The sequence below is a fragment of the Erinaceus europaeus genome, chromosome 15 (genome assembly GCF_950295315.1).
Source record: "Erinaceus europaeus chromosome 15, mEriEur2.1, whole genome shotgun sequence".
In the NCBI taxonomy this organism is placed as follows: Eukaryota; Metazoa; Chordata; class Mammalia; order Eulipotyphla; family Erinaceidae; genus Erinaceus; species Erinaceus europaeus.
Window position 1 is genome coordinate 21300779 of NC_080176.1, and position 67619 is coordinate 21368397.

General features: G+C 58.9%; 4 protein-coding genes across 16 annotated transcripts in view; 2 read left to right on the plus strand and 2 right to left on the minus strand.

Moving 5' to 3' along the window:
• The window catches only part of PDGFA (platelet derived growth factor subunit A), a 9851-nt gene extending 420 nt beyond the window's left edge, over positions 1-9431 (minus strand). The window contains exons 1-7 of one of the 5 annotated variants that reach the window (XM_060173197.1): positions 8589-9431; positions 7290-7389; positions 5016-5120; positions 4259-4446; positions 1231-1357; positions 1088-1152; positions 1-2 (exon numbers count right to left, since the gene is read on the minus strand). The exon at positions 1-2 is cut by the window's left edge and continues 420 nt beyond it. In XM_060173197.1, the coding sequence (XP_060029180.1) occupies positions 1097-1152; positions 1231-1357; positions 4259-4446; positions 5016-5120; positions 7290-7389; positions 8589-8663 (651 nt within the window). In that variant the 5' untranslated portion in view covers positions 8664-9431 and the 3' untranslated portion in view covers positions 1-2; positions 1088-1096. Of the gene's footprint in view, positions 3-1087; positions 1153-1230; positions 1358-3434; positions 3569-4258; positions 4447-5015; positions 5121-7289; positions 7390-8465 lie in introns of those variants that run through there. The other 4 variants (XM_060173196.1, XM_060173194.1, XM_060173195.1 and 1 more) reach the window with 4 other exon arrangements.
• A 9768-nt stretch (positions 9432-19199) lies between these two features.
• PRKAR1B (protein kinase cAMP-dependent type I regulatory subunit beta) lies at positions 19200-48132 on the minus strand. Of its 3 annotated transcripts, XM_060173187.1 has the most exons (12): positions 45369-45386; positions 45094-45114; positions 44575-44750; positions 40693-40863; positions 40281-40372; positions 33148-33209; positions 32230-32276; positions 25913-26071; positions 24325-24385; positions 23722-23843; positions 19832-19913; positions 19200-19749 (listed from the first exon to the last, which is right to left on the minus strand). In XM_060173187.1, exons 3-12 carry the CDS (start codon positions 44728-44730, stop codon positions 19577-19579), a joined length of 1125 nt encoding a protein of 374 aa, XP_060029170.1. In that variant the 5' UTR covers positions 44731-44750; positions 45094-45114; positions 45369-45386; the 3' UTR covers positions 19200-19576. The 3 variants fall into 3 exon arrangements, with proteins under 3 accessions (XP_060029170.1, XP_060029169.1, XP_060029171.1); XM_060173186.1 differs by lacking the exons at positions 45094-45114; positions 45369-45386 and adding an exon at positions 48114-48132; XM_060173188.1 differs by lacking the exon at positions 45094-45114 and having other exon boundaries at positions 45369-45391.
• A 625-nt stretch (positions 48133-48757) lies between these two features.
• Positions 48758-56302, plus strand: DNAAF5 (dynein axonemal assembly factor 5). 3 transcript variants are annotated; one of them, XM_060173155.1, is made up of 13 exons: positions 48758-49378; positions 49553-49737; positions 52007-52131; positions 52301-52419; positions 52572-52804; positions 53119-53331; positions 53596-53739; positions 53797-53980; positions 54218-54365; positions 54576-54726; positions 54897-55053; positions 55240-55431; positions 55727-55890. In XM_060173155.1, the coding sequence occupies exons 1-13, from the start codon at positions 48793-48795 to the stop codon at positions 55756-55758; spliced, it is 2469 nt and encodes an 822-aa protein (XP_060029138.1). In that variant the 5' UTR covers positions 48758-48792; the 3' UTR covers positions 55759-55890. The 3 variants fall into 3 exon arrangements, with proteins under 3 accessions (XP_060029138.1, XP_060029137.1, XP_007525181.1); XM_060173154.1 differs by having other exon boundaries at positions 48759-49378; positions 55750-56302; XM_007525119.3 differs by having other exon boundaries at positions 48759-49378; positions 53812-53980; positions 55750-56302.
• A 9073-nt stretch (positions 56303-65375) lies between these two features.
• The window catches only part of SUN1 (Sad1 and UNC84 domain containing 1), a 39058-nt gene continuing 36814 nt past the window's right edge, over positions 65376-67619 (plus strand). For 3 of the 5 annotated variants that reach the window (XM_060173167.1, XM_060173170.1, XM_060173171.1), the window contains exon 1: positions 65377-65463. The gene's annotated coding sequence lies outside the window, so the exon portion shown is untranslated. Of the gene's footprint in view, positions 65464-67619 lie in introns of all 5 variants that reach the window. The other 2 variants (XM_060173168.1, XM_060173169.1) reach the window with 1 other exon arrangement.

Genomic DNA, 67619 nt, shown 5'->3' on the forward strand with positions numbered 1-67619 from the left:
GTCTGTGGGGGAGACGAACCTGAGGCACCAGGCCACACATAGGAGGCCCAGAGGGCCTTCTTCCACCTTTTTGGGGCGTGATGAAGGCTGCTGGCACTCCGGCAGCCACTTCGGGCTGTGCCACATGGGCGAACTCTGGCGGTCAGACTCTGGCGGTCAGGCTTAGCGTCGACCCTGCCACTGTGATATCTGGGTCAATCTGGGGGCTCCATGGCCAGCTGGCCAGAGGCCAGATCTAAGGTCTCAGAGACCCAGGTGCAGGCAGCTGGCAGGAGTCTAGGTGACCGTACATAGGCGGCCAGGGACCCAGCCCAATGTCCTCTCCCCTAAGGCCAGGAGGCAGGTGGGAAACAAGCTTGGAGAAGTGGCTGCCCTGGACAGCACATCTAAGAGCCCTCCCCAGCCCAGGGCCAGGTGAATGCTGCAGCCAGTCACTGGCCAGGGCCTCCGAGGGTCCGAGAGCCTCTCCCACCTCATTCTTCTTTCTCCCTGAGTATAGGCGTGATTCCTGGAGCCATCACAGCCACTCTGGGCCCCTGACACCTGGATGGAGATGCCAGGCCTGAGCCTAGCCCAAGGCTTCCAGCTTCAGCGTTGGGATTCCCAAGAGCCAGCCTAAGCTCACTAACCGTCACACAACGAAGCCTACAGATGTGGACCCAGCACCACCCTAGCCAGCACCCAGACCCCCGCCAGCCTTCGCTGTTTCCCTGGTGCCCCCAGGAGTAGAGTGACCTGGGGCCCAGGACCAGAGCCACTCGCTCTAGGCTGAGGCCCCTTCCACTCACAGAAAGACCCAAGACAACAAGGCCTGGGGTGGGGGTGGGGAGTGCCATCATCAGCTGAGATCTGGGGGTCAGCAGCCCCTACCCCCACCCGACTGCCATGACCTCGCCCGACTGTCATGATTCTGGGGATTGGCAACCCCCACCCCGACCCCCACCCCCACCTCCACCCAACTGCCATGATCTCGCCCGACTGTCATGATTCTGGGGATCAGCAACCCCCACCCCCACCCCCACCCAACTGCCGTGATCTCGCCCGACTGATGTGATTCTGGGGCATTCCCCTCCTTCCCCCTGCCTACCTGGTCCTGCTAAGAGGGCTTTACCCTCTTCCTTTTCCGTTTTCTACCCGACCCCCTAGGCCTTCCTGTCAACAGAGGGAGCAGGTGAGCAGCAGAGCCTGGCCTCCAGCCCCACCCTTGGCCCCGGGTGCGAGCAGACTCACCGGCCTCCTCCTCACGGAAGTCAGGGCTCTGGCCAGCAGGGGTGCAGGTGCACTCCAAGTGCTCCTCTAGCCGCACCTGCACCTCCTTCAGCTTTGGCTTCTTGCGGATGTACTCCACCTTGGCTACCTGGGACAGGCCGGAGCAGTGGGCAGGCCGTGAGCAACAGGCAGGGCGTGGGCAGTGAGCAAGCCATTGGCAGTGAGCAGGCCATGGGCAGTGAGCAGTGGGCAGGCCATGGGAAGTGAGCAGTGGGAAGTAAGCAGTGGGCAGTGAGCAGTGAGCAGGCCCCATGGGCAGTATGCAGTGAGCAGCCCATGGGCAGTGAGCAGTGGGAAGGCCAAGGGCAGTGAGCAAGCCATGGGCAGTGAGCAGACCATGGGCAGTGAGCAGGCCATGGGCAGTGGGCAGTGAGTAGGCCGTGAGCAGTGAGCAGTGGTCAGGCTGAGGGCAGTGAGCAGGCCATGGGCAGTGGGCAGTGAGTAGGCCGTGAGCAGTGAGCAGTGGGCAGGCTGAGGGCAGTGAGCAGGCCATGGGCAGTGGGCAATGGGCAGGCAGTGAGCAGTGAGCAGACCGTGGGCAGTGAGCAGGCCATGGGCAGTGGGCAGTGAGTAGGCCGTGGGCAGTGAGCAGTGGGCAGGCTGAGGGCAGTGAGCAGGCCATGGGCAGTGGGCAATGGGCAATGGGCAGGCAGTGAGCAGTGGGCAGGCCATGGGCAGTGGGCAATGGGCAGGTAGTGAGCGGTGGGCAGGCAGTGGATAGGCCATGAGCAGTGAGCAGTGGGCAGGCCGTGAGTGGTGGGGCAGTCCCCCCACCCCCGCAGCCACCCAGGGAATGAGCCCACCCACCACCACCAGAGGCCTCAGTTGGCTTTCTCCCCTTCTCCCCACTAACCAGGGGGAACCCCTTCACCTCTTGAGGGCTGCCCACAGACAGGAAAACAGAGCTACCCACAACAGGGCTGAGACAGGGCTATGAGTGGTGCCTGGGTGGGTGCGGACTCCCAACCCACTCCCTCGGCCTGCCAGTGTCCCCCACTCCACACATGTGGACACAGGGACCAGAGACTGGGGGTGGTAGCATGAGGGGTGAGAGCTGGCTCTCGAGAGCAGTGAGGAAGCCAGGGCCCTGCTATGGCCCCTCCAAGTGGAAAGCCTGTGGAGGTGCTACCTGAGACCAGGGCAAGGGTACAGGATCCCAAGGCCTTCTGGGAGGTTCCCTCAGCACATACCCAGTGAGGGAGCCCCTCCTGGGCTCCAGCTGGGGCTGCCCACTCTCTCGGGGACCCCAACCCCCACCCCCTGTGAGACCCCCCGAAGCCAGAACCTTCCCCCATCAGAACCACCCATATACCCAGCACCGCTGCCCCCCCCCCCCCCCCCCCGCCCCACAGTGCCTGTCTGCAGGTGAGATTTGGGGAGGGTTGAGGAGGTATGGGGATGCCCAGAGTAGAGGACTCATGTGATGCTGGGGCCTGGGGGGACCCCACTTTGGCCCCAGGTTAGAAGGCCTCACAGGCAGAAGCTCCTCTAGATGATACAATGAGGGGTCATAGTGATGGAGTGGGGGTCCTGGGGGTGGGGGTCTGGCCTTCACCTTGTTGCTGGGAATAGGGGATGGGGCTGGGGGTCCCAGGAGTGTGAGAGATCCAGAGGCAGGGTTAAGGGGTCCCAGGAGTGTAGACGCTCACCTAGATGCTGGGGTGTGGGGTCCCCGTGGTTGGGGTGGGGAAGTCCCTTTGGTGAAGAGTCCCTGGGGTGGTGTTGGTGGGGTGCCTAGGGTATCCCTGGGATGAGGGCATTCTTGGGACAGGGGTATCCCCAGGTGGGGTTGTCCCTAGGATGAGGGTGTCTGTGCAACAGAGAATCCCTATGGTGGGTGGGATAAGCCAGGCCTCACCTTCACGAAGTGGTGGTGGTGGGTGTCCTTGGGGTGGGGGCATCCCTGTGGTGGGTGGGGCGTCCTGGGCCTCACCTTCATGCTGTAGTAGGGGGTGTCCCTATGGTGGATGGCGCACCCCTTACCTTAAACTTGTTGGGGGGTTCCTTCAGGTGGGGAGTTGGGGGGCCTGGGGGTGTGGTGCCCCTGGTCTCACCTTGATGCTATAGTGGGGGGAGGGGTTATCTGGGGTGGGGGGGTCCTGGGTCTCACCTTGATGCTGTAGTGGAGGGGTTCCCTATGGTTGGGCGGGTCCCTGGGGTGCAGTTGAGGGGGGTCTCTGGGTAACCCAGGTCTCATCTTGATGCTGCAGTGGGGGGTTTTCCTAGGGTGGGGGGTTCCCTGGGGTGGAGGTGTCCCTGTATGTCCTGGGTCTCACCATGACCGTGCAGTGGGGCTACCCTATAGTGGAGAGATTCTCTGGAGTGGAGAGGTTCCCTGGAGATGGGGGTCCCTGGAGATGGGGGTCCCTGGGTGCCCGAAGTCTCACCTTGACACCGTAGTTGGCGTGTGTGGGGGGTACCTATGGTGGAGGGATTCTCTGTGGTGGAAGATTCCCTGAGGTGGGCTCCCCAGGGGTGCCCAGATCTCACCGTGACGCTGTGGCATGGGGGGGTTCCCTGAGGTGGAGGATCCCTGGGTTGGGTTATATATATATATATTGCCTCCAGGGTTATCGCTGGGGCTCAGTGCCTGCACTACAAATCCACTGCTCCTGGAAGATATCTTCCCCATTTTTGTTGTCCTTGTTGTTATTTTTTTTTTCTATTGTTGCTGTTGCTAGATAGGACAGAGAAAAATGGAGAAAGAAGACAGAGAGGGGGAGAGAAAGACAGACACCCGAAGACTTGCTTCACTCCTTATGAAGCACCCCTCCTGCGGGTGGGGAGCTGGGAGCTTGAACCGGGATCCTTATGCCAATTCTTGCACTTTGTGCCATGTGTGCTTAACCTGCTGCACCACCAGCCCGGCCCCCTTCTCAGTCTCACCTTGACCCTGCATTTGGGGGAGTTTTCCTGGGGTGGTGGGGGATTCTGGAGTGGTGGGGGGGTCCCCTGGGATGGTGGGGGGCCCTGGGTGTCCTGGCCTCACCTTGACGCTGCGGTGCTGCACACGGGAGGGCTGGCACTTAGCACTGCTGGTGTTGCAGCAGCCAGTACAGCGCCTCACCTCCACGCAGGGCGGCCAGATCAGGAAGTTGGCAGATGTGGGATCCACTTGGCTGCGGGGGATCTCGTAGATAACTGTGCGGGTCTTGCAGACAGCAGGAACAGCCTCTTCTACAGGTGGGGGTGTGGAGAGGGGGTAGGGTGCAGAGTGAGTGGGGCTGGACCACCCTGCCACATACTGCCCCTCCAAGGACCCCCCCCAGCTGTCCCTGCCACACACATTGCACCCAGGGACCCCCTCCAGCTACCACACACATTGCCCCCCCAGACCACCCAGGTGCCACACACACACTGCACCCAGGGACCACCCAGTTGCCCAGAGAGGGAGCTTCACCTACCAAAGGTCACCCAGGCCAAAGACAAGACCCATGGCTGGGGACACACCACAACCTGCTCCCGGCAAGTACACGGGGCCTCAGTGTCCCTACGGCCAAGTGACCCAGTGCTGCCCCTCTGGGCTATGGACAGAGGAAGCCAGCTCCCCGCCCAGCGCCGTGGGGCAGGGGGAAGCAACAGGAGCCCCATGACGGAGTGGAAACTCCGATCCCAGCAAGGCCTCCCAGGGAACAGGCCCTGACAAGAATGGGCACTTCAGGAATCTGCAAGCTTGTCCGCCGGAGGCCTGGCGGAGGGGGTCGCGCCCTGCCCGTGTGTCCCAGGGGCCCAGCCCCCATGCTCACCGATGCTTCTTTTCCTCCGGATGGGTGCCAGTGGCCTCCCTGGTGCATGCTGGGTGCTGCGGCCCCCACGGGCTCTCACTTGGGGCTCCGGAGCATCCTCGGGCCCTGCCGGAGGGAAAGCAGGTGAGTCAACCTCTCGCTGGGACCCCTGGATGGACACTGAGCCCAAATGCCAGCAGAGGCTGCTGGACTCCCCAGCCTGCAAAGAGCAGAGCCCGAACACAGACTGCAGGGCCCAGACGGAGAGCAGGTGTGGCCTGAGACAGGATGCCTGTTCTGTCCCAGTTAGCAGAAGACCAGCCCCCAGCCCCAAGTCAGAGATGAGAACTGAGCACCAGTGACCTGGGCCCAGCTGTAGGCCCTCTCCTCTCCCTATACCCTAGCCCAGGCAGCTCTAGGTGCCTAGAAGGATCCCGAGGGGGAGGAGGGGGCACAGCCCTGCCACTTGCTGAGCAAGTGGGTCACGCACCCCCTTCCCAGCCCAGACTGGAGCCTGCTAGCCCCTACACAGTGCCCCTGAAGCAGCAGTCATGCCTGGGAGCAGGTGGGAGGCCTGCACTCAAGGGATGGGGTAAGAACCCCAGAAGAGCCCAGGCCAAGCAGGGTCCAGCACCACTAAGTCTGGGAAGCCCAAAGCAAGAGCAGAGCACAGCAAGTCATGCATGAAGAATGTCCCATCCACCAGCTGTGACAAGAAACCCTTTTTCACAGAAAAGTGACATTTATGAGTCATAGCCCAGGGTCCACATCCCCACAGCCAACCCCAGAAGGACTGGTCAGTTGCTTCCAAAAGCAGGCCCTAACTGGGGGTTGGGAGGACTGCATCCTGTCTGTGGAGATGCTAGGGAAACTGAGGTACGGGGAGGCCCACTGCAGGCCCAGACCATCCAAGGCCTTGGCAGCCCAGCCCAGCCCAGCCCCACGGTCATCCCCCACTGCCCCCAGCCAGGATGGGACCTGGCAGAGCAGAAAGAGCCAAACCACATGGGAGCCAGGCAGCTGGGAGCCCAAGGAAAGGCCCTCAGGACACAAAGCTGAGTGGGGCCCCTGGGGGGCCACATCTGGATACTGTGGCTCAGCTTCTCACAAGGGCCCCATGGGCAGGGGGCCCAGCTCAGTGCCTGGCACTGAATGCCCACAGAAAACCCAAAGTGACAGAGAAACATTACTTCCAGTGAGAACTAGGTGCTGGGTGGGGCAGTGGGAGGGACCTACCATGGCCCCACCCACTAACAAAACTGTCCCATGTCCTGTGTCCCCCACCCACGGGGAATCTGGAGGAACCTTGGCAGTTCCAGCCCCTCCCTCCACTGTGAAGTGGGAGTGGAGACCCCCCCAGTTTGAGTTCTGGGAGCCCTAGCCAGGTACAAGCCCTGCCAGGCTCACACCTCCCACGCTAGAAGGTGACTGCCAGGGAGAAGCAGGGAGGCAGCAGTAGGGGGGAGAACCTCCCCCCAGGCCCCAGCATGCCCCCTCCTCCCACAGGGGCTCTAGGGCCCCAAGCCCCCTCCTGGAAGGCATCAACAACATTAGCAGCCTGTAATGCTAATTCAGGGTGGGGAAGCCCCATCCTGGAATGAGAATAGCCCTACAGAACCTCAATAGCCCATTTCCAGAGTGCTCCCCCAGCCTGGACCCTTCCCCACCCCACCCCAGTCAGCCAAGTGTGGTCCAGACCTCCCCAGGTCCCAGGCCACAGAAGCCCAGGCGGGAAGGCTGCTGGCGCAGCCCCAGCTTAGGACTACTCACCACCCTAATTAGCTACAAATTTCCAAATGACCGGCACATGTGATCTGACTTAATTCCCCCACCGCCCCCCAGCCTGGCCCAGCCCAGCCTGGTGAGAGACCTCGCTGTGCCCTGGACGTCTGCACCCGCCACTCTAAGCTCCCGCAGCCCAGCCTGAGGTCCCGCGGGGAGGACCAAGGAGGCGTGTACAGACCGGGTCTGGGGACCCAGGCCCCATGTGTCCAGCGGGGACTCTGCAGGCCCGCAGCCCCAGATAGCCAAGCCCGGGGCCTTCTTACAGGGGGGCACTGGGCCCCGGGGCTCCTTCGCGGCCTGCTCCCAACCTGAACGCACCTGCCAGGCCCCTACTACCCCCCTACCCCACCGAGAGTCTTTTCCTTAAACGCCAAAACAATCCCTGGCGGCTGCAGCAGGGAGAAAGTGGCGACTAGAAGAGAAACTCCTGACTCATCCGCCTGGGATTTATGGCCGAGCTTGGAGTCTGACCTTTCGGTGGGAGCCAGCGGCTGGGAAGGGGCGAGTTACCTGCGGAGGAGCGCACGCCCAGCAGCCGCTGCAGCTCCCCGATGCTGCGGATCTCACTGCGCGCCAGCTTCTCCACCACCTCGCGGGGGACCTCGGCCTCCTGCGGGCAGAGCGCGGTCAGCGCGGCCCCCCGGGGGCAGAGCGTGGTCAGCGCGCGCCCCGCCCCTCAAGGGGACCTCGGCCTTCTGCGGGCAGAGGGTGGCCAACGCGCCCCCCGCCCCCCACGGGGACTACGGCCTCCTAGGGGCAAAGTGTGGTCAGCGCGCCCCCGCCCCCCACGGGAACCACGGCCTCCTAGGGGCAAAGTGTGGTCAGCGCGCCCCCGTCCCCTCCACAGGGACCCCGGCCTCCTGTGGACAGAGCGTGGTCAGCGCGCCCCCGCCCGCCACGGGGACCCCGGCCTCCTGGGGACAGAGCGTGGTCAACGCCCCCCCCACACACGGGGACCCTGCCCTCCAGCGGGCAGAGCGCGGTCAGCGCCCCCCCCCCACTGGGACCCCGGCCTCCTACGGACAGAGCAAAGCCACCACCACCACCACCACCACCACCACCACCACCCCCCGCCTCCCGGAACCCCACGCCCCAGACAGCCCTACACCCGTCCCTCGGGGACCCCGCGCCCAAACCATGTTTGTCCCCCCCAAACTGGAGAACCCTGCGCCCCAGGCAGCTTTGCACCTGCCCCCCCCCCCAACCCGAGGACCCAGCACCCAAGCCACGCTTATGCCCGGCTCCGCGCCCTGGTGGGCTGGGACCCGGGAGCCGCCGGGGGGACCCACACCGCGAAGATCAAGTTGAAATGCGTCACGGGTCGCCGACGAGAGTCACGCCGCCCTGGACACTTTAATGTGGTCCCCGGGCTGGGATTTCACACCCAGGAACCAGGGCCTGGCCGGCGGGGGAAGAGGCACGCAGCCGGGGAAGCGAGGGTTAACCGCACGTCCAATGCCGCGGCCCCTAGGCGGGGAAGGGTCCAGGGCGCCCCCAAGTTCCCCGAGGGCTGGCGCCCCCTCCCCGTGGGCCTGGGCGCGCATGGGGGGCGCGGACTAGGACACCTGTGAGCGGCCGCCCCGCCCGCGCACACACCCCCTTCCCGGCCCCGCGCCGCAGTGCCCGCGCCCGCCCGCCCGAAGTTAGTCCCCGCGCCCGCGTCCGCGCCCGCCGCCCGGAACTCACCCGGCGCTCGGACGGGGCGGAGAGCCGAGCGCGGCCGGGCAGGGCCGGGCAGGGGCGCGCCCGCGGCCCGGGCGCTGCGCTCGCGGGGGCGGCAGGGGCGGGCGCGGCGGGGGAGGCACCCACCTCTACGCCCTCCTCGGCCAGGGCGCGGGCCAGGCACCCGCAGCCCAGCAGCAGCAGACAAGCCCACGTTCTCATCGCGGCCCGGGGTACGGGCGGCTCGGCGGGCGGGCGAGGCCGCGGGGCGGGCGCTGCAGCCGGGCTCCGGGCGCGCCCAGCCCCGGGACCATGCCTCGGCGGCGGCGGCGGCGGCGGCAGCGGCGGCGCGGGGAGGAGCCGGGGAGCGCGCCCGCAGAGCCGGCCGAGCCGCCGGGAGGCGGGGACGGGAGGCCGGACGGCGGAAGGGGCGGAGGCGGGGCGGGCTCCTCCCGCGGCCGGTGCTCCCCGCGCCGGCTTAGGCGCCGCGCGGCCGGGGACGCTGCATTCCCGGGCCCGCCGCACCTGCCTGCTGTCGGCCTCGCTTCGCCGCCCGTCCCCCTCCTGCCGCCGGGCGACAGCGGGGCCGAGCTAGACGCAAGAGGCTGCCGGGCGGGAGCTGCGGTCCGCGGGCTGCGCAGCGGCGGAGGGAGGGCTGGGGGCGGGGGTTATAGCCGTGGCGCCGCCCCGCCCCGCCCGCGCGCACCTCGGAAGCGCGGCCCCCCACCCCGGCCCGGCCTCCCGGGCCCGCTCTGCCGCGGCGGGGGCGGTGTCTGCGGAGGCGGGGCGCCCCGGGGCGCGTCTGGGGCGCTCACCTGGCGGCCGCCACGCGCCCCCACCCGGAATCCGAGGCCCGGGGCGCCGGAGAGAGGAACCTCCGCCCACATTCCGAGACGCAGAGCGCCCAGGTCGGAGGGGGGCCCGGTCCCCCGGCCCTCCGGACCCCGGACACCGGCCCCGGGACCTGGGGGCGACCGGGAGCTGAAGCGCCCGCGGGGCGCGCCTCCGGAGGACCTGGGTTGGGGGAACCCCGAAACTGGACGGCCGATGCCCGGAGTTGGGGGGCATTGGGGCAGCCCTGGAGAGCCCGCCGGCCCCGCCCTACCGCCTCCGGGGCTTGCAGCCCCAAGCCCCTGCCTTCGGCCCCGCAGCCTCCAGCCCCCCCCCCCAGCGCCCCAGCCCCCCACCACACAAAGGCCGCGGAGGCGCTGCCCGCGGGCGACCTTTCATCCCCTGCAGCTCCGGCGTTCAAAGGGTCGGGCGCCCGCCGCTCCGGACACCTGGGGCCTCCCAGCGGCCTCCGCCGCATTCCTGCGCACACCTGCACCCCCGCCCCCCAGCCGGGGATGGGGTGATGGGGCAGCACAGCGCCCAGACACCGAGGCCTCGGGCTGGCCAGGGCCACCTGCAGGGAGCTGGACGGGGACGGGGACAGCCTGATGGGCTCGGAGGACTCGCTTCGGGGGGCCAGGCCCTCTCTCCCTCTAAGGTCTACCCAGAGGCTCTGGCGCCCAGGGGTCCCGCCATCCTGGGCCCGTGGGGCGGGGCAGATGGGGGAAAGGGTGTCTTGAAGGAGAGGCAGGCTGGGAGGGGGAGCGGACACCCTGGCCGGGAGGCGGTGCCACCATCCTAATCGCCTGCAGCTATTAAAAATAAAACCACGGCCTGTTGTCATAGAGACCACACAACAGCGAACCGCAGCCCAGACGCGGCCTTTTGGGGGCGCAGACCGCCTGGGGGGGCGCCCCCCACGCCCCTCGCCTCTCGGGTCTCTGCAGCCACGGAGCCTCTGACCAGCTGGGTGGGGACTGGACGCGGCGCCATCAGCGGGCCTGGCCCTGGGTGCCCCAGGTTTCGCACCTGCCCGGTGGATCCTGGGGGATCAGGCGGGTCACATGCCCGCGCCCGGAATCCAGTTTCACTTCCAGCCGCTGTGAGGCGTTCATAGGCTCCCTGCACACATTTGATAATAGGGCTAAATATACCTCCCGCAGGGCAAGTGGCTGGGTCCCTGTCCCTAGAGTCTGGCTGTAGGGGAAGGGTTGCCAGCATGCCCCCAGGCCCAAGAGTAAGGTAGTGGGGTTCCATGAGCCCCCACCCCCAGGAGCAGGACAAGAGAAGCTGCAGGGGACCCACTGTGAAGTCCTGCCACCAAGCCTGGCTTGGGGATGGTGGGGGCAAGCCAGTTCCCCCTGAGCCCCAGCCATGTGGGACCTGCCGTGGACACAGGCTGGGGTGGGACATCTGTGGGCCCTCAACTTCCCCAGCTGCAGGTGATGGGAGGCCCCTGCCCTAGGCCCACACTGGGGACGGACTGGCCTGCTGGCTGGCTGCTATTAATAGTACAGGATTACTCAGGCCCAGGCTGGGGTGGGAACCCAGGGTGATGTGGTCGCATGAGGAGCCCACGCCCCCGGGCCCTCCCCAGGGGCACGCCCGCTGGCCCTTGACCCTAGTCCTGTGTGACAGCCAGTACTGACCTCCCTGGGCCAGGCCACCCGCACCATTAGCTGTTGGAAGACAAATACGGGACGTGTGGCGTTAAGCCGTTATCTTCACCTGGGCCATCCAGGCCCTACCAGCCCAGCTCTATCTGCTCCCCCGGCCTGGGTACTGCCCCCGACCCCACACAGTCAGTGCTGCCCCCAGCCAGCCCTCGGATTTCTGCCTGAAGCAGCACAGAAGGCAGCAGCCCTGCACCACCACCACCAGCCCAAGGGACAAGGGCAGATCTGTCTCCAAGGACACACAGGGCTCAGGGGACAGAGAAGGGCCACAAGGCCACCCTCCACCCCAGACACAGGACACAGGGACATCCAGGACAGGACACACAGAGACCCCTCCCACCCTGGACACAGGATACAGAGGCCTCCCTCCCTGTGATAGGACACTTTAACCCCCACCCTTTGATGGGACACAGAGGCACCTACCCTGTGAGACACCTCCCCATCCAGTGACAAGACAGAGACCTCCACACCCTGTAACAGGACAGAGACCACCTCACCCCATGACAGGGGACACTGACTTCCCACTGATGTTCATGTGTCACATAGTTCATTCCACGGGGAGCAGAGTTCATACCCCTTCCCACCCCAGTGTGAAGGGGATCAGGCATGGAGCCTAAGAGCGGGGAGGTCAAGCATGGAGCCCCAAGACTGGGGGAGTCAGGCATGGAGCCCTGAGACTGGGGGCCTTCTCCCAAGCCCGCTGGCTATGCCCTTGAGTGGGTGCTATGTAACCTTGAGCTCCCCTTCCTCCCCCACAGCTGCTCAAAGACTTGCCCCTTCCTTTACAAACTTAGGGAGGGGGGTAGCAGGGACACTCTTGAAGCTGGGGGGAGCGGGGCTGCAGATAAATAGGTGACAAGGCTTCTCCAGGTCAGGAATCTGGGGAGGAGGCAGGTTTCTGGAACCATCCCCAGCTGCTGTGCAGATAGCAGGTGCAAAGGCCCTGAGGCAGAACCGGCTGGGCCTGTCCAGGATGGAAGAAGGGAACTGGCCCTGGGGCTCTGGACATGGGATCCTGAGTAACCCTCCCGGGTTGAGCATCTGGGTCAGGGCCAGGGCTGGACACAGACACTGGCCACCTGGTCTGAATAGAGCCAGTTCCTGATCTACCCTCACAGACTCGAACAAGTGGGAGGGGCTGTCCCCACAGCCCCCAGATTGTGGGGACGCTCAGGCCCCGACCTGCCCATGTGGCTGGACCCCCAAGTCTCAGGAACCTACTGGATTGTCCTGCAGGCCTCGTGAGGACAGACAGCAGAGGGTGAGGCCTGAGAAGTCTCCCTCCTCCCATCAGGAGCACCTCCTGTGAGCTGGAGCATCACAGAGCAGAGCTGGGATGGGGGGGAGCTACAGAGGTGACCTCAGCAGTGTCGGGATGGGGGACACCTAGGGGCCTCAGAAGTGACTGGACTGGACAGTCCCAGGGAAGCACTTCAAGAAGGAAGGAGAGTGCGGAGATTCGAGCCTGAGCATGAGTGGACGTGCTCAGAGGTTAGCAGGACAGGCTGGCAGCCCCGTGACAGAGCAGGGCAGAGTCCAGAGAGGCTCTCCTGTGGGACTCAGCAAGGACGGGCTGCTGAATGTCTGGGTCTGCTTAGGAGGGCAACCTCACCTGCACGCCTACCCCCACACCCCAGGGGCTCGGAAATGTGGTTGTGCTACCACATTCTGGAACCAGCTCATCCCCTTACCTCCCCACCCAGCCCTGGGCTTCAGGCTGAGGAGCCCCACACAGCCTGAAGCCCCAGGGGCCTGGGGGTAGGCTATGGGATGTGTGTGTGTGTGTGGGGGGAATCCAAGGAAATGCAATGCTGGAGGAAGCAGCTAAATGTGATCCAGGGAGAGTCGGGTAGTGGCGCAGCAGGTTAAGTGCACAGGGCATGAAGTGCAAGGATCGACGCAAGGATCCCAGTTCGAGCTCCCGGCTCCCCACCTGCAGGGGGGTCCCTTCACAGGCGGTGAAGCAGGTCTGCAGGTGTCTGTCTTTCTCTCCCCCTCTGTCTTTCCCTCCTCTCTCCATTTCTCTCTGTCCTATCCAACAACAACGACAGCAATAACAACAATAGTAACAAAGACGACCTTAAACAAGGGCAACAAAAGGGAAAAATTTTTTTTTAAAATGCAATCCAGGGAAATGTAATGCTGGGGGAAGCAGCTAAATATGATCCAGGGAAATGCAACGCTGGGGGAAGCAGATAGTCTCAGTGATTAAGAAGAAATGCATGTGGACATGGAAGAATGATGGGAGGCTGGAGAATGGATGGATGATGGGCACTTCTGACAGGTAGATGGACAGATGATGGATAGGCAGTAGCAGCTGGAAGACAAATGGGAGGATGGATAAATGGCTGGATGGGAAATTTTTACTTTATCTTATTTATTATTTATTGCATAGGAACAGGTAGAAATCAAGAGGGAAAGGGAGACAGAGACACCTGCAGCCTTGATTCACCACTTGGAAACTTCTCCCCTGTAGGTGGGGACCGGGGGTTTGAACCTGGGTCTTTGCACATGGTAACATGTGCATTCAACCTGGTGTGCCATGGTCCAGCCTCTGGAAGGGAAGCTGAGAGGTGGGAATGTAGAAGACAGGTTGGACCTGCCTCGGTAGCCGCTCCATTAGACCCTTGGATAAAGACCACAGGCATGCTGGCTGCTCCTTCTGGCTTCTCACACAGCTGGCCATCCCCATGGGACTTGGCAAAGATGGGCAGAAGCACATGGCCCCTGTGTCTGGGTGACAGGAGGCCCCGGGCTCGGGTGAGACTGGCAGCCCAGGCAGTGGCTGTGGCTGTGGCCACTTACTTCCTGCACCAATGTGCCTTTCTCTGTAGGGTCACTAGTGGGGAAACCACGCACCCCTGCCCAAGGTAGTCCTGGCTCTGCCTTGGGACACAACGAATCTCCTGGGAGGGCCAGCCACCTTGAATTCTCCCTGAAGATGGGTCAAAAGGGCTAAGCCTCAGACTGAGTCTGAACTGGACAGAACACACACCCTGAAGGCACTCAGTCACAGCAGCACTGGCCTGGGGATCAGGGGACAAGGGCAGCGCACCCAAGCCAGGAAGAGGGCCAGGCCTCCCGTGCCAGCACCCACACCCTACAAAGGTCCCATGGCTGCCAGGCCCTGGGTGCCCAGCTGCTTAGCACTCAGCCCCCATCCCTCCTGTCCAGGCTTCTGGAACCATCTGAGCCTTGAGATGGGCACACAGCTCTGACTGGCCATACTGGACCCAACCCAGCCTCCTGGAGCCAGGACCATCCCCACCTGTGTCTGTTGCGACCCCTATCCAGTGGCCCCTCCATTCCCAGACCCGCCCCTCCAGGACCCCACATAGCTGCCAGTCCCTCAGCCAAGAACACCAGCCTGGGAGTTGGGCAGGCAGTAGTGCAGCGAGTTAAGCGCACATGACACAAAACGCAAGGACTAGCGTAAGGATCCCAGTTCGAGCCCCCGGCTCCCCACCTGCAGGGGAGTCGCTGCACAGACAGACAAGCAGGTCTGCAGGTGTCTATCTTTCTCTCCCCCTCTCTGCCTTTTCCTCCTCTCTCCATTTCTCTGTCCTATCCAATAATGACATCAATAACAACAATAATAACTATAACAATAAAAAACAAGGGCAACAAAAGGGAATGAATAAATAAATATATATTTAAAAGAATTTTTTAAAAAAGGAACACCAGCCTGTCTCAGCCCCCTGCCCAGGGTGAGATCCTCTGTCCTCAGGTCCCCAGGGTCCTTCTGAGACACAGACACCTCCACACTGCCTCCTCTGTCCCCACATTCCTTGTTAGATTCCTGGAGAAGAGACTTGGAGGGCACTGAACCTGGGTCAGACCCCCACCCACTGAAAGCCCAGCATCCAGCCCCATGGATGAGGATCCTGGGAGTTACTGGGGCCCTGCTCCCTGGTGCCCACTCCCCATGTCCCCCTGACCCCCAGGAAAGCAAGCCCAAACCCCTCCTGGGCTGGTCAGTGGCCACTTTCCCACACTTTCCACAGACAGCCCTGTGACTCTGCTTCCAGAAGGACACTGACCAAGATCAGGCCTCCTGACCAACCTGGTCCTCTGCTGTGTCTGGTCAGGAATTCAAGTCACTCAGCCAAGGGATTGGGGGGGGGGCTGCAAATACCCCTGCTAGGACTGTAAGTCTGAGAAGGGACAGGCAGGGGGGGTGGGACTGGAGAGCTGAGTCTGAGTCTGTCCTGCTGCCCAACAGCTGGGCAGATTCTGGGGTGTTCTGAGCACTCATCTTTCAGTGACCCCCCGAGGCAAAGATGGGAATCCATGCAGACCTTGACCCAATGCACAAGCCTGCCCCACTTGAACTCAGGAAGCCAGGCCATCAGACCCAAGGCAGCCAGGGAGCCGAAGAATGCCCCCTACCAGGTTAGCAGCCTGCACCCTGCCCCAGACCAAGCACCCCATTTGGCCAGGCAGTGACACCTGGGTTGGGGGTGCTTTAAACCAGAGTCAGGAGGAACCCTAGAAGGCTTCCCAGAGGTGGTGGCACTGAACCTGGGTGGCAGCAGTGGCTCCCCCTGCGGAATTTTCTGGCCAGCCGCCCGCCCTACCCGCCAGGCTTATCTCCCTCTGGGGGAGCTGGTCCTGGGGACCTTCCAGGACCGGCTGCAGCTGCGTCAACACGGAGGAATGTGGCTCCCTCCTCCTGCTTCTTCGCCCAGCCTCCCCCACCTGCTCCCCCATGCTACTCCTCCCCCACCTGTTCCCCCATGCTCCTCCCCATCTGCTCCCCTTCCCCACCTTCTCCCTTCCCCCACCTGCTCCCCTCCCCCACCTGCTCCCTTCCCCCACCTGCTCCCCTCCCCCACCTGCTCCCTTCCCCACCTGCACCCCTCCCCCACCTACTCCCCTCCCCCACCTGTTCTCCCAAGCTCTTCCCCCCATGCTCCTTCTCCCCCCCATGCTGCCCTCCCCCACCTGCTCTCACATGCTCCCCTTCCCCCACATGCTCCCCTCCTCCCACCCCTGCTCTTCTTCCTGCCCTTTCTCCTCCCTCCCTCCTTCCTGATCCCCCTCCCCTTCCTCTTCCCTGCCCTGCTTTCCCTCCTCCCTGCCCTCCTCACCCCCTCCCCTGCCTTCCCAGCTCCTGTCTCACCCCTCTTCCCCAGGCCACCTCACCTCCTGGCCCAGCTGCATCTGAGACTGGGTCTGGGTGAGCAGGACAGTCACAGGTGGGTGAGCCTGCCACCCACTGCCATGCATCCTCCATCCCACCAGCACCCATGGCTTCACTGGTGGCCTCCCTGAAGGAGGTGGTTCAGGACCAGCATGGTGCACCCTTCTCTGGTGCCCCAGTCTGTGTCAGAGCCTGCCCCTTCCCTGAGTCCTAGACACACCCCCAGGGTGGGGAGAGGACAGCCAGGGTCCCCGCTGGGACACCCCATCCTCACCCAGCTCCTCAGGTCAGTCCTGGCCAGGGTGGGGAGGAGGGAAGGAATGAGAGTGAGTGAGTGAGTGAGTGAGTGAGTGAGTGAGTGAGTGAGTAGCTTTGTGGGTGCACCAGCAACCAAGGGGACTCACCCATCAGTCTCCTCCTAGGGGCTCAGGGCAGGTCAGAAGGTCCCTGTGGACCTGGAGCCCCAGCCTGCAGGCTGACAGCACCCCCTGCCCTCCACACACAGGGGTATGGATTCGCCAGGGAAGGGGGGTGGACCCCACAGGGAAGGTAGGGTGGATCCCACAGGGAAAGAGTGGACCCTGCAAGGAAGGGGGCTGGACCCCACAGGAAAGTGGGTGGACCCCCAACAGAGAAAGGCTGATGGACCCCCGCAGGGGAGGGGGAATGGACCCCTAGCAGGGGAAGGGAGTAGAGCTCTAGCAGGGGAGGGGGGTGGACCCCACAGGGGAGGAGGAGTAGACCTCACAGGGAAGGGGGGATGGAGCCTGCATGGGAGGGGGAGTGGACCCCACAAGGAAGGGGATAGACCCCTGCAGGGAAGCAGGGAAGCGGGATGGAACCCAACAGAGAAGGGGGTGGACCCCACAGGGAAGGGAGGTGCATCTCACAGGGAAGGGCATCCAGGAGATGGGGAGACTGGGCAGGGCTGGACCTGGGAACATGGGGCAGACTGTGAAAGAGTAGAGTTTCTACTGCACAGACCAGGTATCTAGGGTGAGACCTTCTGCTTAGCCCTGGCCTCCCCCTTGAGGAGCCGCTGTACAAGCAGGTGGACACCAGAGATGGGCTAGATAGGTGATGAGGGTGAGCCGAGGAGCTGCAGCCCCAGGACTCTGCCAGCCCAGCCCACTGGGCAGCAGCAGGGGGACCATCACCAGCCAGCCAGGGATGGGGAGGGGAGGGGGTCCAGTTATCCACTGCCCCCTCCCCAACTTCTAGGAAGGCTTCCTAGAAGAGGCGGCCCAAACCATGGGGACTCCATGGGGGCACCCAGATATGAGGTCACTTTCCTGGCCCAACACCACTGGGCAGCCGGGGGAAGTCCAGGGGAAGTGTCCTCGCTGAGTCACTAGTCACCACTGATTCACCCAGATGGATGTTTCACAGCCAACTGTCCAGGGCAAGCACACACGGCCAGGAGGCAGCCTGCCCCCCCTCAGTGGGAGGGCCCCACAGCCAGGGTGAGCCAGCTCTGTCCTCCTGACCATACACTGTCCCCCTAGAGACCCAGACTCCAGAAAAGGGGCCCAGCGCCCCCTCCTGCCCACCCCGGCTTCCTTCCTCTCTCCCCAAGTCAGGTAGGGGCCTTGTGAGCAGGGTGGGTGCTGGCCATCCAGGGCTGGGTGGCTACAACCTTGCCCAGCCCTGCAGGCGTCCCTGGCACCGCCCTGGGGCCACAAGACAATGGTGGGGCTTGTGGTCTGGGGCACACAAGGCTGCTTTCAGCTGCCCACGGCGGGCCTGTGCCGCCTGGTGCCAGAGGGGACAGCCGGGGAGGGGGCTGGCACCAGGGCTTCCTGTCCTCATTGGGGGCCTGGGGGATGCAGGGCTGGAGCCAGGGGGCTGGGGGGGTACAGGGACTGGGGCTGGGGGCTGGGGGGTTGCACCCTGAGTCCTCAGCCTCCTGAAAATGGCATCTGTAGGCTCCTTCCATCTTGGATCTAGAGCTGTCCCCAGCCCAGGACCTCCAGCCCTCAATGTTTCCAGGGCTGTGGCTCCCCCAGATCTGAGCAGAAGATCCCCCACCCTGATAAACCAGGCCCCCAAGCCCCAGAGTTTGGGCAGCCGAGGTGACCATGAAGTCTGGCCACAGGGAGCTCCCTGGTGTGAAGATAGTGGGGTCTCAGCCCTGTCCTCCCAAGAGTCCCCCCCAAGAGTCCCCTGAGGCCCCCACCATCCCTTGTCCCTCCCATCACCAAGACACAGTGTGTGTGTGTGGGGGGAAGCACACATGTCCACAGCTGCGTGGACAGCAGGACACAATGTCCACCCACACAGAGGGTCACTCAGCCTCAGAGAGAATGGGGCTCAGGGAGGAGACAGCCCAGCATCAGAGCACGCCATTCATACACCTGAGGGTCCAGGTGCAGCCCCCTGGCACCACCTTTTGCCAGAGCTGTGCAGGGCTCTCGAGAAAACACTGGGAGATGCAGCCTGGGAGATGACACTGCGGCTGCAGCCTCAGACTTGGGAGTGCAGGGCCCCAAGTTCAGTTCCCCGGGTCGCACGAGGCAGAGGGATACTCTGCTTCTCTCCCCTAAATAAAATAACAAATAAACGTGTCACACCAAAGTAAAAGACTCTGGGGTGGGGATGTGTGGGTGGGGAGAATATAGGTCCAAGAAGGATGACAGAGGACCTAGCGGGGGTTGTACTGTTATATGGGAAACTGGGGAATGTTATGCATGTGCAAACGATTATATTTACTGTTGAATGTAAAATATTAATTCCCCAATAAAGAAATAAAAAAAGAAAGGGAAACTAAAAATAATAATAATAATAATAAATAAAAACATGGTTGAGTCTTTCTAAATCTTTGTAAAAGGTGTGTGTGCTAAGGCGAGAGAGTGGGAGAAAGGGTGGCAGAGCCTCGAACCTGGGGCCACGCTCAGTGGCCCGATGTGCTGGCCGATGCTCCACCTCCCGGGCAGAAGATTAAACACGTCTTCAAAAAATAGTGAGAAGAGGGAGAGTCGGCGGCACAGTCCATGTGAGTCATGTGCCCTGTGGTCAGCCCCCCATGGGGGAGGGAGGGGTGTCCCTGGGGACAGACGGTCAGTCTGGGAAGCTCTGGAGTGGGATGTGCACTGAAGAGGCAGGACGAGGTCAGCTACGCAGCACATGTATTTGTCACAGTAGAAAGTGTCACAGCACTCATAACAGCACATGCAAGTGGGGGGGGGTATGGGAGACCCCAGGCAAAGCCAGAGGCACTGCAGGACCTCACTGTGGGGATGCTCCTAGACAGCCAGCCCTGGGGACACTCTGGACAGCCCTGGGGACACCAGTGCAGGGGGACATGCAGCCTGAGGAACAGGGAGAGGGGTAGCCGGATGGGGGCCTTCCAGAGTCTCAGGAAGGGGGGTTGCATTGCATCAGAGCAGGCTGGGGAGTCCCCCCCAAAGTCTTTGCAGACAGCAGGCACTGTCAGGGTCACACTGTGAGCGAGATGGAGCTGTGGGGGTTGCGGGGGGCTCACCCCCTCACACGGTGAGTGAGATGAAACTGTTGTAGCGCTGGATGTTTCTCTTCAGGATCTCAGAGCAGGGCCCCAGGACACGCTCGAAGCGTGGCCGGTCTAGCTTCACACAGCGCAGGGGGCCTCTGGCCACCACCGTGGCCGCGCGGGGACGGTTCAGCAAGAGGGCAATCTCCCCTAGGAGGCAGGGTGGTCAGTGGGTGCTCTCCACCACCCCCTGCAGAGCACCCAGCCCCACCGGGACCTGGGACCCACTCACCGAAGTAGTCAGAGGGCCCCAGGCGCCCCACCTCCACGTACTCCTCATGGGGGGACCTTCGCTGGAGGACAGAGGCCGTGCCCTGGGGGGACACGGGGAGTGTCAGCATGGGGGGGCATTCAGTGACCTTGGCTGCTCTCAAGGGTATCTGCTCAGCCACAGGGCTCTGCTGAACCTCCCACCCCCAGTGTCCATCAGCGAGGCTCAATGATTAACATGGGGGGACGGGGTGGGGAGAGGCCACGGCCATGGGGGCTGGACCTGGGTGGCTGCAGGTCCAAACCCCAGGATGCACGGCCACCAGGAAGATCGGGTCAGCAGCACCAGTCAGTGGCTCTGGATCCAAATGGAATGGGGTCCAGCTGGGACCCCAGAAGCCCAGCAAGCATCCCAGTGGAAACGGGTGCCAGACGGAGGAGGCTGGGCGGTTAATGTGTAAGCTAGACCCCTGGCCCAGCACCCCTGCTGGCGCCCCTGCAACCTCCCCCAGCCCTCGGGTGTCCCAGCTCAGTGTGGGGTGTTTATCCAGCCGGCGGCCAGGCGGGCGGAACGGCCCCACAGCCACCTGCACACGTCTGCAGGGGCGACCATGCAGCTCTGCCAGCCCCACAGACACCCCAGCAGGCTGCCCTCCAGACCTCCCATCCCCCAGGCCCCCTCTGCAGATTGCACCCCAAGTCCTCCACCCCCAGACACCCCTTCTGCAGACTGCACCCCAAGGCCCCCACCCCTCTGCAGACTGCATTCCAAGTGTCCCCACTCCCACAGAACCCCCTCTGCAAGAGGGGCCCTTCTCTGAGGTGCTGGCTTGTGCCCCCCACTTCCTGGGCGGCTGCAGGCTGGGTGTGATCTAGGGGCTGGGGGAAGTGGACTCCAGCTGTCCCTGCTGATCAGTCAGATGTCCTCCAGACGCCAGAGGATCTGGGGGGCTGGGGCGGGTGTGGGGTCTCAAGTTCCCTCAGCCACATTCTTCCCATGTGCCTCTCCCCTCCCTGCCCCCAGCGCCCCCCAGACTGGGAAGTATTACCATGGGATTCAGATTTGGGCTCCCCTCCTGCTGTGAAGGTCCCCACCAAAAGGGGACCTCACCCAGCTGACATGCCCGACCCCAGGTGCTGCCCAGTCTGCAGGTCTGGGGCCCTGATGCCCCTTACACCAGGCCTGCCCCCAGGCACCCAGCTTGTCCCCCTCCAGAGCCCCACCCACATTTCCTGTGACCCCCCAGGAACAACTCACTTCCATGAAGAAACCCCCACCGGCTTCCCCTTGCCCTTGAGCCTCTTGCCCCATCCCCCCTGAGCCCCCTTGAGCCTCCTGCCCCCATCCTTCCTGAGCTCCCTTGGACCCCTGTCCTCCCTGAGCCCCCTTGGACATCCATCCTCCCTGAGCCCCCTTTGACCCCCATTCTCCCTGAGCCCTCCCCCAAGTCCTCCCTGAGCCCCCACACACAGGGTTCACCTCCATGATGATGAAGTTGCCCCTGGCTCCCCTGCCTCTTTAGCCCCCCTGGGCCCCCATCCTCCCTGAAAACCCCTGGGCCCCCATCCTCCCTGAGCCTCCCAGTCCTCCTTGCCCCCCACACACAGGGGTGCAAGGTATGATAAAGTCATATTATATAAAGGACAATTGTTCCCAATAAAGTTTTTTTTAAAAAAAAAAAAAAGAAAAAGAAAAGGACAATTGACCTTTTTCCCACTTTTAGAATCATCAAGCAAGTAAATGCAAAAAAACCCTCAACATTAACTTAGATCCCACTAAAATCCTAGGTCTATTTCCTCCCTAACTCAGGGACAGAGTATGTAAACCCAATGCCAGCTTGAGTACAACAAAGGACACTCAATGCTTTAACAGCTGGGAGAAAGTCTAAGCTTGTCAGACAAAGAAGGGACTACAAAAGCTGAAAAAAGGCAAGAGACTGGCCAATACCAGGCCACTTCATTACCTGGGGTCCCAGTCAGGGAACCCTGGGATTCCCACACAGATATGATGGGCCCAGACCTCTAACAGATCCCTCTCTCCACAATCACTGGTTACTTCCATCAGGAACATCATCACAAGCCCTCTTGTGGGCCTCTCCAGGGCCTGGCCCTCACTGTAGAGCAGCAGTGGTGGGGACTGCCCCACGCTCTGAAGGGAGGCTGGGTCAACACACTGCCACTCGAGGAAGACGGGTCCTGAAATGAGAACAGCCTAGAATGTCCCAAGCTGTGACCATGGACTGTGAGCTCAGACTGACAGGGATTCACAGGTTACACAGGCTCTTGTGCTAAATATGAATAGTCAGATCGATGTGGTTAACTGTATATATACTTCATATCTGGAAACTACTCTCTGCCCTAATCCAGCTTTCGAGTTCTATTCTTCACTCTGACACCATCTTCCCAGACAATATTTCTAGTCCACCTGCATGTTAGCTGTCAAACTCAAGCAGAGATTACTAAGACATGGGCTCCTAGGGACATTCCTAAAATAGACTTTTTAAAAAATGTTATTTATTTTCCCCTTTGTTGCCCTTGTTTTTTTTTATTGTTGTTGTAGTTATTGTTATTGATGTCATTGTTGTTAGATAAGACAGAGAGAAATGGAGAGAGGAGGGGAAGACAGAGAGGGGGAGAGAAAGATAGACAACTGCAGACCTGCTTCACCACTTGTGAAGCGACTCCTGCAGGTGGGGAGCGGGGGGCTCTAAGCAGGATCCTTATGCCGGTCCTTGTGCTTTGCGCCATGTGCGCTTAACCCATTGCGCTACCGCCTGACTCTCCTTAAATAGACTTCTTAGCTTCTTTCCACCTTGGGTCCCTATTCTCTTCTGCTCTAGTCTACTTTTTGGTTTCTGTTGCCCTTTATTTATTTATTTTTTTATTGTTGTAGTTATTATTGTTGCCATTGTTGTTGGATAGGACAGAGAGAAATGGAGAGAGGAGGGGAAGACAGAGAGTGGGAGAGAAAGACAGACACCTGCAGACCTGCTTCACCACCTGTGAAGCGACTCCCCTGCAGGTGGGGAACCAGTGGCTCGAACCAGGATCTTTACGCCAGTCCTTGCCGGCCACCTGTGCTTAACCCACTGCGCTACAGCCCAACTCCCTGGTTTCTGTTTAATAAACAATATGCCCTGCTTAATATCTTACCGCCTTTCAGCTACCAAGCTGCAGATGCTGCCGTGATTCCACCCTGACTTATCTGGGCAGACAACCTCACCTATGTGTCCTGGAACCCCACCTCCCCAGAGCCCTGCCTCACTAAGGAAAAACAGAAACAGACTGGGGGTATGGATCCACCTGCCAACACCCATGTCCAGTGGAGAAACAATTACAGAAGCCAGAACTCCCACCTTCTACACCCCATAAAGGATTTCGGTCCATACTCCTGGGGTGAGTAGGTGGGAGATATAGGAGGAGGATCCAACTCCACCAAGACCCAAAGTGTTCATCACCAGAAATCTTGTTTTTACACCCTTACTGAAAGAGAAGCAAATCTGGAAAACACCAGAGGAAGCGAGGCACTATTTTGTTTATGTGAGAGAGAGGAGGAAAAAGGACACTCAGATGTACTAAAAGATATAGGTGTGACTTAGAAAAAGTGAAGGCATGTGGTGCAGTGGATAAAGCACTGGACTCTCAAGCCTGAGGTCCCGAGTTCAATCCCCAGCAGCACAGGTGCCAGAGTGATATCTGGTTCTTTCTCACTCTCCTATCTTTCTCATTAATAAATGAATAAAATATTTTTTAAAAAGTGAAAGCAGGAACCAAGAAAAAAAATAGGCAAAAAGATATATAGATAGATTGATAGATTTAAAGTCAGCTTATATCTGTGATGATGAAGTTATCCCCCAGCTTCCCCAGTTCCCCCTGAGCCCCCTTTCTCTAGCCCCCCTGAATGCCCTTCACCTCCGTGATGATGAAGAAGTCGTCCCCTGGCTCCCCCTGAACCACGATCTTCTCCCCATCTTCAAACTGGACAGGTTCCAGGGCATCAGCCACTGTCAGCCGCTCCCACTTCTCCAGGGACACTGGGAGACAGGTGGGGTCAGGAGCTACCCCAGAGTCCAGCAGATATTGCTGGATGGAAGCCGGCACCAGGTGTCTGGGGGAGTGGGCTGGGAGGGAGTGGCCAATGGGCACGGACTGCAGCCACAGGCTGGGCATCCGAGGAGTGAGTCCAGGCCAGCACACAGTCTGTGCGGAGTAAACTGCCTACATGGTACTGCTGGACACGGCTGCCGGGCACCAGGTGTCCCTCTAAGGGACTGGGTGTCAGGGAGTGGACCCCCATGGGACTGGCTGTAGGCACCAATGGGGCCCCCCACAGGACTGGGCGCCAGGAAGCATTCCCCCCCCCCACGGGACTGGGCACCCGGGGACGCCCCATGGGGCTGACCACCAGCAGGAGGCCTGGGCCAGTCTTGGCTCCCTGGTGCCCCTGGACCGTGTCCTGCACCTCCACCCAGACCCTCAGAAGAAGACCTGCTGGTGGGGGGGGGGCGCACTCACCCAAGATGGAGACCTTGCTCAGGAACTCTTCGTACATCTTCCGTTTCCTCAGGGTGCTTCCCTGTGAGGAGAGAGTAGAGGTGGCTCTGTCGTGCCCCTCAAGCCGTGCCCCCCTAAGGGCATCTCTACATTTAGTCCAGTCCTCAGGCCTTGCACCGCCCTCTCTGCTCCACACTGCTGGCTGCTTTGCTCTTTCCTTCTTTCTCTCCCCCCCCCCAGAGCCCTGTTCAGCTCTAGCTGGGGATTGAACCTGGGGACTCAGAGCCTCAGGCACAAGTCTTTTTGCAGACCCTCTATGCTGCCCCCCACCCCTGCACCCCAGCTGTATTCAGTGTCCCAGGAGGTGGTGTCGTGGCTAAAGCACCAGACTTAAGCGTGAAGGCCTGAGTTCGACCCCTGGAATCACACGATGGAGAAGGCGCTGCTTCTCGCTCTCACTCTCTTATTAATAAGTAAATACTGTTAAAGATGTATTGATAGTAGAGTAGATGGAAGCCAGAGTGTCAGTCTGGCTCACATAATGCCAAGAGTCAGACTCAGGCCCTGCCCTTGACTCAATGCCCACCCCCAGGTCCCTTACCCGCTGTCCAGCCCCAGCCCCCTGACCCGCTGTGTTTGTGGGGCATCTGGGAGGTATCTCAGGGACAAGAGTGCCAGACTTGCAGCAGGCCCCTGAGCTCTGTCCCCAGTACTGGCTGTGCCAGGCTGATGCTCCACCCCTCCACCCCATCTCCTTTAAGCTGTGTCTGTGGGCTGTGAGGGTGTAGCGGCAGAGCACCGGGCATGTGTGACGAGGTCCCAGATTCAGTCCCTGACCTCACGTGTGCCAGGGCTGAGCAGGGCTCTGGCCCCTCTCTCAGGAAAGCAAGTCTGCAGAAGTGGCACAAGTCTCCTGGGAGAGATGCCAGAGCACCCACTGCCCAGCTCTAGGGCACACAAGGTGGGGGCACATGGCAGAGGGCCTGGAGAACCTGAGTGCAGGTTGAAGGGGGCTGCTACAGGGCGTCTGGAACATGGTAGTTCTGCTGCACTGAGAGGCCTAGAGTACTGGGGGGGCTGGATGGGAGGGAGGCCGGGGGGCTTGGAACAGGACAGTCTGGACATGGGGTGGCCTCCTGGGAAGCCTGGGCCTAGGGAGGACCTGGAGCCTTGGGGGGCCTACAGCCAGAAGTCAGGAGCTTGGGGGGAACTGGAGCCAGGTGACCTGGAGCCTGGGGTGCCTAGAACTGGAGGTCTGAACATGGGGAACTCTTGGGGAGCCTGGACACAGGGGGCTCTGGAGAGGGCCAACCTAGACATAGGGGGAGGTGTGCTTGGAGCCTTGGGGGCTATGAGGCCTGGTGCCTGGTACTTATGCAGAACACGTGTGTGGGGGGACTTGAGCAAGGGTGCCTGTCACACCGACCACACAGCCAGGAGCCCAAAGACCATGCCACCATGAAGGACAGCACCCCAACCTGCCTGGTGACAGAGGTCCTATCCTTGCCCCCCAGATGCTTCAAGTGAGGCAACCCTCACCCCTGATTGCACACCCGCCCAGGCCCTGCAGGGTCCTGCAGAAGCTTCCAGAAGGCTGGGGGGCACTCACCATAAGGATGCGGCGGTAGCTGTCGCGGTCAATGCCCCAGAGCTTGAGGTCCGTCTTGGCCTTCACGGTAGCCGCTCTGGGGGTGCCGTAGATGAGCGCCAGCTCCCCGAAGCCACCACCCTCGCTGATGCTGGTCACCCACTCCCCATTCACATACACCTGGGGGAGAGGGTGCTCAGGGGGAGACGTAGCCCCGTCCCTTAGGGGGGAAGCAGGGTCCTGAGGGAGGATCCTGGGCTCTGAGGGAGGACCCTGAGCTCTGAGGGAGGACCCTGGGCACTGAGGGAGGATCCTGGGCTCTGAGGGAGGACCCTGAGCTCTGAGGGATGACCCTGGGCACTGAGGGAGGACCCTGAGCTCTGAGGGAGGGTGCTGGGCACTGAAGGAGGACCCTGGGCACTGAGAGAGGACCCTGGGCACTGGGGGAGGATCCTGGGCTCTGAGAGAGAACCCTGGGCACTGAGGGAGGGCCCTGGGCACTGAGGGAGGACCCAGGACTCCGAGAGAGGGCCCAGGGCACTGAGGAAGGACCTATCCCACTGAGGGGGGACTCAGACCCGCTCCTGGCCATCACCCAGACCTGTTCCAGCACCGAACCCAGCCCACTGACCACTCCACAGCAGAGCAGATGCCCCTGCCACAGGTGGACCTCCTACCCCTCCCAGTCCTCCCCACCTAGGATTTTGAATGGAAGACCCTGCCTCCAGGCCTGGTTTCTGTCTGTACCCACAAGCGGGGTTCCATGCCCTCTGTAAGGTCCCCAGGAGTGCAGGAGCCCTGGGAAGGTTCAAGAATGGCTGGGATGGTTCACTATGGTACTCAGACCAGGGCTGCCTGGACACTGGGCCCTCTGTGCCCTCGAACCCATCCATAGGCAGGACAGGCCTGGAGGACAGATGGTCAGGGCCCAATTCTTGCAGAAATCAGTGCCCATCAGTGTCATAGCCACACGTGGCAGGGACAAGGCCACCTGGGGCCCCAGGAGCCCTGCCTCCCACCTTATTCTCAGGGGACAGATGGTGCAGGAAATACCAGCTTCCCACACAATGCCCTGGTGTGCAGAGACAGTGCCAACCGCAGGCATGTAGGGGCCCCATTCAAGGATGAGGACACAGAGGAATTGCCCCCCAGCTCCCCCTCCCCATTTTCAGGGGAGCCCTCAGCCCCCAGGAGGTTGCAGATTTGGAGCCTGAGCTTTCCATTTCTGACCCTGGGCCAGGGGGTGGTCATGAGGGAGGTTGTGGGAAGCACATAGGGATCCATCTTTTCCAGGGAGGCACCCAGGGGTCAGCAGTATCACCACAGGGAGTCTGGGGGTGTCCTGGCCTTGGCCCTCCAATTTAGGTGCAAGGACCCTGCAGGTGAGTAGGAGGTCCCCCCCCCCAGAGCTCAGAGGCCAGGACTTGCAGGAGGGGGTCTCTCAGAGCCAGACCCTCAGCTACACTCTGACTCCCCAGTGCAGCCCCAAGAAGGCAAAGAGTTGGGGCCAGAGAGCGAGGACTGTCAGTGCCGCCCAGGAGCAGGGGCCCTGCGTCAGAGGAAACCATTGTTTGTCCGCCCCCCCCACCCCCCCAGCACAAAGGGCCTCTGTCACTCAGGATGCTGCCTCACCACAGCCTCTGGGTGCTCCCTGGGCTTCGAGTTTGTTTTTCTGGTCAGGCCCCTCCCTGACCACGCTCATTCACCCAGTGCCCCGGAAGCTACTGTTGGGGACAGGAGGCTACAGTCACAGACTCCCTGGTGGGGGCTGAGCCAGGAGCCATGTCACACGCAGCTGAGCAGGCGTGTTCCCATCAGCCCAGGGCGACACTGCTCAGGCCTAGCTCACCCCACCTCCCCAGGCTCTCGGCTCACACAGGAGAGTCGGCAGCCAGGGAATGGGGTTCCCAGATGTGCCCCACCTACTCGTGGGATGGGGGCCTGGGGTCCCAGCACTACATGGGAACATCACAGCACTGGGGAGCCTCAGGGGCTGGGTGGCTCTTCCCCTCACGATGTATCTCTGCCTCCCTCTTCCTACCTGAAGGAGTCGGTCAGAGATGGTGAAGGAAGTCCTGAGAATGACAAGAAGAGGTGGAGGAGGAGGAAGGAGGAGGATGGAAGAAGGAAGAGGAGGATGACGACAGGGTTCTGCCATGGCTCCCCTGTGGACAGACCTTGAGGACAAGGTGCTGAGGGACACTAAAAAGACATGGGGGGGAGTTGGGTGGTAGCTCAGTGGGTTAAGCGCACATGGTGCGAAGTGCAAGGACTGGCTCAAGGATCCCGGTTGGAGCCCCCGGCTCCCCACCTGTAGGGGAGTCACTTCACAAGTGGTGAAGCAGGTCTGCAGGTGTCTGTCTTTCTTTTTTTTTTTAGGTGTCTGTCTTTCTCTCCCCCTCTCTGTCTTCCCCTCCTCTCTCCATTTCTCTGTCCTATCCAACAACAATGACAACAGCTATAACAATAATAACAATAACAACTACAACAGGAACAACAAAAATGGGAAAAATGGCCTCCAGGAGCAGTGGATTTGTAGTGCAGGCACCAAGCCCCAGCGATAACCCTGGAGGCAAGGAGGAGGAGGAGGAGGAGGAGACAACACCAGGATGCACTGTGGGCTCTGTTCCCATGAGGCCCCGGAGGGTCATATGCAGAGACAGGGTTGGGGTGTGTGTGTGTGTAATACTCAGTGGGTCAGTGAGGAGGATGGAACATTCTAGGGATGACAGTGTGGGTGGGGGCAACACTGAATGTACTCAGGGCCCCTGAGCTGTTTACTTAAACCTGGCTAGGATAGCACAATTTGGTTTAAGGATTGGCAATAAAAAAGGAAGTGCCTGGGAGGTGTGCAGTGGCTAGAGCACTAAACCCTCAAGCATGATGTTGGCCTCGATCCCCAATATCATGTGGGGGATGAGGCTCTGGTTCCTTTTTTGGGGGGAGACTCGGTACTTGCACTATGAATCCATTGCTCCTAGAGGCTTTTGTTGCCCTGTTGTTTATCATTGCTGGTGTTACTATTGTTGTTGTTATTGCTGTCATTGTTGTTGGATAGGACAGAGAGAAATGGAGAGAGATGGGGAAGACAGAGATGGGGAGAGAAAGACAGACACCTGCAGACCTGCTTCACTGCTTGTAAAGTGAGCAGCCTTCAGGTGGAGAGCTGGGGGCTCGAACTGGGATCCATGTGCGCTTAACCCGTTGCACCACTGCCCAACTCCCAAGGCTCTGGTGCTGTCTCTTGTGTCTTTCTGTTTCTTTTTCTTTCCTTCCTTCTTTCTCTTCCTTTATTTGTATAGTAATTAATTAATTAATTAGCTTATTATTGTAGAGACAGAAATTTAGAGAGAAAGGGGAGAGAGAGGGAGAGAGGGATACCTACAGCCCTGCTTCACCACTCGTGAAGCTTCCCAACTGCAGGTGGAGGCCGGGGGCTTAAATCCAGGTCCCCTGCATAATGGAATGTGAGCTCTTAACCAAGTGCACCACCACCTGGCTCCCTTCCTTCTCTTTCTTTCATTTTTTTTTTCAGAGACAGAAAAACTGAGAGGGAAGGGGATAGAGAAGGAGAGAGACAGCCCTGCTTCATCACTTGCAAAGCTTGCCCGCCCCCCCCCCCCCCCCGCGGGTGGGAACCAGGACTTGGATCCAGGGCCTTACACACTGTAATGTGCCTGCTCTCTACCAGGTGCACCGTCAGCACTTTCTGTCTCTTGTTAATGCAGAAGTTTATTTGCTTGTTTTTGCCTCCAGGGTTATGGCTGGGGCTTGGTGCCTGCACTATGAATCCACTGCTCCTGGAGGCTATTTTCTTCCCTTTTGTTGCTCTTGTTATAGTTGTTGTTATTACTATTGTTGTTGTTATTGCTGTCATTGTTGTTGGATAGGACAGAGAAATGGAGAGAGGAGGGGAAGACAGAGAAGGAGAGAGAAAGATAGACACCTGCAGACCTGCTTCACCACCTGTGAAGCGACTCCCCTGCCGGTGGGGAGTTGGGGGCTCGAACCAGGATCCTTACATAGGTCCCTGCGCTTTGTACCATGTGCGCTTAACCTGCTGTGCTACCTACCACCCAGCCCCGGCATAAGTCTTTCTTTTCTTCTTCTTCTTCTTCTTCTTCTTTTTTTTTCCCCTATGGGATTTGCTGGGGCTTGGTGCCTGCACTATGAATCCACTGCTCCTGAAGACTATTTTTTTCCCTTTTGTTGCCCTTATTGTTGTTATTATTATTGTTTCCATTGCTGTTGTTGTTGCTGGGCAGGACAGAGAGAAATGGAGAGAAGAGGGGAAGACAGAGAGGGGGAGAGAAAGATAGACACCTGTAGACCTGCTTCACCGCCTGTGAAGCAACTCCCTGCAGATGGGGAGCCAGGGGCTCAAACCAGGATCCTTATGCTGGTCCTTGCACTCTGTGCCATGTGCGCTTAACCCGCTGAACCACCATCTGGCCCCCATAAGTCTTTTTTTTTAATACAGTCCTAGCAAGATCAATAAATAATGAAAACCAGCAACTAGGAAAATAACTCAGCTGGTGTAGTGTGGGACTTGCATGCCTGAGCATCTCTCAGGAAACTCCCTCATGGGACATAAATAAAAGTTTAAAAAATAAACCAGGTGGCACACCTGGTTGAGCGCAGTATTATGGTGTGAAACGACCCGGGTTCAAGCCCCTGGACCCCACCTGTAGGGAGGAAGCTTTGCGAGTGGTAGAGCAGGGCTTCAGGTGTCTCTCTGTCTATCTCCCTCTCTCCTCTCTTTTTCTCTCTATCTCTATCCAGTAAATAAATTAAAATAGTTTTTAAAATAGAACAAAGGAAGGCCATCGAGGAGGTGGTGTGGTGGACAGAGCACTGGGTCCACCCTCTGCTTCTCTCTCTCCTCTGGGAAGTAAATTTGTCTTTGGAGTAAGTGATGGGCCAGCACCAGGACACAGACAGGCTCTGGTGACCACTGGCCTGGACCAGATGGCCTGGGCACACCCCCCTGCCCCGGGCACCTGTGTGAGGGAGGCAGACAGTGGGCACAGAGGAAGTAGGCAGAGTAACGGAAGGGCCTGAAATACCTACCGGACACGCAGGCGTGAGGGCCAGGCAGAGCGGGTGGGGCACCCGCCACGGCTGGGTATTTTTACCCTTGGGGCAGCCCAGGCTCAGCCGCAGTGACACCCAACTGGGCTGTGGCTCCCCCTGACTGGCCGCCCCCTCCCTGGGGTGGCACTGGTCAGTAGGCCTGCTGGGCTGAGGCCCCCATGCCTTCCCAATGGAAACATGTCATCTTCTCATCCTGGGCTGGGGCCTGTCCAGCAAGGAGTGGACACTGCATCCCCAGCCTGGCACAGAACCTCCACAACCCCACTGCTGCAACTGCCTCAGTTTTTCCTCCGGCAGGAGGTGGCCCCTCCTAGATGCGGACGGCCAACCGGGGACCCCTGGGGCTAATTTCTGCCCACCCAACTAGGAGCTGACCACGGCTGCTCACAACCCGGAACAGGCCAGAGCCAGGGCGACAGAGACCGGGTGGGTAGCCCTCAAAATAGCTGGGCAGGAACCAAGGTCACCCAGAAATACCCTTCGGCCACCCAGCGGGGGTGGCACCTGTACCAGCATAGGGTGGGCAACGGGCGGAAGGCCGCAGGCCCCACCTTGAGGTTGTCCCAGGGAGAGGAAGCCCCATCCTGCTGCTGCTGCTGCCCTTGTACCCCTGCACCCCTACAAGGTACAAGGGGTGGAGGGGTGGAGGGGCGGAGGGGGTGCAGGGGTGGAGGGGTGCAGGGGTGGAGGTGTACAGGGGTGGAGGGGTGGAGGGGTGCACGGGTGGAGGTGTACAAGGGTGGAGGGGTGCAGGGGGTGTAGGGCTCTAAGGGTTAGGAGGTGGAGGAGTACAGGGGTGCAGGGGTTGAGGGGTGCAGGGTTCCAAGGTGTGCAGGGGTACCGGGATATAAGGGTGGAGGGCTACAAGGGATAGAGGACACAGCCTGTCCCTGTGTGCGAAGTGGCCTGGGTTCTAGCAAGGGGGTGGATGCTCAGGCTGAGGTCCGGCCGTGGTCAGCCTAGCTGGCCATCCAGGGTGCAGGGGCAAGGTCTGCCTGCCAAGTCTCAGTGTCCCCTGAGGACTGGGGCCGGAAACACAGGCCCAAGCTGGAGGTATTAGTGGCCTGACTCCCGGGGTTGTGTGTCGGCCCTTGGGATCTGACCCAGGCAGAGGGCTAGTGGCCAGACGTGCAGCTCAGATCCCAGCAGCCTCACTCCCGTGCCACCCATACCCCTTGGAGCTCCGCTGCTCCTGCTGGAGTGAGGAGACACCCCAGGACCTAGAGACACCTGCTCCTACTTACATCCACTTCTCCCTGGTCGATAACGTAGAAGTTGTCCCCCTCGTCCCCTGTGGACAGAGATACACACATTAGCAGTGGCAACTTGCAACTTCGCCCAGCAGCACAGCCCATCCCTCGCCTCCATCGCTGACCCCCTGGACCCCTTTCAGCCTGGCCCTCACCTCCATCGCTGACCCCCTGGACCCCTTTCAGCCTGGCCCTCACCTCCATCGCTGACCCCCTGGACCCCTTTCAGCCTGGCCCTCACCTCCATCGCTGACCCCCTGGACCCCGTCCAGCCCTCACCTTCATCTTTGACCCCCTGGACCACGCCCAGTCTGGCTCTCACCTCCACCTCTGACCACTTGGACCCCGCCAAGCCCTCACCACCATCTCTGACCCCCTGGACCCTGTCCAGCCTGGCCCTTATCTTCATCTTTGACCCCCTGGACAATGCCCAGCCTGGCCCTCATCTCCACCTCTGACCCTCTGACCCTGTCCAGCCCTCACCACCATCTCTGAGCCCCTTGGTCCCACCCAGCTCTAACCTTCATTTCTGACCACTTGGACCCTACCAAGCCCTCACCACCATCTCTGACCCCCTGGACCCTGCCCAGCCTGGCCCTCACCTCCATCTCTGACCCCCTGGACCCCAGCTGGCTCAGGGAAGTGCCCTCCTTGCCCCCTGTAGAACTCTGAGCTTGGGTGGAGGGTAGATAGCATAATGGTTATGCAGACAGACTCTCATGCCTGAGACTCCAATGTCCCAGGTTCAATCCCCTGCACCCCATAAACCAGAACTGAACAGTGTTCTGGTAAAAAAAAAAAAAAAAAAAAAGAACTCTGAGCTCACCCTCTCAGGTCTCACTAGAAACCCCTCCCCCAAGAATTGGCCCCAGGAAAGGATATGGAGCTGCCCGGAAGGAGACAGGGACACACCTTGCTGGATGACAGTCTCTCCCGCGATGTGCATCACAGGGAACATAGCGTCAAAGATGTCACTGCAAGGGAGATACTCAGTGGGTGCTGGACGGGGCACATAGGTGCTCAGCAGGGTGTAGATGGGAAGCAGAGGAGATAAAGTCATGCCCACCCACAGTGGGTGTGAAGATGGACAGAGGAGACATGAAGTAGACAGGCAGAGGGCACTGTAGAGCCAGGACCACAGCCAGCGCAGTGGGACAGGACCCTTGGCTGTGCAGGGAGAAGGGCCAGACCCCCCACACACACACACACCCAGCACATATCTGCTGACATGAGCCCTCAGTCTTTCCTGGGGTTGAGTCCCTCTGCCCTCACCCCTTCCTGAGGCCCAGTCCCCCTGCCCTCACCCATTCCCCGGGGCCAGTCCCACTCAAAGACTCTCCATCCTGCAGGGGGCTGGAGGTGCCTGCTCTCTCCTGTATCTGGGGAACCTGAGGGGGGTCCATGGGAGTTGCCAGGGTCCAAGATCCCAGCCCCAATACCTGCACCTATTTCTAGAAGAAACCAAACCCCATCCACAAGCCATCACTCCAGGGTCCCAGGGACACGCAGCAATCCCAACAGCCCAATGTGGTCCTCCTGTGACAAGGTCCCAGCAGCCCAGGCCACACTCCAGGGCAGCTTGGGACCTCTCCACGGGGCCGGGGGCTGGGGGTCTCTGGAGGGCGGTGGGCCTTGTGGGCTTTAAGACCCAGGGGTTGTTATTTGGCCTACTCGCAGAGGCACCTACACTCTGCAGCCTCCCCTCAAAAGTGCATTAGCCTCAGAGCCCAGAATTCCAGATGGTGCTGTGTGTGTGTTTTGGGCTTTGAAAACATTGTGTGACCCATAGAGAGCAGTTAACTCTCTTTTTGCTGCTGCTTGCTACTGGGGCTTCACTCTTGTGTGGTCCTATCACCCCAACAGACGCTCCTTCTTCTCATCATGGCCACAAGCAGAGGGGGACACAGAGACGGAGGAGGAGACAGAAACAGAGACAGAGAGACAGAGAGACAGGGAGAGGTCCCACAGTGCAGCCCCACCGCTCACTAAGCCTCCCTTTCACACCATACTCCCATGTGGTTCTTCGGCTTAAACCAGGGTCCTCAGACATGCCCCAGTGTGCACTCTCCTGGGGGACCGCAGCCCTGGAAGTCAAGGAAAGGGAGGCCAGGAGCTGACAGTCTCACAGGTGCAGCCAGACTGGCCCATACACAGCTCTGCCTGGCTCCCCCGATGTCCCCAGAGGCTGAGGGAGAAGTCGCCTCTCTCCTGGTCTCCCCACAAAGACAGGGTGCAGGAACACCTCCTCCTGAGATGCATGACCCAGACAGCCGTCCAGAACAGGAAACAGATCCTGTATGCAGACAGGCCGGAAAATTCATCACACTCCCTCAGATGGCCCCATGGCCACTGAGGCCCAGGGTCAGCTGAGGCCAGCAGCTCAGTCCTGAGCCCACCAAGGCCCAGGGTCAGGTGAGGCCAGCAGCCCGGGTCCTGAGCCCACCAAGACCAGGGTTCACCAAGACAGGGCTGCAGGCCTGTGTCCACCACCTCACTCACACAGGCCCAGCTCAAAGCCAAGGAGCACCAGAGCTGTCCAGCTCCGTGGCCTCAGCTGAGCCTCCAGGCTTGGCCTGGCTCCCTGAAGTGATGAGCCACCTAGAAACAGCCTCCCTCCCCTCCACTCAAATTGATCCATTAAAACCCAGACGCAAATGCTCACATTGTCCAACATCCCAAACAGCGCAGGAAGAGGGTGGAAGCCAGAGCTCAGCAGCTGAGCTCAATACCTCAGGAGACACTGGAGCCTGGGCCTCAGGAAGGGGTGAAGGCAGAGGGACTGGGCCCCAGGAAGGGGTGAAGGCAGAGGGACTGGGCCCCAGGAAGGGGTGAGGGCTCAGGTTGGCAGATGTATGGTGGGTTTCGGGGGGCCTGGATCCCCACCTCCCCTTCCGCAAAGCCAAGGGTCTTATCCACTGCAAGAAAAGAGGCAACAATAGAAACATTCCCTAGTGCCCAGCAAGGAAGACTTAGCACAAGTACCTGCTGAGTATGGGAAGGATGGTGGTGGAGGCATGATGGATGCTGGGTGGATGGATGGATGGATGGATGGATAATAGATGGAGGGTGGATGGGTGCTAGATGGATACAGGGTGGGCAGAGGGACAGTGGAGGGATGGGTAGCTAATAAATAATGTTGGATGGATGGATGGATGGATGATACATGAATAAATGATGAATGGATTATGGATGAGTGGTAGATAATGGATAGAGAATGGTGGATGAGGTGCTGGGAAGTGGCACACCTAGTTGAACAATCATGTTATAATGCTCAAAGACCTGGGTTCGAGCCTCTGGTCCCCACCTGTAGAGGGAAAGTGGTGAAGCAGGGCTGCAGGTATCGCTATCTCTCTTTCTCACTATCTTTCCCATCCCTTTAGATTTCTGTCTCTATTCAATATGTATAGATAGATAGATAGATAGATAGATATAGATAGATAGGTATTTTTAAGAGAGAGGGAGAGAAATGACTAGTGGATGGGTAATGGAGGGATGGGGAAACATCTAAGGCTGAGGTCTCCCTCAGCAGTGCAAACAGCCTCCATTAGTCAGACAGCCTCGTGTCAACAGTCAAGACCCAAGAAAACACTTTCTCGCCATAAGAAATAGAGTGCTGGGGGCAGCACAGGCCAGGGTGCTCAGTTTGAGGAGGCTGAGACCTGGTGGAGCAGCTGACCCCCTCACCAGCCCCAGCTGTCCCCGGGACTCAAAGCGGCTTTGTCTGCCACCTCCCAGCAACTGTTCTCTCCCTGAAGGACAAGCGTGAAGCAGCTGTTCACTGTGGGAGCCACTGTGGGGTTCAGGAACCTCCCCCCTCAGCACTCCCCGCTGAGCTGGAGCACCAACCATGGAGCATGGACTTTGTGGCCCTGGACCGACCCGCTGTCTGGGAGCCAGGAGGGGGCATGTGCAGATGCAACAGGATGAGACGATCAGCAGATGCCCTCAGGCAGCTTTACTAGGTGGGCCGTGGCCGGCCATTGGGTCAGCAGAAAGGATAATCAGACTGGACAGACGCAGCCATGCTGGAGGGAGGGTCACCTGCAGCCCTCACCACCTAGGCCACTCTCCATGGCCCCCAGTCTGTCCTCTGGTGGCCAGGAAACAAGGCTGTGGCAGGGAGCTCTCAGGCAGAGCATGGGAGGACATCCACAGGGGCAGATTCCAGCCCAGGGCCAGCCCAGGGTAGTGGCCACAGGGCAGGTTGAGGGTCCAGAGGGAGGATGGTATCGCAGCGGCCTCTCTCTTTTCCCCAGGACACACAGAAGGGACCCGGCCCCCAGGACTCAGGCAGCTAGTCCCATTTTCAAGTGCGTCACAGACTCCTAGCCAGACATGGCGTCACAGACCCCTACAGAGACACATAGTGTCACAGAACCCTGGCCAGGGACACAAGGTGTCACAGATCCCTTGCCAGGATGCTAGGGCACACTCCCCACTTCTGGAAGGCAGAGCAGAGCCCTCTTGGGGGTAGCCAGAACGGAGGCCTGCCCAGTGCTGGCCATGGCCTGGGCCCTGTACCCCATGCCATGCAACACTGCTGGCAGAGTGGATGGCATAGTCCCTGACCAGGGCATGGTCCCCCCCCAACACACACACAGGCTATACCCTGCAAAATGCTGCTTTTGTTTCAGAGCATCTGCAAGCTATGCCCCCTCCCCCGTGCGCCCAGCCAGAGCAGGCCCAAGCCAAGGCAGCAAGAATAGCACGCCCCCAGTGGACAGACACAGTGGACACACAGGGATGTCCGCGTGTTTTTCCCATCACCTGGGGCGGCAGCCAACTGCAAGAAAAACACAGCAGCGACAGAGGGAGGAGGGGAATGGGCAGATAGTGAATCCCTGAGTGCCAGCAGCAGCTCGGAGCAGAACCATGGGCTCTGCAGGAAGGGCGGGCTCCCAGTCCTGCTCCACCAGCCTGCCTGCACACCCCCAGTCCCACACCCATCAGCTCCCAGGGCAGGGCCTGTCCCAGGGCAGCCAGTGGGGGCCCACCGTCCCTGCCCCACCTCCTGCCAAATCACCATGTCTCCCTGCTCCCCAGGAAGGGCTTGACTCCACAGAAGGCACAAGCTGGTACTGGCTCCAGGGGGGTCCTGCCTGCTGTGCCGGGCACTGACCAAGGAACTGGCTAGAGTCCCAGAGTCCTTCCTACCCTGCCTGAACCCCAGGTGACCCCTGACCCACCTCAGACCCAGGGACAGGCAGAGTATGGGACATAGCAGAGAAGCTGTGACACAGCTGCAGGCCCAGGCAGATGGCTGAGCTGGCACCAGACTGACAGAGCAACACCAAGGCTGGAGCCACCCCACAGCCAAAGGGCTGCCAGAAAGAGGAAGGCAGCTAACAGTTACTATGATGCTGGTGACGAGACAGCTGGTAGTGCTGGTGATGTGGGGGTGATGGTGAGACAGTGATGGTGATGGTGGTGGTGCTGATGGTAAGGATGGTGATGGTAGTGATGGTGACAGTGAAGGTGGTGATGGTGATGATGGTGGTGACAGCAGTGTTCCACCACTCCTGAAACTCTAATCTGCAGGCAGGTTCTGGGAACTGAACCCCGGTCCAGTCCTCACACATAGTACCTTGTGTGCCCTGCTGATTTTGTGTGGCATTGCCCAGCCCTGGGTTCTCCATCTTCTACAGAAAGGGCAGGCAGAGCAGCTCACCAAAGTAGTGCCCCCTCTGCCACATGTGAGCCCCAAGTTCCCGCACAGCCCCAGGTACAGAGCTGCAGAGCTGAGGAGCCTCTGTCTCTTTTTCCCTCCCTCCAACTCCTTCAATCTATTTATTTATTTATTTTCCCTTTTGTTGCCCTTATTGTTTATTGTTGTTGTAATTATTATTGTTGTTATTGATGTCGTTGTTGGATAGGACACAGAGAAATGGAGAGAGGAGGGGAAGACAGAGAGGAGGAGAGAAAGACAGACACCTGCAGACCTGCTTCACCGCCTGTGAAGCGACTCCCCTGCAGGTGGGGAGCCGGGGCTCGAACCGGGATCCTTATGCAGGTCCTTGTGCTTCACACCACGTGTGCTTAACCCGCTGTGCTACCGCTCGACTCCCCCTACTCCTTCAGTCTTAAAGAGTAATAGGTCCAGAATACAGACATACCAGGAAAGACAAGACAGAGAATAAAAATAACAAGAAGGGAGTCGGGCTGTAGCGCAGCGGGTTAAGCGCAGGTGGCGCAAAGCACAAGGACCGGCATAAGGATCCCGGTTCGAACCCCGGCTCCCCACCTGCAGGGGAGTCGCTTCACAGGCGGTGAAGCAGGTCTGCAGGTGTCTATCTTTCTCTCCTCCTCTCTCCATTTCTCTCTGTCCTATCCAACAACAATGACAACAACAATAATAACTACAACAATAAAAAAACAACAAGGGCAACAAAAGGGAATAAATAAAAAAATTAAAAAATACAAAAAAATAACAAGAAAAGATGAGGCAACAGAGGAGGGGATATGGGCAGGGGAGGCACCGTAAACCACAGCCTGCCTGCTTGGGACAGGGAGCAGGAACCTGTGACACACTGACTGGGAAGTCATTACGAAATGATCAGGACACTATCACACACTGACCAGGCTCAAGCTGCTCCCCTCCCCCCCCCCCCGTCGTTCTAACCACATATGCAGTCTCTGAGGCCAGAGGACGAGACCAAGGACCAGTCACCCGCACACCTGCTAAGGGGAGGGGCATTCTCACCAGGAGCCGGGAAGCAGCCTCGAATGGCCCCATGAGCCTGGGAAGGCCGCTGTCCAGGCCAGGCTTGGCCCCACCCGCTCAGCCTGGCTCGGACAGGCATGGATACCCTAGGGACTGGGCACTGGCCACACCCTCCCCCTTCCTCTGGGCTGGCCACCAGGACAGGAAGCTGAGATTCTAGCATGGAAGCTGAGCTGTGCCCTGTGCATAGTGGGAGACCCCACACTGCTTGCTGCACACTGCCCAAGCCCTGCAGCCATCATGGGGCTCCCACCTGTTGCCCAGATCCTGCCCTCCCCCCCTCAGAGCTGGTAGTATAGACAGGGAGGTTGGCCAGCACTCAGGACCCAGCTGGCCCTGATCGGATCCCCTGGGGGCGGTGGGGGGGGGGGAGCCTGAGATAGCAGGAAGCAGCTGGGGGCTCTAAGTGCTGAGCAGGGCATCACAAGCCTGGGGCCACAAGGAAACAACCTGGCCCTCAGTGTGTCCTCTTACGCCAGGCTCCCGTCCCAGGAACGTGCCCACAGGGAGAGGACAGGAAACTGAGGTTAGCACAGCTCAGCCCTGGGCAGCACCCCTGCCCTGGAGGGGAGAGAACCTGAAGCAGCCCCCACGGGACCCAGGGATGGCACCAGACACAGCACAAGGGCCAGTCCCCAGAACAGGAAGGCCAGGGAAGAGGTTGCCAGTGAGCGGCTCTGGGCAGAGGCTGGAGTCGGGGAGGGGGGAATGGAATCTAGGGGGGCTGAAGTCTGGGGGAGCTGGGGAACTGGGAGGTTGTGGGGGCTGGGGCTGGGAGGTAGCGAGGGGGGGCTTTCTGCTTTCAGTCCAGTTCCTCAGGAGTTGCAGGTCACAAGGCCCCTGTGACAACTGCACCCCTTCTCAGGAAAAGCCCCCTCCAAACACCCCTCCCACAAAGCACTACTGGATGAACCCTGGCACCCCCAGCTGGCCTCCCTGGAGACCCTGAGGTGGGTGCAGGGGGGACTGAGAACACAGCACCTCTCCCTCACCCAAGAGCAGCAAGCCCCCATGTTTCTACCCTGGCTCTAAGACCCCAAGGCCCTGTGAGCCCCTATTCCTTATGCCAAACAGGTATCCTGCCCCATGCCCTGTGAGCCGCCACATCTGGTAAGCCCCCCTACATCATCCCCCACAGCCCAGGAACCCCCTCCCATCCCTCCATGACCCCATTCCCCAGGAGCCCCTGCCTCTCATGCCCCCCACCATGCCCCATGGCCCCCATTCTCCAGGAGCTCCCTGCCCCCCATGCCCTCCAGCATGCCCCATGGCCCCCCATTCCCCAGGAGCCCTTGCCCACTGCCCCCCCATGCCCTCCACCAACCTCCTTTCATTGTCGTCCAGGTGGGCAAACAGCACGTTCCTGGAGATGGCCTTGGCCAGTGCAGTCATGGTCTTGTAGTCCTTGGGGATGACCTGGGGGGCACCCAGACTCGGAGGCAGCCCAGCACCAGCTCAAGGCAACCAGACAGAAGGCAGGCAGACAGACAGACACAAGAAAGGATGTGCAACAACCCCCCCCAAGGCTACTTAGAGATGGGGGGGCCTGTGGAGGCACCCTGAGAGGAAGAAGCTATGGGAGGGAGCCCTTTGGGGGGGCCCTGAGGGGATGGAGCCCCACATGGTGGGGCCTGTGGGAGCCCCATGGGGGGCCTTGTGTGGTGCCCTGTGGGGGGCCTGTGGGAGCCTCAAGGGGGTCTGGCACCAGCCTCCACCCACCTTGCCCCCCCACCCACCTTGCGCACGTAGGACACGGCATCCTCTTCCGTGTACACCTCAGCGCTCACTCCCCCCCGCCGGTGCCGCACTTTCACCGCAGGGTTGTGTGGTGTAGGGGACACATCTTCATCGTGGGGGTCCGACTGGGAGGCTGACTTCTGCTGGGCCAGGATCTGCCTGGTCTCCTCCTGCAGGGGCAGGTGGGGACTGCATGTGGATGCCCTCCTCAGACACGGCCCAGCCTGACAGAAGCCCTGGCCAGCGGGAGCTCTCTGGGCTCACCAGCCTGAGACCCAGGTTCAAGCTCAGGCACAGCACAGAATGTTGCTAGGGGTGGGGGACGTTTGTTTCTGTTTCTGTCTCTCTCCCTACCTTTATCTCAAACGTCAATTTTATTTTTATTCATTTATCTATTTTTGCCTCCAAGGTTATCGCTGGGGCTCAGTGCCTACACTATGAATCCACTGCTCCTGGAGGCCATTTTTTTCCTTTTGTTGCCCTTGTTGTTTATCGTTGTTGTTATTATTACTGTTTTTGCTGTAGCTGTTGTTGGATAGGACAGAGAGAAATCAAGAGAGGAGGGAAAGACAGAAAGGGGGAGAGAAAGATAGAAGTGAATCCCCTGCAGGTGGGGAGCCGGGGGCCCAAACTGGGATCTTTACACTGGTCCTTGCACTTCACGCCATGTGTGCTTAACCCACTACTGCACTACTGTACTTAACTGCACTACTGCCCCACCCAGCCTCCTATCTATACTTTAGAGGGAAAAAACAAACAAAAAACATGGAGAAACTGAATTTCAAAGATGACACCCTTCAGGCAACAGACACCATAAGAAGAGGAACTGATGGCAGCACCCCATGGCCACTGGACAATTTGTGGCTCTGGCTGAGGGCACATCAAGCCCAGCGGGAACGCTCCCGGAGGAGACACTGAGGAGCCTGAGGCTTCTCTTAACTCAAGAACTCAGCACAGGGCTCAGCAGTGGCATACCTGGCTAAGTGCAAGTGTCACCATGCACAAGAACCTGGGCTCGAGCCCCTGCCCCCCACCAGCAGGGAGGAAGCTTCACGTGTGGTGGGGCAGGTCTGCAGGTGTCTCTCGGTCTCTCCCCCTCTCTATTCCCCACCCTCTCAATTTCTCTCTGTCCTATCAAAAAATAATAATAATAAAATATTTTAGGGGTAGGGTAGTAGCGCAGCAGGTTAAGCTCACATGGCGCAAAGTGCAAGGACTGGCATAAGGATCCCGGTTTGAGCCCCTGGCTCCCCACCTGCAGGGGAGTCGCTTCACAGGTGGTGAAGCAGGTCTGCAGGTATCTGTCTTTCTCTCTCCCTCTCTGTCTTCCCCTCCTCTCTGCATTTCTCTCTGTCCTATCCAACAATGACATCAATAAAAATAATAATAACCACAACAATGATAAAACAAGGACAACAAAAGGGAAAATAAACATTTTCCAGGTTCAAGCCCCCGGTTCCCACCTTCAGGGGGAAAGCTTTGCAAGTGGTGAAGCAGTGCTGTAAGTGTCTCTCTCCCTCTCTATCACCTCCTTCACCTCTCAATTTCTGGATTTCTATAACCAATAAATAAATAAAGATAATTAAGTTTTTTATATTTTTTAATATTTATTTTCCCTTTTGTTGCCCTTATTGTTTTTTATTGTTGTTGTAGTTACTATTGTTATTGATGTCGTCTTTGTTAAATAGGACAGAGAAAAATGGAGAGAGGAGGGGAAAACAGAGAGGGGGAGAGAAAGATAGACACCTGCAGACCTGCTTCACCGTCTGTGAAGCGACTCCCCTGCAGGTGGGGAGTCAGGGACTCAAACTGGGATCCTTACACCGGTCCTTGTGCTTCATGCCACCTGCAATTAACCCACTGAGCTACTGCCCAACTCCCTAAATTTTTTTTAAATTTTAAATCCAGCAGAAGCACTTGAGCTTCAGCCACCCCAAAACTGCTGAGTCCCAGAAGTCCATGCTGGTACCTGGGGTGGGGTTAGAACCTGGGACTAGGCAGGCAGACTCTGGGGCAGCTTTGGCTGTTCCTTCTACAGCTGAGCAGGCACCCACAGCCGTACCTCCTCAGCACACCCACGAGAAACCTCTGCAGAGGCCTCCAGGTCTGGTGCTCGTGGCCAGGGTTGGGGGATGGTGCACTGCAAAGCTCAGACAAGCCCAGCCCCCACACCTGTGGCAGAACCTCAAAGGTACAGAGGCCGTTTTTTCCTTCCCCTCCCTCCTTTTCTTCTTTCATGAGATAGGACACCTAGAAATTAAGAGGGTGGTCTGGGAGGTGGTGCACCGGACTCTCAAGCATGAGGTCCCGAGTTCAATCCCTAGCAGTGCATGTACCAGAGTGATGTCCGGTTCTTTCTCTCTCTCCTCCTATCTTTCTCATTAATAAAATAAATACAATCTTTAAAAAAAATTCAAGAGGAAAGGGGTACATAGGGAGAAAGATACCTGCAGCCCTACTTCACCACTTGTGAAGTTTCTCCTCTGCAGGGAAAAAAGGGGCCTCAAACCCTGGTCCTTGCACATGGCAACATATGCTTAACTGGGTACGCTACCACCCAGCCCCCCTCTCTGTCTCTACCTCTAAAATAAATAAGCAAATCAGCTCATTGGCAGAAAGTGAAACATCAAGTGCCATATGACACAAACCTGCAAGGAAAAAAAAAAAGGAAAAAAAGAGGAAGAAGAAGAGGAGGAGGAGGAAGACTGAGAAGGAGAAGGAGAAGGTGAAGAAGAAGTAGAACAGAAGGACCGGCATAAAGATCCTGGTTTGAGCCCCGGGCTCCCCACCTATAGGGGAGTCGCTTTACAAGCAGTGAAGCAGGTCTGCAGGTGTCTATCTTTCTCTCTCCCTCTCTGTCTTCCCCTCCTCTCTCCATTTCTCTCTGTCCTATCTAACAACGATGACATCAATGACAACAACAATAATAACTACAGCAACAATAAAAAAACAACAAAGGCAACAAAAGGTAAAATAAGTAAATAAATAAATAATTTTTAAAAAGAAGAAGTAGAAATAATCACTTGATCACTTGTCCTGGGCTGGCCTTCCTGGCACAGAAATGTCACATGAGGGGAACTAGACAGCTACGAGGCGGGTGCAGTGGATACAGCACTGGACCCTGGAGCCTGAGGTCCCAGGTCAGGTCGCCGGCATTGTACATGCCAGAGCAGGTCTACAAGGTGGGCACAAAGGCCCCTCATGTTGTGCTCCTGAGGCTCTCACAAAAGGGAGCTTCCTAGGCTCTGCCAAGGGCGCTGGCTTCACCAGCACAGCCCGGAAATCCAGGGTCACCTGCACCCCTGCACCGCCCTGTCCTGCGTGTCCAGGGGCCACGGAGACCACATGGGCCAAGCCCACAGAGGGCAGCCTCCCTGACACATGGCAACCCAGCATGGGGTGTACCAGGGTGCACTGTCCAGCCCCCCAGAGCTAGGCACACCCCCCAAAAAAGGGGACAGACTGGATGTGGGGGGTCAGGACGGGGGGGGGGCAGTGAGGTGCCCACCTGCATCCCATAATGAGTCCCAAAATTGGAAGGAGGTCCCCAAGGTGGGGGGCACCATGGGTCCCTGGAACGGACTGGGTGCCTGGGGAGGGTGATGGGTTCCCTGGGTGGGCAATGGGGAGGAGACGAGAATGGGGATGGTGATAGGTCCCTGGGGGAGAGTACTATGGATCTCTGGGTAGGATGGGTCCCTGGGAGGCCTATGGGTCCCTGAGAGGAGGGAGTGGGGTGATCATGGGGCCCCTAGGAGGACGATGGGTGGGGGGGACAATGGGTCCCTGGGAGGAGGGGTGGGGGTGGTGATGGTGTGTGGGGGGGTCCCTGGGAGGGCGCTGGGTCGGGGGTGGGGGTGGGGTCGATGGGTGGCGCTGACCTTCTCCAAGCGCTCGAAGTGCTCGCGCAGGAAGCGCAGCGGCCGCTCGGGCCTGTCCACGCACAGCAAGACCACGCACTCGCGGAGCACCTGCTGCAGCCCGTGGCGCCGCACGTACAGCTCGCAGCCGGGCAGCGCGGCCTCCTCGTCGTCCATAGCCGCGGCCGCCCCGGGGCCTGCGGGGAGCACAGCTTTACCGCCCGGCCCCCGCCCACCCCGGCCGCCCCAGCCTCCGCTCCAGCCCCGGGGGACGCTTGGCGGGGGGGGGGGGGAGGAGGCCGGGCACCAGGGTCAGAGTCGGGGTGGGGGGGGCCGGCCCTAGGGTCAGGGTCAGGGTGGGGGGGGCACCAAGGCCCGAGGGTAGGGGACAATCGCGGTGGCCGGGCAGGGGCTGAGTCACAATGCAGGGTCGGGGGACAGCGCGCTGGACTCAGACCCCCGACCCCAGCAGCCATGCCGGGGAACGGGACCCGAAGGCCACCCCCGCGGGGACCCCCGGCTCCCAGTCCGGCCCCCTACCTGGATGCGCAGCGCGCGAGGCTGGAGGCGGGGACGCCGGGACGCAGGGTGAGCAGTCCCGCACTGCAGCGACCCCGCCCTCCGCCCCGCCCAGATCCCCTCCCCATCCTCTCCCCCACTCTCCCCCGCCCCGCGCTGCCCCCTCTCCCCCTCCCGTCTCACCCCACCCCCATCTTGTCCCTCTGGGTTTACCACCCACACCCATCCCGATCTGCCCCCCACCGCAGCCTCCAGGGCTCCCTCCCCCTTCTCTACCCCCCTACCCCAGGACCCACCCCGCCAACTACTGGCTGAAGCCCCAGGCTCCTCAACCCTCCAAAGCCCCCCATCCCTTGGGGGGGACACACTGCAAGCCCCACATTAGGCACTACACGTCCACCCCCAGAGTGCCGTTCCCCTTGTCCAAGCTTCACATCTACACTGCCCCCTCCTGCCTGCCCAGCGTCATGGCAGCCACAGGCGTTGCACACTGCAGGATCTGCACTGCATCTGTGCTAACTGGTCTACACTTGGCCCCCACACAGTGCCTTCACATCTACACTAAGCTGGTCTACACCGCCAGCTGCAAAGGCCCCTCACACTACTCTCCCCGGGGGGGGGCTTTCGGGAAAGGGGAGCTTCATAGTCTCAGTGAAGGGCACCAGCTTCGGGGACCAGGAGGTAGACCAGCGCACATGGAGCAAAGCACACGAATCCGCATAAGGATCTCAGTTTTAGTCCCAGCTCCCCACCTGCAGAAGGGTCGCTTCACAGGGGGTGAAGCAGGTCTGCAGGTGTTTATCTTTTTCTCCCCATCTCTGTCTTCCCCGTCTCTTTCCATTTTTCTCTGTCCTATCCAACAACAACGACACCAAGAACAACAATAATAACCACAACAATAGAACAACAAGGGCAACAAAAAGGGAATAAATATTTTTAAAAGTTTTTAAAAATAATAATAATAATTAAATAAATAACAAGGGCAACAAAAGGGAAAAAATAGCCTCTAGGAGCAGTGGATTAATAGTGCAGGTACCAAGCCCTAGTGATAACCCTGGAGGCAAAAAAAAAAGCTTTACCAGGACACCTAAAAAATCCAGGGTCACCTGCTTCCCTGCACTGCCCTGCCCTGTGTGTCCAGGAGGCCACAGAGGACCCCCCCTTGGCCTCCAAGAGACTCACCTCAGGGCCTCATTCTCCCACCCCACCCTCAGCTCTGTGATACCAGCTCACACGCCACCTCTCAGCCCAAATGTCACTTCTGCGGGGACAGTGCCTCCACGCAGGGCCCACCAGGGGCCCAGGGAGGGGCAGTGGGACAGGTGGTGTCTGCAGGGGCATGTTCAGTGGGGGAACCCCACCCTCACGCCAGCATCACATAGGTTGTGAGAGATTATTGGCCATGTGGGTCTGGGTGCAACCTGCATACATTTCACAAAATGTCCATATGGAGTCCACTCTGGTGTTTCTCTGGGGGGGGGGACTGGGGTGTAGTTTGAGAGGCATGTTAGGCAGAGGGTAACGGGGGCAGCATCCAGCCAAAACCCAGGACCCCAAGTACATGTGCTCCCCCAGACTAGAGTGTGGGCTTCAGGGAACAGAGGTGAGCCACAGCTGCGGGGGACCTGTCACTTGACGTCACCATGTAGTGTGGGTCCTGGCACAACAAGCATAAACCCCCTCAGGGGACCCCAGAAAAGGGGTTCAGGCAGGGAAGCATCTCCACAAAGCTCTCTGGCCTGTGTGCTCCTGCTCCCCAAGTCCCCATGTTCAATCAGCCCAGCAGAACGGGTGGGAAGGGGTCTGTGGGGGAACAGGCGTGACCACACTATCACTACATCTCTGTGTGGCACGGCACAGCCCTCTCCCCCACAAGACATGCTCACCAGTGGGTGGCCCCAGCAATGTGTCCTGCCATCCCACCCTGGTGCTTCAACTGAAGGGTGGCCCCAGAGTCTATGGAGAGAAGAAGGGCAGAGGATTAGGAGCCACCTTTGAAAAGCACAACACCTAGCATCAAATGTCAGCCTTGAAAGAGTTAGATTCAGTGTGGCCCTGAAATGAAGGACACTTGTGGCCCAGCAGGTGGCAGCAGTGGGTAAAGCATAGAAAGCCCCAGTTTGTCCCTAGTTCTCCACCCCCTCTCCCACTCCACTAATAAATCTTTAAAAGAAACTGGAGACATGAGATGGGGGTAGATAACATAATGGTTATACAAAAAGACTCATGCCTGAGGTGCCGAAGTTCCAGGTTCAGTCCTCCAACCATCATAAGCCAGAGCTGAGCAGTGTTCTGGTTAAGAAGAAAGCAGAAGGAGGAAGAGGAAAGAAAAAATACGGAGGGGCCGGTGGTGGTGCACCTGGTTAGGTGCACATACTACAGTGTGCAAGAACCCAGGTTCAAGCCCCTGGTCCCCATCTGTAGGGGTAAAGCTTCATGAGTGGTGAAGCTGGGCTGTAGATGTCTCTCTGTCTCCCTATTTACCCCTTCCCTCTCAATTTCTGATTGCCTTTATCCAATAAGTAAACAAATAAAAAAGAAAGAAGGACAAAAAAATGTTTATTAGTGAGAGGTCCCAGAGCATACCTCTGGCGCAGGCGGTGAGGGCAGGAAGCTTGGGACTTGTACCTGTAAGTCCGGTACTCTGGCCCTGTGGCCCCTCCTAGACGCCGGACGGTGCTGTCATCCTGGCCAGGCAGCAGTGCTGGGACTGGCCCAGCCACAGAGGGAGAACTGGAGCACGGGAAGCCTCCCCACCACAATAGTACCCCCACGTGGTGGGCCAGGTGTCAGGGTGCAAGGCCACATGCAAGGCAGGTGGTCCTCAGCCCAGCTATATCGCTAGCCCTGGACAACTGTGGCTTTTGGAAGACGAGGTGCGCGCCCTGAGCTGCCTGTCTGGCCACTTTTGGGAACCAGGTGACAACAGGCCCTGTCCCTCCAATCTGGTCTGAGCTCCCCCTTAGCCGGGCTGTGGCTCTCCACGGGGTCAACTGTCCCCAGGTGCTCAGGCAGGTCCCCTGGAACTGGTGAGGGCATACCCATGGAAGGATGTCACAGTCCGAGAGCCAGTCCCCCATACCACGAAAACCCAGTCCTCCTGCCCCTCGGGGTCTGGGGGGCGATCAGGTCTCCATCCCTCCAGGGGACAAAGTTCAAGAACCACGCTGATCAGTCACGTGGGGATTAGGCAGGCCCCACCCCCAATGTTTGGCCCCCGCCCAGCCGACTTGGCTCCTCCTGTTTCTGTGCCGTGTGCCCCGCCCACGTCTGGGCCTGTAACCCAATCCAAGGCTGTCCACCGTTCTGGCCCCGCCCTCAACCCCCATATGCAATCCTAGGCCGGCTCTCTTAGCCCCGCCCCTGATCCCGCCACCCAATCCGAGGCTGGCCGTGCTCCTGGCCCCGCCCTCCCTCGCCAGCCAGTCCAGGTTAACTGGAAGTCTTATCCCGCCTCTAACCCCGCCCCCGCCCAATGGCCAATTTCCTCAGAGCTCCGCCTCCAGCCCCCGTTATCCAGTGACAGACCGCTCACTTCCTGGCCCCGCCCACATCTCCGGCCCCACCATCCAATCCTGAAGCGCCTACTCTCCTGGCCCCGCCCCTAAAGGCCCCGCCCATCCGCGCTGCAAGTTGCCTGTAAGTTCTGCTTGAAGTCAGACGGAAGTTGTGTCATCGTCAGCGCGCCGGTTTCCCCTGGCGACGCACAACGCGGAGAAGATGGCGGCGTTGGTGGCGGCCGAGGCGGGCGCTGAGGACCCCGCGGACCCTGTGGACCCGGTGGCCGAGGCGGCCGAGCTGAGCCGCACCCTGGGCCGTCTGCTGCCCGGGCTGGACGCCGACTGCAAAGCGGGACGGCGGCGCGCGCTCGAAGCTCTTCAGCGGGCACTGGAGGCAGCGGGCCCCCCGGAAGCCTTCCAGGGCCCCTGGGCGCGCCTGTTGCTGCCGCGGTTGCTCCGCGGCCTGAGCGACCCCGCCGAGGGCTGCCGCGCTCTGGCCGCGCACCTTCTGGAGCTGGGCCTGCTCCGCGCCGCGCACCCCCGCGACGCCCTGCCACGCCTGCTGCCTGCGCTGACGTCGCGCCTGCTGCCCGCGCCCGGGACCCGCCGGCCGCCCGAGGGCTGCGAGGAACTGCGCCTGGCGCTCGTGCAGCTGCTGCGCCTGGCCGTTCGCCTCGGCGGGCCCGCGCTCGCGCCGCTGCTGGACGACGCCATAGCCGCGCTGCGTGCCGCCCTGCACGACCCGTTCCCCGCCGTGCGCCGCGAGGGCTGTCAGTGCGCCAGCGAGCTGGCGCGGGCCACGCCGGGTGAGGGAGGCCGTGGACAAGGGCCCCGGCTCGGTGGGCGCGGGGGAGGTGCTGCCCCAGCCACCGTGGGGCAGAGCGCTCGCCCGAGCCTTCAGCTGTGGGCACCCCGGGTGGGCAGCTGAGGGGAGGAAGCGGGACAGGGCCTGTGACGCTGCGTCTCCTCCTGCCCTGCAGACCATTTCCACATGCAGGCCGAGTCCCTGGTCAGCCCACTGATGCAGACCATCGCCCACCAGCACTGGAAGGTGCGGGTGGCTGTCATCCAGGCCACAGGCACTGTGGTCCAGTTTGGCGACGGCAAGTTGGTAGACGAGGTGCTGCCCCACTTCGCCCAGCGGCTCTTTGACGACGTCCCGCAGGTCAGTGGGGGGGGGGGCTCTTTATCCCCCCTGTCCCTGAGACACTTCCTTGGCAAGGTTTTGAACGAGAGCTTCACACTGCCCTGGCCTCCTTTGGGGGAAGGAGCTTCTGCTGCTTCCCGTACTTTTCTTTTAATATTTATTTATCTGTCTATTTCCTTTTGTTGCCCTTGTTTTATTGTTGTAGTTATTGTTGTTGTTGATGTCGTCGTTGGGCAGGGCAGAATGGAGAGAGGAGGGGAAGACTGAGGGGGAGAGAAAGATAGACACCTGCAGACCTGCCTCACCGCTTGTGAAGCGACCCCCAGCCCCGCCCACCGCACGTGGGGAGCCAGGGCGGGAACAGGGATCCTTGTGCTGGCCCTTGCACTTTGCACCACGTGGGCTTAACCAGCTGAGCTACCACCCGACTTCCATACTGCCTCCTGTTCTAACCCTTGGTTGAGTTTTTTGTTTGTTTGTTTGTTGTTGTTGTTGTTTTGCCTCCAGGGTTATCACTGGGGCTTGGTGCCAGCACTATGAATCTACTGCTGCTGGCAGCTATTTTTCTCATTTTGTTGCCTTTGTTGTGGTTATTGTTATTGTTGTTATAACTGTTTTGGGGTAGGACAGAGAGAAATGGAGAGACGAGGGGAATAAGAGGGGAAGAGAAAGGTAGACACCTACAGACCTGCTTCACCACCTGTGAAGCGACTCCCCTGCAGGTGGGGCACTGGGGGCTCTAAGCCGGTCCTTGGGCTTGGCGCCATGTGCACTTAACCTGCTGCCCTACCGCCCACACCCCCTTGGTTGAATTCTAACCCTTGGCTGAGTGCCTCCCACACACTGGGCCCTGGGGCAGCTTTCCCCAAAATCCTCAGCAGTCAGTAAGCTGGGGGTGGGGGCAGGGGACAGGGCTGGACCTTGGGTGTTTCTGTCGGCCTATGGGACTCTGCAGACAGATGACATGTGGGGTCAGCCCCAGCTTCCCTGGGTGGCAGTGCGTGTTGTGGATCTGAGGCCAGGGTCTCCAGGTCAGTGCCAGCCTGACAAGTCCACTAGGCCCTCCGTGTGTCTCCCCGATGGCATCGTTTACCATTTAGTGCGGCTTGTTCAACTGTAACTCAGGCTGTATATCCACTCACTGAAAGTCCAGTTCTGTCTTTGCGAAACTGGCCGTGTCACCTTCCTGCCCGCCCTCCTGGGGTTTCATTTAGATCAGGGAGGCTAGGCTCCTCTCCAGGCCTTTGTGCTGGGATTCATGTGGTGAAGTGTAAAGGAGAGGGCCAGATGCATGCCCTGTTGGGGCAGAAAGGGTGACAGGGCAGGGCCCAGAGGCGAGAATGCAGCACGAAGTGGTGAGAAAGCAGCAGAATGAGGCCATCACTAGAGGCCTTAAGTCAATCTGCCAGCCCAGTGCACAGCTTCAGACAGTGGGGATGGCCTCCCCTGGCCTGAGTTCATCCCTTCCATCGCAGAATGAAGTGGAGGTGTCACAACAACCCCTACTGGAGCTGGGGTGGGGGCCTCAGTAAAGTGGAGAGGCAGGAGGGATGACTGCTCACATACAGGCACTTCACCGATGCCATGTGACAAATCCACCCACCCACCCAAAACCTGGCTGCAGAGAGTTGGGGAGTGAGCACCGATTGGTGGGGGGCAGCTCCTCGTGTTCTGACAGTGCGTCTCCGGGGAGACAGCGCAGTGTCAGGATGCAGGCTCTTCAGGGAATCCCAAGTTCCATCCCCAGCAAGATCCGGTGAAAATTCAGAAAGTAGGGCTGGCAAGGTATTGCTAACTCACCTGATAGTGCATCTGGTTTCTCAGGCTCTTGACCCCCCACCCCCACCTACACACACACACACACACACACACACACACACACACACACGTTTGGGGAGGAGCCTTAGGGCTGTGGTATGTGTGTACGTCTTTGGAAACATCAATTCAGTACTGGAGCCAATGTAAGGACCACAAGTAAATAGATTTGTTGGCATAGCTGGGTGCTCTGGGCTAGTGTGAAGTGTGACTGGTGTCCTGGGAGCAGGATAGGTGTCTGGTCTTTGCTTTTGGTCAGCAGGAACACTGCTCCCTCACCCTGAGCTGGGGTCACATCAGCCCCCGCCTGCCTCTTGAGTGAAGGGAAGGCCTCATCAGGCTGTCCTCGCTGGGGCTGGGGGGGGGTCCTCCCCCAACAAGGCAGTGGCCAGGGGCCCACCACCATAGCAGTCTTGCTGCACCTCACATCCCTGGCCATCCCCTGACCGCTGGCCCACTTTCTGGGGTGCAGGTGCGCCAGGCGGTGACGATGGTGGTAGGGGACTGGCTGCTGCAGCTGCGGGATCGTTACTCTTTCCTCCACAAGCTCATCCCCCTGCTGCTCAGCAGCCTGGATGACGAGGTTCCCGACATCGCGTGAGCTGGGGCTGGGGGTGCTTAGCTGAGTGGGGTGGGGGTTGGCTGGGCAGGCAGGCGGCTGGGGTGGGTGGGGGAGCTGGGGGACTGAGCAGCATCTGAGCCAGGGTGGGGGAGATGGATGGAGGCCAGGTGGATGGGCGGGCATCTGATCTGAGGCCTGCTGTAGGCATGCAGCTGCCAGCCTCTGGGAGCAGGTGGGTCTGCAGTGGCAGCAGGAGAATGAGGATGACCTCAAGGACAAGCTGGACTTTGCCTCGCCACCTCCCGCCCACCATCCCTCACCCGGTCAGTGCCCCAGCACCGTAGTCCATAGGGCTTGGGGTACAGCCCAGGCCCCCATCAACCTAGCCTTGGAGACACCTGACTAGGGCGGGGGGGATGGGGCTTGGCTAACACATCCTGCTGGCCGCCCAGCCCTCACATGGCCTCTCTTCCAGAGAGCCGCCCGGGGCTGGGCTGCCGTGAGCTGGTCTTCAGAAACCTGTCCAAGATCCTACCGGCCATCTGCCACGATGTGGGCGACTGGGTGGCTGGCACACGGAGCAAGGCGGCACGGCTGCTAGCGGTACTGCTGCTCCATGCCGAGGACCACGCAACACAGCACCTGGAACCTCTCCTGCGCACCCTGCGGCTGGCCTGCGCCGACCAGGAGCCTGCTGTTGTGGCCGCTGTGAGTGCCCATAGAGTGGGGGAGGACAGAGCCCTGGGTCTGCCCTGGGTGGAGGTGCTGAGCTGGGTGTTTGTTACCAGGGCTGGCACAGTCTGGGGCCCTGGAGGCCACCCTGGGCATCCCCTCCACCATGGCCCCCTTGTGTCCCTGCCTGCACTGTCCTCCCAGCCCCGTGTCCCCATGCCATCCTGAGGCTGAGAGGACTATGGGCTTCTGCCCCTCATTCAGGACTCCTGGCGGCTGCCCTGGGGAGGGGCACCCCCGGGACATTGCCCTCCAAGGAGGTTCCCCTGAACCCCATCCCCGGCCCCCAGGGTATGCGTTCAGCCGAGCTGCTGGGCACCTTTGTCAGCCCCGAGGTACTCTTCAAGCTGCAGCTGCCTGCCCTGCGGATGGCACCTTCCCCCTCGGCTCTGCGGGTCCTTGTGGGCATCTTGCGTGGCTGCCCAGCCCCCATCCTGCACCCCCACGTCAAGACCGTGGCCACAGAACTGGCCAGCTCCCACATCTGCCAAGCTTCCCAGGAGGTGAGGTCACGTCAGGAGTGAGACTGTGAGTGGTGGGGTTCCCACAAGGTGAGGCCATGGTGGGGGTGGTGGATGCCCAGGAAGTGAGACTGGGTAGGGACTTGCTCGGAGGCGAGGCCATGGGGCACTCCCAGGAGGTGAGACGTGTGTGTGTGTGTGTGTGTGTGTGTGTGTGTGTGTGTGTGTGTAGGGGGGTTCCCAGGAGACAAGGCTACAGGCCTGTGGGGTCTACCTCCTAGTGACTGAACCCACCCCTACCCCCAGCGTCCCTATGGGGAGCAGCTTCTGATGTGCCTGCAAGCCCTGCTGGCCGTCTGCGGGGGGGACACAGGGGACGCAGGGCTGCCACTCATGCAGCTGCTGGTGGCGGTGACGGCGCAGTGGGGCAGCTGCGGCCTGGAGGACCAGGTAGGAGGGAGCCCGGGGGGATGGGGGTGGGGGCCCTGTGTAGACTTGGGACCACAGCCGCTGCTTCCCCAGGTGGCCAAGACCCTGGACCTGCTGGCTGCAGCAGAGGGCGTGGATGGCAGCCGGGGGCTCTACGGGCAGCACGTGGGTCCCCTCCTGGAGGGGCTGATCACCTCAGCGCAGGACTGGACAGGATACTCGGCCGAGCTCCTGCAGCTCAGCGTGGTGCTCACCCAGGCTGGTAAGGGGACAGGGGCACCCAGCTGGTAATGGGGGTAGGGGGAGCAAGCAGCGGGTGGGGGGAGCTGCTCCCTGAGGACAAGAGGCGTCCTGGCACCTTCAGGCTGTTCTGTGGCTCCACCTGCATGCACATTGGAGCTGGGGGCCCGAGCCACCCAAGGGTACACCCTTCCTGAGTACTGGGCTGGGTGACCCTCAGGATGGGCACCCGCAAAGCCGTCCATCTTGCTGTTCCCAGGCCCAGCCCTGGGTGAGGTGCTGCCCCAGCTGATGCCCCTGCTTCGAGGCTGCCTGCATCCTGCCCAGGATCCCCAGATGCGGCTGAAGCTCCTGTCCTTGCTGGCCCAGCTGCTGTTGCATGCACCTGAGACCCTAGACTCCCAGGGGTGAGTCTGTGTCCCACCTCCACCCCACAGTAGATGCCTAGGGCTGGGTACTCCTGTCCTATTCCTGCCCATGGATGCCCAGGGCTGGGTGCCTCTCTGTGGTGGAGGTGGTGGTCGCCTGGAGAGTCCCTAGCTGGGGACCTCCCTCACCCGGGACCCCCTCTCCTGCCGGCCTGGGCTCTAGACCCCCTCACACCCTCCCTTCTACAGGCAGCTCCACAGCTACCTGGACTCCGTGGTCAGTGACATCCTGGGCCCCAACCTGCAGTGGCGTGCAGGGAGGACGGCCGCAGCCATCCGCACAGCTACTGTGTCCTGTTTGTGGGCCCTTCTCAGCAGCCAGGCCCTGACAGCCCAGCAGGTAGGGACAGGCACTGGGACTGGGAGGAGGGGTTGGGCCTCCCCCCGGCCCCCCCCACCCCCACCCAAGTCTGAGGAGGAGCCAGGCCCAGGGTCTGTGAGGATGGGATAGGCTCATTCCTCCCCCCTTGGGCGTCTGTCTGTGCTCTGAGCCCTCTTCCTGGCCCCCAGGTGCAGGCTATGCAGGACAGGCTGCTGCCTCAGGTGCTGACCACCCTGGAGGAGGACACACAGACTGCCCGGCTCCTCTCCTGCCACATCCTCTGCGTCTTCCTGGATCGCTCATCCAGCCCTGCTGACCCAGAGCAGCTCCTCAAGATATACCCAGGTGTGGCTGGGTGGAGGGCCGTTGTGCTGTGATGCCTCGGCCTGGGGAGTGGCCACTGGAGGTCCTGAGGGCCATGCAATAGCCTGGTGGTCTAGCAGGGACTTCCCTGCCCGGGCTTCCGGCTCTAGGTTCAGGCCTCAGCACCCCCAGGAGACAGGCTGATGACCTGACCACCCCCACCCCCAGAACTCCTGAAGCGGCTAGATGACGCGGCACAAGAGGTACGACTGGCGGCCGCTGGCTCCCTGGGCTCCTGGCTGCAGCGTGTGGCCAGTGAAGGCGGTGGGGCCTCATTCCAGAGCAGCGTCCAGTTCCTGTACCATGAGCTCCTTGTATACCTGGACGACCCTGAACCCACCATCCAGAACGCTGTGCTAGGTGAGGGCAGGGGACCCTGGTCAGCTCAGACCCTGGGCTGGTGGGAGGAGCAAGATCAACTGCACATGAGGTCGAGAGGGCTGTGGGGGGGGGACTCAGGGGAGAGTGGTGTCCCCGTGACTGGGTCCTGACCGGGCAGGGCCCTTGAGAGCCTTGGGGCTAGGCCCTCCTGCTGAGGGCTATCGTGAGGTTAGAGACCATGATTGCACCATGGGACTCAGGGTGCCCTGGGGTCCGTCAGCAACAACAGAAAGCCATTCCTAAGGGCCTGGTCCCACAGCCCCCACCCCTGCAGCAGGTGATGCTCTCCTCCTGCAGGCATCCTGAAGGCAGGTGCTGGGCTGTTCCCCGAGCTCCTGGCGCGAGAGGCGGAGGCAGTGGCCCACAAGCACCGCTCGCCTGCCCTGTGTGAGCAGCTGCTGCAGCATCTGGACACCCTGCTACCCAGCCCCAGAGGCCCAGACGGGGTCCCTGCCTGAGTGCAGCCTGACCAGCACACTCAGAGACAGGTCCACCAGAGCTCTTGATTTTGGTTCCTAAAGCAGCTGTGACACCACCACCCCGCCCCACCCCGCCCACCTGCAGCCAGCAGACCCCGAGTGCGGCCTGGGGAGACGCCTCCCTGCGCTGGATCCCGGGTGGACGCCATGTCCAGACCGGCCTCCTGGTCACGTTGACAGTGTTGGCGGTGAGGGGAAGCCCTGCCTGCTCTGCTCCCTTTCCCACCCAAGTGCCTCTGGGCTTCCCCCAAGTGGAAGTCCTTTCCACAAGCCAAATATTTGTTCCTGCAGGGAAGAAAATGCTGTTTCCCAGCACTCATGTTAACTTCTATGCATCAGCATTTGAGAATTTGATTAAACTATTTATTGTATTTCTCCTGTCTGCTCTTTGTTTTGCTTCTGGGGCTCAGTTCCACTGCTCCTGGAGGCCTTTTTTCACCATATTTTATTGGGTGGGACAGAGGGAAATTGAGGAGGGAGGGCAGACAGAGAGGGAGGGAGCACCACCAGGTGGTGGTGCACTTGGTTAGGCGCACACATTACAGTGTGCAAGGACCCAGGCTGAGTCCCTGGTCCCCACCTGTAGGGCAAAGCTTCACAAGTGGTGAGACAGGGCTGTGGGTGTCTCTCTCTCTTCCTATCTCCCCCACTCCTCTCAATCCTGATTCAATAATACAAATAAAAATATATTTTTAAAAAAGGAACAGAAAGATACACACACCTGTAGACCTGCTTTGCACTTGTGAAGTGTCCCCCCTGCAGGTGGGGAGCTCGAACCCAGATCCTCAAGCGGGTCTTTGCACTTACTACGATGTGCACTTAACCGGGTGCACCACCACTTGACCCACCTATTGGCTCCGTGTGATTTGGTGAACAGCTGGCCTTTCTGGGAAGGGCACCCCACACACACACCCCTACTACTACACACCCCCAGCTTGAACCTTAGTCTCAGGCAAGGCAGGGTAGCGTCAATGAGCTAGTCCACTGGCCCCAACTATGTTACTCTCTTTGATAAATAGAGACAAAGGGTTCCCTGGTGGTGTTCCTGCTGCTCCCATGTGCAGAGGCTCAAATCCAGGACTCCCCACAGTCAGGTGCTCTTATCTCCTATAAATAGTGGAGGGGCTGGGTGGGGACACACATCACGGTGGGAAAGGACTAGGTTCAAGCCCCTATCCCCATCTGTAGGGGTGAAACCGTAACAGTGAAGCGAGGCTCTATGTGTCTCTGTCTCCCTTCCCTCTTGTTTTTTATTTTTATTATTACTGTCACCAGAGTTACCACTGGGGCTCTGGTGCCTTTCAGCCACCAGATTCCAGATACTAACATGATGCCAACCGGATTTGCCTGGGCAGACGACCCCACCAATGTGTCCTGGAGCCCCACCTCCCCAGAGCTCTGCCCTACTAGGGAGAGAGAGACAGGCTGGAAGTATGGATTGACCAGCCAACGCCCTTGCTCAGTGGGGAAGCAATTACAGAAACCAGACCTTCCACCTTCTGTACCCCATAATGACCCTGGGTCTGTACTCCCAGAGGGATAAAGAATAGGAAAGGAAAGCTATCTGGAGGGGATGGGACATGGAATTCTGGTGGTGGGAATTGTGTGGAATTGTACCCTCTTACCCTATGGTTTTTGTCACTGTTTCCTTTTTTTTTTTTTTTTGCCTACAGGGTTATTTGTAGTGCCTACACTACAAATCCACTGCTCCTGGAGACCATATTTCCCATTTTGTTGCCCTTGTTGCAGTTGTTATTGTTGTCATAGCTGTTGTTGGATAGGACAGAGAAATCAAGAGAGGAGGGGAAGACAGACAGAAGAGAAAGATAGACATCTGCAGACCTGCTTCACCACTTGCGAAGCAACTCCCCTGCAGGTAGGGAGCTGGGGACTCGAACCCATATCCTTATGCTGGTCCTTGCGCTTTGCGCCACCTGTGCTTAACCCGCCCAGATCCCCAGTGTTTCCTTTTTTAAAAAAAAAAATTTATTTATTCCCTTTTGTTGCCTTTGTTGTTTTGTTGCTGTTGTAGTTGTTGTTGTTGTTAGATGGGACAGAGAGAAATGGAGAGAGGAGGGGAAGACAGAGGGGGAGAGAAAGACAGACACCTGCAGACCTGCTTCACCGCCTGTGAAGCGACTCCCCTGCAGGTGGGGAGCTGGGGGCTCGAACCCAGGTCCTTGCGCTGGTCCTTACGCTTTGTGCCACCTGTGCTTAACCCGCTGCGCTACTGCCCGACTCCCCGGAGTTTCCTTTTTATAAATAAGAAAAAAATTTCCACTGCGGGAGCCAGGCAGTGGTGCACCGGGTTAAATGCATAGTACAAAGTGCAAGGACCCGTGTTAAGGATCCCGGTTCGAGCCCCCAGCTCTCCACCTGCAGGGAGGAAGTTTCACTAGCAGTGGAGCAGGTCTGAAGATGTCTATCTTTCTCTCCCTCTCCTCTCTCAATTTCTCTCTGTCCTATCCAACAACAAAAAAAAATAGAAAAAAATGGCCTCCAGGAATAGTGGATTTATAGTGCAGGCACCGAGCCCCAGTGATAACCCTGGAGGGAAAAGAAAAAAAAAGAAAAACAACACTGCTCCCAGTCACTATTTTCTCTTTCTTAAAGAAAATTCAGAGAACATTTGAGAGAGAAGGGACTCATGCTTCTGAGTGGACAGCAGGTCTGGGGGGGAATGAGGGTCTGACAGGCCAGAGTGAGGCTCAACTGGAGGGGCATGGACACCATGGAGTCCCCCAGCCCTGTCTGCAGCTCAGCTGGTGGAACCAGGAGTTTAGCTGGAGGGGGGGGGCAGGGAGGGGCATCCCACTGGACTTCGGAGCATGGCAGGCCCACAGCAAGACACCACTGCCAAGCTCAGTGCTGGACTCAGCCGTGGCCTGCCTCCTGCTCTTGCCCTCCTGAACTTATCCATTTCCATGAGAGAGCTTTGTCCAGGACTCAGGGAGAAGCCCCCGGTGGCCGTCACCTTGTGGGGACGGTGTGTCCCTGTCCCTCCCTGTGATGGGCTACTGCCATTCACCCTGTGCGGCCCTTTGTCTGCAGGGTAGAAACGGTGTCAGCTGGCCAGTCCTGGTGGATCCTGCAGCTCAGGTGGCTTGTTTTGAGTAACACCAACCCAGGCTAGAAACACTGTTGAATAATTGACACTACTGGTTAGAAGAGGGGGCACAGAAGAAGGGGGGGTGTGGTATGAGGGCAGCCTGAGGCCTGCAACTTGACCTCAGCTCAGTGCTGGGGGGCGGGACTTGGGGTTCTGGCCCTGCTGCATCTGGGGGTCGGGGAGATGACCCTCTGCCAGTACTGAGCAGGTTACATGATGGAGACAAACTGTCCTTCCCTCCTATACACTAAGATGCAGGTTCAAGCCCTGGTCACCACCTATCAGGGTAATTTTCACAAGCATTGGAGCAGGGCTGAAGGGGTCTTTATCTCTCTCTCTTAACTTTTTTATATTTATTGATTTTCCATTTTGTTGCCCTTGCTTTTTTATTGTTGTAGTTATTGTTATTGATGTTGACTTTGTTAGATAGGACAGAGAGAAATGGAGGGAGGAGGGGAAGACAGAGAGGGGGAGAGAAAGATAGACATCTGCAGACCTACTTCACCGCCTGTAAATCGACCCCCTTGCAGGTAGGGAACTGGGGGCTCGAACCAAGATCCTTACTCTGGTCCTTGCACTTCGTGCCATGTGCACTTAGCCCGCAGTGTCACTGCCCAGCCCCCTTACTATTTTTTTAAATATTTATTTATTTTTCTTTTGGTTTCCCTTGTTTTTTTTAATATTTATTTTCCCTTTTGTTGCCCTTGTTGAACATGTATTTTTAAATATTTTATTAATTTATTAATGAGAAAGATAGGAGGAGAGAGAGAAAGAACCAGACATCTTTCTAGTACATGTGCTGCCTGGGATCAAACTCAGGACCTCATGCTTAAGAGTCCAATGCTTTATCCACTGTGCCACCTCCCAGACCACTTTTTTTTTTTTGTAGTCGTTGTTGGATAGGACAGAGAGAAATGGAGAGAGGAAGAGAAGGCAGAGGGGGAGAGAAAGACAGACACCTGCAGACCTGCTTCACCACCTGTGAAGCAACCCCCCTGTAGTTGGGGAGCCGGGGGCTCGAACCGGGATCCTTACACCAGTCCTTGCGCTTTGCGCCATCTGCGGTTAACCCACTGTGCTACGCCCGACTCCCTCTCTTTTTTTTTTTTCTTCTCTTCTGTTCCTACATTTCTTTTATTTGTTTATAATGTAACCTTGTTTTACAAGGCTGTAAGTATTTTAGAAGCACAATTTCACTCCTCTTCACAACATGTTGCTATACCAATCTGAGAATCCTGTCTATGTCAGGCTGGGTGAGCTTCCCCTGTTGATGTTCCTGTACCACACTCACCATCAAAGTACCGCTGTCTCCACAAAAGTTCACAGGTGGTGGTGCGCACAGTGGAATGCACACATCAGCATACACAAGGACCCAGGCTCAAGCCCCTGCTCCCCACCTGCAGGGGGTACACTTCACGAGTGGTGAGGCAGGGCTACAGGTGTCTTTCTGTCCCTCTCCTCTCTCGATTTCTCTCTGTCCTATCCAGCAGAGAGAAGGAAGAAAGGAAGGGGGAAAAAATCCAAAAATGGCCACCAGGAGTGGTGGTTTTCATCAGGCCCCAGTGATAACCCTGGTGGCAATAATAAACAAAAAAACAAGGGGGGTGGGTCACCCAGTAGACTGCATGGCTTGCCATGTGGTTAATCCCCACATGGGAGTAGTGCTGTGGGTTCTCTGTCTGTCTTTCTGTCTCTCTAGATGAAATGTGAAAAAAATTGAGCCATGGGGTTCAGCCCTGGCATCACACTAAAAACAGCAAGATTGGACCCATCCAAGAGGACATGGGGACCCCCCCAGCAAAGCACAGGGGGTAAACCCCAGGGTCCTAGGAACAGCCCTAGGGGACCAGACTGCCAGGAGGATCCAGGGTGCTGTTCTACGAGCCCCTCCAGCACCCCACCTGGCCGGTCTGTGCTCCCTGCTGGGCAAGCCCTCACTGGCCCAAGGCTGCTGGCTGGATCACTGCCAATGAAACTGAGGCAGGTGGTTGCGAGATCCTGGCCCTTTCTCTACAGTTGCCAGAACCAGCTGGGGGAGGAGGGAGGATCTGGACACTCCACTGGAACAGGGACATGGGTACACTCTCACCCACAGCCACCAGCTCCAAGGGCTCTGCTTCCTTTGGGGGGCAGGGGCCCTCTGCAGAGGAAGTGTGGGTTCCTGTGGTCAGAGTGGGGTTCCCAGGTGCAGGTGTGGTTTCAGGGGCCGTGATGGCAGGGACAGTATGTGTGTGTTGTGGAGACAGGGCCAGCCTTCCTAAACTCCAGGGACACCAGGCTCAGCCTGTCCCCCAGCCCCACCCCTCTCCAGCTGTGGGGAGCTTCTGCCTCTGCCCCAGGGCTGATGGCAAGTGTTGGGACCCCAACAGTTCTGAGGAGGCTCTTCCTGCCCTCCCCGCTTCCATTGCACCCTCCTTCCCTACCTTCACCCTCCTGCTCCCCCGGCCCCAACTCTGCCTGCCCTCATCTGTGAGCCTCCCCCATCTCTTCCTCCTGAAGGGGTGTCATCATTGACTCCTGGTCCAGGTTACCCTTGTGTCCCGATCCAGCCTGTCATTCCTCAGAACATGGTTCCCTGGGGGTTGGGGCTCACTGTACAGTGGGCAGGGGACAGAGGAGGCCCTCTGGGTTCTAATCCAAGTCCTGTGCCTCAGGACAAGAAAAAAAACTGCAGGTTTCTGGGCAGTGAATTCATGGAAGTGGAGCTGCTGGGTCAAAGGGCAGAGCCCCATGTGACCTGACACCTCAGGGCTCTGGCGCTCCTGCCCCCATGGCCAGCACCCTAGCCCAGGGAGTGGGTATCTGACTGTTAGGGATGTTCCTTGGGGCTCTAGAGGGAGCTGGGGCTGGGCTTCTGGAAACTTAACTTGACTCTGGCTACTGACCAACAATCAGGAGGCATGCCTGTGCCAGGCAGATGGGGGCTGGAAGCTGCTGTGGGGACAGGGACTATGGGTGTCCCTGGCTTCTTTCTTCTGGGACACATGGTGGAGTAGGGTATCCTCCCCACCCAGGCCCCTCCTGGTCTACAGGCCCAGCATTTTTTTTTTTTTTTTTTGCCTCCAGGGTTATTACTGGGGCTCGGTGCCTGCACTACGAAACCACTGCTCCTGGAGACTATTTTTTTTCTCCTTTTTGTTGCCCTTGTTTTATCATTGTTGTGGCTATTATTATTGCTGTTGCTATTGATGTCATTGTTGTTGGATAGGAGAGAGAGAAATCGAGAGGAGGGTAAGATAGAGAAGGGGAGAGAAAGATAGACACCTGCAGACTTATTTCACCACCTGTGAAGCAGCTCCCATGCAGATGGGAAGCCGGGGCTTGAACCAGGATCCTTATGCCGGTTCTTATGCTTCATGGCATGTACACTTCACCCACTGCACTACCACCAGCCCCCCCCCCCCGTTTTATTTTTTACCAGAATCCTTCTCATCTCTGGCTTATTAGTCCTGTAGGGAAGGGAACTCAGAATCTCAGGCAGAAGTCTGTGACGCAAACTACTGTGCCATCTCCCCCAGGGGTGTGCCCCTCACCACCAGTCATCACCTCACCGTGCTGAGTGTCCTTCAGTGACTCCTGGCTGTGTTCTCAATGTGTGCATGGGGCGGGGGGGGGGGGGGGGACTTGGACTTTGAGCTGTGTTCAGTACTGAGAAGCCCCCTGCTGGTGCCCTGACCAGTCATAAGCCAGGGCTGGCCACAACCACGACCCATGGGTCCCATCAGCAGATGGAATAGGTAGGTGGCTGTGTTGTCACACTATGTCCCCTATATTATCACCTAACACACAAGTCAAACACAAGCAACTTTTTATTTTTATTTATTTATTATTTTTTTAAAACTGTGTATAGAATTCCTCAACTGTTTGCTTTTTTTTACTTGAGTTATAATTGACATGTAACATATTAGTTTTAGATGTATCACATAATGATGATATTTGAATGAATTACAAAGCAGTCACCACAATAAGTAGGTCTCCCCATAAATAGACTTTTTAAATCTTTATTTATTGGGTAGAGATAGCCAGAAATCAAGAGGGAAAGGGGTGCTAGAGAGGAAGAGAGACAGACAGAGAGACACCTGCAGCCCTCTTCAGCACTCGAAAAGCTTTCCCACTGCAGGTAGGTACCAGGGGTTCGAACCCGGGTCCTTGCACATTGTAATACATGCGCCCAACCAGGTATACCACCACTCAGCCCCAGCAACTTTTTATTTTTTAATAGATTTTATTTCTTTATTAATGAGAAAGATAGGGCAGAGAGAAAGAGCCAGACATTAACTCTGGTACACGTGCTGTGGGGAATGAGCTCAGGACCTCATGCTTGAGAATCCAATGCCATCTCCTGGACCACCACAAGCAACTTTTACTTTTTTTTACTCATGAGAAAGATAGGATAGAGAAAGAACCAGACATCACTCTGGTACATGTGCTGCCAGGATTGAATTTAGGACCTCATGATTGAGAGTCCAGTGCTTTATCCACTGCGCCACCTCCTGGACCACCACAAGCAACTTTTTAAAACAATCTTTACTGCCCAAAGCTCAAGGACCAGAGTAAGGATCCCATTTCCAGCCCCAGGCTCCCCACCTGCAGGGGGGTCACTTCACAAGCAGTGAAGTAGGTCTGCAGGTGTTTTCTCTCCCAACCTGTCTTCCCCTCCTCTCTCGATTTCTCTCTGTCCTATCCAACAACAATGACAGCAATAACAACAACAATAATAACAACAATGCTAAACAACAAGGGCAACAAAAGGGGAAAAAATAGCCTCAGGAGCAGTGGATTCATAGTGCAGGCACCGAGCCCGGGCACCACCATAAACCTGAGCTGAGTAGTACTCTGGTTAAAAAAAGAAGAAGAAAGATTTGAGCACACACACACACACACACACACACACACACACACACACACACCACTCTGATAGAGACAGAATTTGAGAGGGAAGGGGGAGATAAGGAGGGAGAGAGACAGAGAGACACCTGCTTCATCACACTTGTTGAAGCTTCCTCCCTGCAGGTGGGGACCAGGGGCTTGAATCCAGATCCTTGTGCACTGTACTGTAAGTGCTTAACCAGGTGCCTGGACCCCAACTTTTTATTTATTTATTTATTTATTTATTTAAGATAGAAACAGCAGCAGAGGGGCAGGTGGTGGCACACCTGGTTGAGCTCACATACTACAATGTGCAAGGACCGAGGTTGGAGCCCCCGTCCCCACCTGAAGGGGGAAAGCTTTGTGAGTGGTGAAGTAGTGCTGCAGGTGTCTCTCTGTCTCTCTCCTTCTCTATTACCCTCTTGATTTCTGGCTGTCTCTATCCAATAAATAAAATAAAAAAGAAAATAAAAAGAAAAGAAAAGAAAGAAAAGAAAAGAAACAGGCAGAGAGAGACATCGAGCACAGCACCGAAGCTTCCCTCCAAGGCAGGTGCGGCTAAAGCCTAGGCCCACACGGGGCAGGCAGCGCACTGTCCAGGTGACCTGCTTCACAGGCCCCGAGCACCCCAGCACCCAGCTCTTTGGGGTGCGAGGACTGGGAAAAGACAATCCTGGCCTCCCCCTCCTCCTGCACCTTCCCGGGCACACCCGGCCCAGGCGGGGGCACACCTCCTCAGGTCAGGTGTGTGTTTTAGTGGTGCGAGACTCAAGGCCGGGCTGAGTGCTGGGCACAGTCCTCCTGGGACTGGAAGGACCCAACTCGAACGCGGCCCAGCCCACTGCCCCTTTGCAGAGGGCACCCAAGGGCTCCTCTGGGCGGCAGGAAGTAGGGAGCAGGCGGGTTGGGCTCGCTCGGGGACTGGATAGCGGAGGGTGGGGCTAGGGGTCTGGGCTGCAGAGGTTCGCAGGCCGCCCAGGAGGACCCCGGGGTGGGGGGCACCAGATCAGGGTGGTGGGGTCTGGACACGGGGCTCCCGGCCAGCCATCCGCCACGCCCCACGAACTGGGGAGTGACCCGGAGGCAGCCTCTGCAACCCGGTGAGCCTGTCAGATGAGACCCCAGGAGATGCTGGGCGGGTCCCTGCCCTAAGTGCACGCCAGAAGATGGCCCCCCTCCTCCTTCGGCTTCAGGCCCCGCCTCCTCCAATCAGCCACGCCCCTTCCAGATGACTCCGCCCCATCCATCTAGCCCCGCCTCTTCCAGCTAGCCCGCCTCCTCCAGCTAGCCTCGCCTCCTCCAAATAGCCTCGCCTTTCCTTGCTCCGGCAGGCTGCGCGCGCGCACGCGCGCCGCCCGCAACCCCACGCTGATTGGTCGAGATTCCAGGCAGATCACGTCGGTATTGGCCAAGGGCCGCGGAGCCGCGCTCGCGATTGGTGAATATATATGATGTTCTCGCCCCCAGCCTCGGGTGCGGCTCGCGATTGGCTGGCGTCGGGCTCGTCGTCGGTCCGGCTTGCGCGGGCGAGGCCTTAGGCGGCGGCGGCGGCAGCAGCAGGTGAGTCGCAGCGGGGAGTCAGGCTGGGCCGAGGCGGGGGTGCCGGGGCAGGTGGCCGGGTCGGGGCGGCGTTTGCGGAGGAGGTCGGGGCGGGGTGCGTGCCCGGGGCGGGCGGGGGTCGGGGCCTCGGGGACGGGAGCGCGGGGTCCGGGGACTGCAGGCGCCAACAGCCGCGCCTCCGCCCCGCCCCGCCCTCGGCCCTCAACACACTCCCCCGCCCGGAGGCTCAGCCGACGTCCCGGTTCTCCGGGGACGCTGACAGCACCACTTCCGCCGGAAGTTCCGTGGTGCGGGTCGGTGGGTTCCCTGGGGCCCGGCTGCTGGTCTGTCCTTGAATCGCTCAGCGTCCCTGGTCTCCACGGCCCCCACCCCGTCCCTGTCACAGTACGCAGTGCTCACGCTGGTTCCTGTCATCACAACACCCAGTGTCCACGCAGGTCCCTGTCACCACTGCACCCAGTGTCCATGCGGGTCCCTGTCATCACAGCACCCAGTGTCCACTCCAGGTCCCTGTCACAGCACCCAGTGTCCACGCAGGTCCCTGTCACCACTGTACCCAGTGTCCATGCGGGTCCCTGTCATCACAGCACTCAGTGTCCACACGGGTCCCTGTCATCACAGCACCCAGTGTCCACGCGGGTCCCTGTCACCACTGCACCCAGTGTTCACCTGGGTCCGGGCAGGTGCGCTCAGCAGCAGAACTCTCAGCTCCTTTGTCTCCTGTCCTGCGTGCCCAGCTGGGTGTCCCTGACCCTCGGTGCCCCATGTCTGGGGGCTCTGCGACCCCCTGCTCCAGGCCTTTGTTAGGGTCACCCTCCCTGAGAAGAGCCCCACCCCAGCTCCCAGGAGCTGGCCTTTGCTGGACTTGCTCCCACCTGGCTCCCGGGATCAGTGCCGCTGCTGGGAGCACCTGGATGCGCTGCTCTGGTCTGTGGCAGCTCTGCAGCATGCAGAGGGCCACCGAGCTTCCCCGCCACAGCCGAGCCAGGGCTGCAGTGTGCACCCGTCCCCAGGGCCCTTTGGTGGCTGTTCCTAGTGGGTGTGACATGTCTTGATTTTCATCTCCCTAGCCACTGATGACACTGAACATCTTTTCACGTGCTCCTTGTGTTGTTCTTGGGAGAAATGTCCGTTCCAGACTTTTAAAAAATATATATTTATTTATTTATTTATTCCCTTTTGTTGCCCTTGTTGTTTTATTGTTGTAGTTATTGTTGTTGTTGGATAGGACAGAGAGAAATGGAGAGAGGAGGGGAAGACAGAGGGGGAGAGAAAGACAGACACCTGCAGACCTGCTTCACCACTTGTGAAGTGAAACCCCTGCAGGTGGGGAGCCGGGGGCTTGAACTGGGATTCTTATGCCGGTACTTGTGCTTTGCACCACCTGCGCTTAATCCGCAGCGCTATAACCGGGCTCCCGTCTGTTCCAGTCTTTTGCCAACTTTACGGTGGGAAAGTCGGCCTTCTTTTTCTGAGTAGTTAGGATTCTGTGACCCTCTTCAGATAAACAGTTCCCGCTTTCTTCCTCCTTCACTGAATTCAGGGGCCGGAGGTGGCATACTTCACCGCATGACATAATTTTAATCTGATGAAGTCTGATTTGTTTTTTGAAGTTTATTAAATTACTTTTTTAAAAAAATGTATTTCTTTATTGGGGAATTAATGTTTTACATTCAACAGTAAATATAATAGTTTGTACATGCATAACATTCCCCAGTTTCCCATTTAACAATACAACCCCCACTATTGCATTTATCATCCTTCATGGACCTGTATTCTCCCCACCCAAAATTACTTATTTTTAATAGAGACAGAACTTGGGGGAGTGAGAGCTAGAGATATCTGCAGCAGTGCTTCACCATTTATGAGTGTCCCCCACCCCCATCCACCATGGGAACTGGGTGCTTTTTAACCTCAGTCCTGCACAGGGTAACGTGCAGGCTCTACCAAATGTGCCACCGCCTGGCCCATGAAGTCTGGTTTGTTTATTTATTTATTTTAAAGATTTTATTTATTCATTCATGAGAAAGAGGAGGAGAGAGAGAAAGAACCAAACGTCACTCTGGTATGTGTGCTGCCGGGGATTGAACTGGGGACCTCACGCTTGAGAGTCCAGTGCTACTTTACCACCTCCGGACCACTGTTTATAT

Bases quoted from the DNA above. Each gene is read 5' to 3' on its own strand.
- PRKAR1B (XM_060173186.1), bottom strand. The intron at 40,373-40,692 runs GTGGGTGGGGGG...GGTGCCCCCCAG, and splicing joins CCGTGTCCTACGTGCGCAAG to GTCATCCCCAAGGACTACAA. The intron at 23,844-24,324 runs GTGAGTGCGCCC...CCTGTCTCCCAG, and splicing joins GAGCAAGGTCTCCATCTTGG to TGTCCCTGGAGAAGTGGGAG.
- DNAAF5 (XM_060173154.1), top strand. From the start codon at position 48,793: ATGGCGGCGTTGGTGGCGGCCGAGGCGGGCGCTGAGGACCCCGCGGAC. The intron at 54,727-54,896 runs GTAGGGACAGGC...CCTGGCCCCCAG, and splicing joins AGGCCCTGACAGCCCAGCAG to GTGCAGGCTATGCAGGACAG. The intron at 55,432-55,749 runs GTGAGGGCAGGG...CTCCTCCTGCAG, and splicing joins CATCCAGAACGCTGTGCTAG to GCATCCTGAAGGCAGGTGCT.